Source organism: Miscanthus floridulus, chromosome 2 (assembly GCF_019320115.1).
Source record: "Miscanthus floridulus cultivar M001 chromosome 2, ASM1932011v1, whole genome shotgun sequence".
Lineage (NCBI taxonomy): Eukaryota > Viridiplantae > Streptophyta > Magnoliopsida > Poales > Poaceae > Miscanthus > Miscanthus floridulus.
Window position 1 is genome coordinate 170,814,315 of NC_089581.1, and position 70,882 is coordinate 170,885,196.

The 70,882-nt window shown below is 47.9% G+C and overlaps 6 protein-coding genes across 8 annotated transcripts; 4 read left to right on the plus strand and 2 right to left on the minus strand.

Annotated features, from left to right (window-relative positions):
• Positions 1-13,751: 13,751 nt before the first annotated feature.
• On the minus strand, positions 13,752-15,572 carry LOC136537443 (uncharacterized). Its single transcript, XM_066529414.1, has one exon. The coding sequence runs from the start codon at positions 15,570-15,572 to the stop codon at positions 13,752-13,754; it is 1,821 nt and encodes a 606-aa protein (XP_066385511.1).
• Positions 15,573-21,713: 6,141 nt separating this feature from the next.
• On the plus strand, positions 21,714-22,394 carry LOC136537444 (uncharacterized). Its single transcript, XM_066529415.1, has one exon. It carries the CDS (start codon positions 21,714-21,716, stop codon positions 22,392-22,394), a length of 681 nt encoding a protein of 226 aa, XP_066385512.1.
• A 7,223-nt stretch (positions 22,395-29,617) lies between these two features.
• LOC136540644 (RING-H2 finger protein ATL16-like) lies at positions 29,618-31,170 on the plus strand. Its single transcript, XM_066532652.1, has 2 exons — positions 29,618-30,829; positions 30,923-31,170. Exon 1 carries the CDS (start codon positions 29,876-29,878, stop codon positions 30,803-30,805), a length of 930 nt encoding a protein of 309 aa, XP_066388749.1. The 5' UTR covers positions 29,618-29,875; the 3' UTR covers positions 30,806-30,829; positions 30,923-31,170.
• Positions 31,171-35,604: 4,434 nt separating this feature from the next.
• LOC136540645 (RING-H2 finger protein ATL1-like) lies at positions 35,605-37,090 on the plus strand. Its single transcript, XM_066532653.1, has one exon. It carries the CDS (start codon positions 35,831-35,833, stop codon positions 36,764-36,766), a length of 936 nt encoding a protein of 311 aa, XP_066388750.1. The 5' UTR covers positions 35,605-35,830; the 3' UTR covers positions 36,767-37,090.
• Positions 37,091-42,236: 5,146 nt separating this feature from the next.
• Positions 42,237-47,283, minus strand: LOC136535690 (protein KINESIN LIGHT CHAIN-RELATED 1-like). 3 transcript variants are annotated; one of them, XM_066528054.1, is made up of 3 exons: positions 45,595-47,276; positions 43,922-44,144; positions 42,237-42,579 (listed from the first exon to the last, which is right to left on the minus strand). In XM_066528054.1, exons 1-2 carry the CDS (start codon positions 47,136-47,138, stop codon positions 43,958-43,960), a joined length of 1,731 nt encoding a protein of 576 aa, XP_066384151.1. In that variant the 5' UTR covers positions 47,139-47,276; the 3' UTR covers positions 42,237-42,579; positions 43,922-43,957. The 3 variants fall into 3 exon arrangements, with proteins under 3 accessions (XP_066384151.1, XP_066384150.1, XP_066384152.1); XM_066528053.1 differs by having other exon boundaries at positions 42,237-44,144; positions 45,595-47,275; XM_066528055.1 differs by lacking the exons at positions 42,237-42,579; positions 43,922-44,144 and adding an exon at positions 44,165-44,506 and having other exon boundaries at positions 45,595-47,283.
• Positions 47,284-64,476: 17,193 nt separating this feature from the next.
• Positions 64,477-66,586, plus strand: LOC136540646 (WAT1-related protein At1g43650-like). The gene is made up of 6 exons (XM_066532654.1): positions 64,477-64,768; positions 64,901-64,963; positions 65,130-65,246; positions 65,492-65,735; positions 65,874-66,184; positions 66,282-66,586. Exons 1-6 carry the CDS (start codon positions 64,566-64,568, stop codon positions 66,451-66,453), a joined length of 1,110 nt encoding a protein of 369 aa, XP_066388751.1. The 5' UTR covers positions 64,477-64,565; the 3' UTR covers positions 66,454-66,586.
• Positions 66,587-70,882: the final 4,296 nt, after the last annotated feature.

Sequence of the window (70,882 nt, forward strand, 5' to 3'; positions counted from 1 at the left end):
AACAGGGTGGTTGTTAAATCAGTAACTTGTTCTGGCCTTGTAAAGCCTGCACAAAAATGAAGATAATTCTTATAGATGGCGTTGGGCATAACTAAATGAAATAGACTAGTTAAGAATGCAATGGCGACTCCACGATCCACATTGCTTCTGCCAGCCTCGATTCTATTTTGACCCGATGTATATATGCCGTGTGCGAGTCTGATGTTCTATTCCTTGGTATATATCCTTAACGTGCGAAAAGAACACACTTACACTGTACCAAAGACAGAAAACAAGCATTTTCGAAACAACTTATGGTGGCCACGTTTGATCGTCCGTCATGTGCCAAGTTGAAAGTTTATGAGCAATGCTCTATGCAACCTTTATTTTAAAAAAATGGAGCCTACTCGAACTCGACCCATTTAGTTGGTTCAAAAAACACTAAAAAAATTAACCAACTGTGTGTCCGATCGTTTAGCTCTAATGATTTAAACGGTCGTTTTGCCTATAAATGCTAAACAAACACTAGGAAGATTGTTCAGCGTCAGTGTTTCGGTGGAATATTGCCTCCACTGCAACATGTTGTTGCCGAAACCCTAGGTATATGGAGCGAGACAGGGTATGTATGTTTCTAGGCATTCTTCTCAAGGACACTGGGGCACAACACATAGATAAATATATAACTATATACATAACAAAATATTTATTGCGTGAAGGAGAAAAACCTTAGATCTTAGAATAAGAATATTCCCAATGTCGTTTTCTCCTCCTTATCATTGTTTTAGAAGTAGGGTCGTCCGTACATCATCAGTTAGCACTAGCTCTTTTCATGCACAACAACCAGATGTCACAAAATCAATTCTCCAGACTTCCACAAACATTCAACTACATATATTTCCCATGTAGCCAGATCTTTTCAAGAACATGCTTGGACATGTATTTTTCACTGAGAGGACGAGCGACTATATGGCCATAATTGTTTTTGGAACAAAAAAAGTAGTTTGGATGTATGATCATATGCATATATATTTCATTTTTGGGAAATTGACTAAAAAATATGCATAATCATATATAGGTTTATGTAAATGCAGTAGCATTGTATACTGTGTGTGTCGGGTTCATAAACCTGGGGTCCCTAATGGGCCCGCTTCCCAACAGAAGCTCGGCCCAGCAGACGGCATTACGAACGACGCGTAACTCCTGGGCCGGCCCAGATACCTAACGACAGGCCGAAAGAGCGATCCAGTCTCTGACCGGAAGGCCCGGCCAAGGAGGGGATGACGCTCGCTTCCGACTCCGACCCGCTTCTCCGACCGGGAATACACCGAACCTCTGCTTACGGCTCTTCTCCGACCGATGCGGTCGGAGCCAACTGGGAACGACCGGACGAGGACGCCCGCTTAGTGAGGACCCAAGAAATCTGGCGGAGTAGATAAGGTTAGGCGCTCAAGTCAATCGCAAAACCGATGATCGTACCCTACACACCTGCAGGGCAGTACTGTCAGGCCATGCTATAAGGATACTTTGCAGCCTTCCAGACATGTCAGAACACAAACGGCGTTGTAGGCGTCGACATTTGTCCTACATTATGGTAGGCGCCGACATTTGCCTGTAGCCGGCTACAAAATAACTTATTGTGTAGCCACTTTGAGTTACGATAATTACTACGTTAATTTACGAGATTATAGTAACTTCTTACTAAGTGGTTTACTATAACGTTATGGTAAATATCCTCATGTGTTATAATAACTCAACTATTGTAAATATGTATTGATATTATCATAAATTAGTATATAAAATTATCGTAAATAGAGGTGACTACAGAATAGCTTATTTTACAGCTGGTCGATATATCTTTTGCCTCCCTCCGCCACTGCACGTACATACTAACATACGTTGAGCTAGAGACTAGAGTTCGTTGTGGATGAGCTGAATTATCATATCCCACTGCACTGCACTGCACTGCACCACGGATAAATGGAAGGGGACGTACGCGTACTACCTCTGATCTCTGTCGACGAGATTGATGATGCATCCATCGCTCTCCGCGTGAATCAACTTGTACTGCAGCGCACTCTGATCTCCATGCGTGCACCTATCTGTCTCTGCCGCGCCCGCCCCTCGTCTATGGATCGGATCGAGATCCATCGCATGAACCAACACGAACCTTGCTTTCATCTCCAGGTGAACAACGTACGTCCACGCACGCCACCGGTTTGGTAGCGGGCGTCGTGTGCGTGCGCGAGACCATACACGCGCGCAGGACCCGACCCGCTGGCTATATTCTCGCGGTGGCCAATACCGGCTCGAGCCGTGAGGCATATATATCTAATTCCAATATAATCCTTATAATGCAGCACTGCACCTTTTCCTACATGGTTCTCAGTAGTGCTCGAAGATGCTAATAAGAGTAGTATTCACGTGCGTATGTTCATAGGGGTGAGTGTGCTTACGTTGTGAGTGTTTGTATTATGCTGTGTAATCTAAAAAATATCTATTACACAGGTATACCTCAGTGTTAAAATGAGCCCCAAGTTCAGGGAGAGGTTCTACAAATTATGAGATTACTAGTAAAAAATAATAAAAAAAGAATATGTATCTTTGGATTTTACGATGATCTAATGGTCTATATAATAAACAAAGGCGATGAATTGATTTTTTTTAAGTATAGATTCATCCAATCTAAAAAGACACGATGACTTTTTACAGAATGAGCTTTTGTCCAATCACATGTATTGTCTCTCACTCATCTACCTATCATATCTGATAATTCTCATGTACATATTTTTTTCCTTTATATATATACAAAAATGCAGGTAGGGGCCCCCCTGCTGACTCTTTTTTTTAAAAAATCTATCACATCCCTTCGTGTCTTGGTCCAAGTGTAGATATGGTTTCTTATTAAGAAATCATTTTCTCCTCTTCTTTCTTTAACCTTTCTTTAATTGTAGTGCCACATCATCTTTTCTGTTTAGTTGATGCTCTAATTAATGAATATAGAAACCATGTGGTTTTTGGGTTGTGAGTGCCCTTAATCTGACCACGTACATATATAGACACATGGAAACCAAAACTTCTACAAACTGCAAGCTGACCAGCAACTGTATACCAATTGGACGATGAAACCGATGACTAAAAAAATCAAAAATTTCGACAGTGTCTCCAATGGCGTTGGGTCAACAACAGAAATTGGTGATAAAAAAGACACATCAGACGTTGAGGAATTTATTTCAAGTTTCTCCGGTGCAGACGCTACCAATATATTTTATTTAATTAGTACCACTCTATGTCCTAAATTATATGTCATTTTGGATTTATAAGTTATCATAGCTTTTATTATGCACCTAGATATACGATATGTCTAGATACATAGTAAAAATTGTGTATATAGAAAAGCCAAAACGACCTATTAATTGAAACTGAGGGAGTACTACATTTTTATTCAGGAGCTAGCAAGAATAAATAAGTGAGTATATATAGGTTCGAAAGTTTAATTGAAACTGAGGGAGTACTACATTTTTATTCAGGAGCTAGCAAGAATAAATAAGTGAGTATATATAGGTTCGAAAGTTAGTAGTAGCGGTAGATAGCAAGCGTTAAATTAGTTGCATGGTGAACAGGTGAAGGCAAGATGTCGAATAGTCCTTGTTCTTACGTATGGGTATGGGTAGGAATCAGTCTAATATTCGTCTTCCTGGTCTTGCGACGTTGGTGATGTATTCATAGAGAATCATGCATACCCAATCTTTCCAATTTTTAGTACGGGGCCGGGGCTCATAGCCAGTCTTTTTGTACATGTTCATGTGCGCCCTGTTGGTACCTTTAAGCTAGCTTTATAATGTTTGCCGCCATCTATCGTGTCGTGTGTTTGCCATAATTTTTCACTTTATACATATGGACGGAGTGCATGCATATTGTGAAATTTTTGCATTTTGGTCCATTTTTAAAATATTTTTTATAAAAAGACTTCTGCCAAAACTTTTGCTACAAATAGACCATTTTTAAGCGTCTTAGGAAATCACGCCGAGGTATGAAGGTCGGCGTCGACTGACACGACGTCGAGTCCTTGCCACGTCACCGACGACTCTGGGGCTGGCGCATGGGGCCCAATACATCGGCGTCGTGTCAGCCAACGCCACAGGTCTAACTTCGGCGCGGTGGGGAGTCACGCCGAGCTCTTGGCACCATCCGGTGCGCGGCCCAGGCGGCCCAACAACGCTTCGTGGGCCAAGAGGTCGGCGTGCGATCAGCTGACGCCGAGACGCTAACCTCGGCGCGGCCCGACTCAACGCCGAGGCTCCATTCAGAATCAACAGGTGGCCATTTCCCACTCCCTCTCTCTTCCCACGGACCCTAAATCTTAAATCCAGCTCTTGGGAGGCCAGATCGAGGGTTTTGATGTTTTGCCAAGATACTCCTCTTTCCCCTCTTTCATTTCATCCATTTAGATTCGGTTGTTTGTGTTTTTTTTGAACTTGGCATTATAGGTTTGGTTCATGTTCATGTCATTCGTGCAATGTATGGTGGTTTAAATAATTGAATGACCCAAATGTATGGTTGCTGTTGTTGTATATGTTCTGGTTTATAATCATTGAGTTAAATTTTGTGTTTGTTGGGATTCAAATTTGCTTAGGGTTTGTAATGAAAAGCTTATTTGGGAGGTATGGTGATTTAGTGGTAGTAGCTTTACATTCGTTGCAAGGTACTTTGGATTGATTTTTTTTCTATGTAATGTTAGGATGCCAAGGCGTGGTAAAGCTCGTATTCCAAGGTAATCCCACTGTTTATTCATTATTTATGCAACAAATAGAAAACCCTAGGTTTAGGTTTGGTTCTCCGTTAATATGACTAAATTCTTTCAATTGTAGCTATAGTCGCCAGAGGGCAAATCCCTACGACCTAAAGCCTCTCCCTGAAGGTGTTCCTCGACCCATGTGCTTTTGTGGTGATCCTTGCAAGGTAGACATCTCTGAAGATGAGGAAACATATAGACAGAGGTACTAGATGTGTCCCAATTATGCATGGGAACCTACAAAGCAACAGCGCCGTGCATCGATTGTGAGGAATTTTTATTGTGTGTTAATTAATTTTCTCGTGATATTAAGTATTGCTTATTTATTTGTTTTGTAACAATTTGTTTTTCTTACAGACCATTTCACCACTGTGTGACTTTGAGCAGTGGATTGACACTAAGATCAAGGAGTCGGACAAGCAGCATCTAGAAGGCCTGAAGGAGTGGGATGTGGAGGTTAAGGAGAGGTTTGACCAAAGCATTAGTATAAGTTAAAGCATGTATATGTGGTACGAAGTAACATAACAATAAAAAAACAAAAGTAAACCAATGCACTATTACACAAAGCAATTCAAGTAGCTAGCTTGGTGGATACCTGTTGTCTAAGTAGTTCAGGACATTTTCTCTTATTGTGACCCGTCTTATGGCAACTAGAGCAACGGCTCTTTTGGGTGTCCTCTACAAAATATGTCCCAACCTTACTCGTGGTTGATCTACCTTTCGTGGCTCGGTCCATGTCCATCCTGAACCGCTTCTACCGCCTAGGTCCTCTACTCTTCTAGAGTAAACCAAGATCAGCCACATACTTGGGGCCATTATAAGTAGGCCATTGACTCTCGTCAAGAAATGGCTCGAACTGAGGATTCCAGGTGCTCATTAGGTTCCTCAAAGAGAACTCCGCGGCCATACGGGGAGGGACCTCAGCGTCAACACATCTAAGGCGACAGGTTGTAATCATGTGGGAGCAAGGCCTATGGTATATGGTCGGTTTTCCACACGTACATTTGTTCTCATTGATCACTACTTTATGTTTTCGAGCACCCCAGTCTTCACCACCAATGTTAGTTCCACCACCCTCTAGAATCTCATATCTATGGTTGATCGGATCAAAACATGAACCCTTCTGTCGTTTAAACTTTTTCTTTGAGAAAGCTAGTTCCTGAGATGCTAAAAGTGGCCAAGCTTTGCCTGCTGTCCATAGAGACCTCGCATGCTTCTTCCTTGAAACGAACCAAGCATTCAACTTGTAGAAGGTGAATAAGGCAATAGCAGTCACAGGCAGACCACGACAACCTCTTAGAAGGCTATTGAATATCTCTGCCATGTTACTAGTCATGAAGCCCCATCTCCAACCTCCGGTGTCATATGCAAGTGACCACTTATCCTTCGACGCCATCAACTCGCTCAAGAATTGCCTGCCATCAACATTTGTGGCTAACTTCAGGGCATCTAGCTTGTCTTTGAATAATTGAACCTCTTGCTGCCTACAAACCTCCTCAAATAATTTGAAGTTGTCCTTTGTGTGATCACGCCTTATAAGATTCTGAGCAAGGTGTCTAGTGCACCACCGATGATGTATTTGGCCATAACTAGAAATCTCTTGTTCTACGGCATTCAGAATGCCAGCATGCCTATCGAATATCACACAAACATCACGTCCCAGACCAATTACCACTTGTCTTACTAGCCTGAGAAACCAACACCAACTATCCATGTCCTCCTTCTGAACAATCGCAAAGGTCAATGGCATAAGCTGGTCTTCTGCATCTGTCCCAATACAAGCAAGCATTGTGCCTTTAAATTTCCCTGTAAGAAAGGTCCCATCAATTGAGATGATGGGCCTACAATGCTTGAATGCTTCGATGCTCTGCCCGAACGCCCAAAAGGCCCTTCCAAATACCTGGCTACCATTCCTTGTTTCACCCTCCTTAGGTAAATACTCGAAGTGCATCTCAGGATTTACAGCCCTCATTGCGTTCAACATTATAGGGAGGCGCTCATAAGCTTCTTCCTAATTTCTAAATATTATTTCCAGTGCACGCTGCTTTGCCCTCCATGCTTTTTCATACTTGACATAGTAATTGTACCGTTGGAAGATGATCTCAACCAACGCAGACACCATAATGGTTGGCATATGCTTCACCACGGGGCATAACTGCCTTGCAATGAACCTAGAATTGAGCTACAGATGGTTCTCTTCTGCCTCAGCAGTGGCACAAACATGTGGTTGCTTCATTGAGGTAATCTTCCATTTGCCTACCTTCCTCTTCCTAGCACATACTCTTCAACCACACTGTTGTTCTTCACAAGCAACAGTGTACCTCTTCTCCTTGAATGAATTGATGACCCTAAAAGGTCGGTTGTGTACAATGGAGTACTCTTGCAACCATGTTTTCAACTCATCCATGATAGCAAACAATATGCCCTTCCGTATGATGAGGCAACCGCCAACATCAGACACTGTTGTATCACTTGGCCTACCATCAGCTACTGCCCTATGACCATGGCTAAGGTCCTCAAAATCACCAACTAGTGGATCTCTCCAAGGCAAGACCCTAGACAATATCTCTATTTCCCAAAAATTGAGACGACCAATAGGGCGATCGTCATCAGAGTCTTCGGCTATCTCCTCTACGAAGGATTCATCATCTCTAGCTATCTTTATGTCAAAACGGTTCGTAGCCCTAGCATCACCAAAGTCTTCTTCACCACTAAGATCATCTTCGTCGCTAAGCTCATCCTCAATAGAAAAGTCTCCGCTAGCGTCGTCCAAACCTTCTTCTGCATCACCAATTACATAATCATCATCCTCTTCATCACTATTATGATTGCCCTCACCATTGGCAACCGCATTCTCCTCCTCATCTCCATCGCCCTCAAACCAACCTCCATCATGCTCAAGCGATCCAAACACTTCACCACCTGAAAGGTCCTTGTTTGGTTTTGGTAATTGAGTGACAACCTAGGTGGACTAATTGTGTTTATGTGAGATACACAAGTGATTAGTCCACAGGTACATGTGTGTGAGCAACATATGCCATGAAGGTGAAAATGGTTTGGAGATGTTGCAAAGCTCACACATGTGATGATGAAGGAGCTTATTACACATGAGACATGACATTGAGTCATGTGATCAAGGTGGAGAAGATCAAGATAAGACTTGGCTTGATGGACCGGTTGCAAGCGTGAAGGGCAAGTCGAAGGCTTTGGAGTGATGGACCGCGTGGCGGTGAAGCTTGAGCAAGACTTGGCGCCGATGGACGATGGCAACGGTGAAGAGCAAGTAGAGTCAAGATCGATGAACCAATATGATCATGTAATGATATGAAGTAGATCATATCATTGTTGATCGTGTTGGTGCATGTGTTGCATCGACATTGAAGGAGATGGAATGGAATGCGTAAGGCAAAGGTATAACCTAGGGCATTTCATTTCACCGGTCATAGGTGTGTAGAGAAGTTTATGACCGGGTTTAGGATAGATGGTTGTACTATCAAGAGGGGCAAACTTGTTTGTATATCGGTCATCTAGTGCCACTCGAGTGATCTAACTTTGCATTGTCGCTAGGATCGAGTGGCGTGGCAAGTTGAGTGGCTAACATCCTTTAGGAAATGATTGTGAAAATGCTAACACACATACACATGGTGGTGTACACTTGGTGGTGTTGGCATATTTACAAAGGAGGTGGTGTTTGTAGGGGTGAGATGGGTCTCATGTGTCGTGAAAATGGAATGTCTATTTTCTATTGCGCCGGATGCAAATTCTGGTGGTTAGCACATTGGTGCAAGGGTGAAGAAGTTAGAAGTGAAAACGTGTTGGTCGCGAAGATGCCGGCGTCGGTCAACTGACCGGACGCTGGATCTGAATGCACCGGACGCTGGAAGGCTACGTCCGGTCAGGCTGATGTACGGTGACGCAGTAACTGGAGTGTGACCGGACGCTGGCTACATCCGATCGCATTCGACCGGACGCGTCCGGTCATGCTCGGGAGCTTACTGGAAACGACTGGACGCTGGGGGTTTAGCGTCCGGTCAGTTGAGTGCTGCTGTGTCCGGTCAAGTCAAATGACTGTTGGAACCGGGACACGTGGTCGTCTGCGAGCGACCGGACGCTGAGGTCCAGCGTCCGGTCAACACGACCGGAGCGTCTGGTCGGCCCGACCGTTGCCCAGTGAAGGGGTAACGGCTAGTTTAGCCCTTGGGGCTATAAATAGAAGTGGCCTTCGGACATGGCTGGTGTGGAGCACCAAAGGGGACTTAGTGTCCATGCTTGAGAGTGCTTGGGAGCCCTCCATCACACATATACTTGATAGTGATCATTCGATTGTGTGAGTGAGCGATTCTAGTGCGATTGCATCATGAGGTTGCATCGAGTGGCACTAGGTAATCGAGTTGCAAGCCGGTGGTGCTTGTTACTCTTGGAGGTTGCCACCTCCTAGATGGCTTAGTGGTGGTCTCCATCGAAGCGCGCAAGAAGCTTGTGTGGCGCTCCGAAGAAGTGCTTGTGAGGGGCATTGTGCTCGCCCCGCGGGAGCCGCGAAGAGCAACTCTAGTAAAAGCGTGTCATTGAGCTACCCTCACTCAAGGGGTTGGTTCTTGCGGCGCCCGACGTGCGGGCTTAGCGGGTGATGCTAATTAGCCGCCGAACCACCAAGTGAGCAGTCGACACAACGGGGACTAGCGTGTTGGCAAACACGTGAACCTCGGGAGAAAAATCATCGTGTCAACCTTATTCTTCCCGTTGGTTTGCATCCCCGTTACACAAGCTTGCAATTACTTTTATACATATTAAGCTTGTGTAGTTGCTCTTGTAATTAGATAGCTTGTGTAGCTTGCTAATTACCTTCTTGCTTGTGTAGCATAGAAGTAGCTCCCTTGCGTGGCTAATTTGGTTTTAGTAACCTTGTTAGTCACATTGCTTAGTTTGTGTAGCTAAGTATTTACGCTCTCTAATTAGGCATTGGTTGCCTTATTATTGAGCATTGCTAGTGAGCTTAGTTAGCTTTGTGCTTTTGCTTACTAGCATGTGTAGGAGCTCCCTTGTTGTTTAAAGTACTAGTGGCATAGGTTTGTGTGACCTTGCTTCTAGAATTGTTTAGGAGAGCTCTAGCTAGCCCGGCACCTTAGTTGCATAATTAGTATCTTTGCAAGGTGCTAGTGAACATATATAGAGGGGTATAGTCTTGGCTAGACCGATTGTTTTAATTCCGCATTTATATTGGTTAGCCGACGCGATTAATTTTAGAAAAGACTATTTACCCCCCCTCTAGTCGCCATCTCGACCCTTCACCACCACCGTAGCCTAGTCGTGTGACAAGTATTTCTTCTTCAGACAAAGGGCCATAACCTATGTGAGCGGGGAAGATGGGCATGCTTCGAAGTTATCATTTCCTAAGCCGGACTCCTTACTTACTACTAAATCCAAAGATCGCACTTCTGAGGCCAATACAACTGCCTTGTAATCATTCCATTTAGACTCGCTTGTAATTTTGAGCAACCGCTTGATCCGAGGACCATTCGACGACCCAACATCTATGACACCTTCAAACTGAATATGCACGTCTCCTTCATTCTAGCCTAACTTAACCTTCACTCGCTTCACTAACTGGGTCAAAGATAGTATTTCAGAAAAAATCAACAACTCCTCACACATGTCCAGAAATTCCAAACTATTATCTCTTGTCCTAACAATACGGCCTCCATGATGCAACCTCACTAATTTATCCATCTACAGCCATCACAGAACAAGTAGTATCACATATCAATATATCATGCAAGTTTCAATCCAATAAGTAGAAACTAAAATATATCATTTCAACTTTTTCAACCCCAACAACATAATCATTTCTAGTCATAAAAATTGAAATCTAATGACCAACAAATAACTAAAATACATACTAACCCTAATGACCAACAAATAACTAACCCTAATGACACCTACAATAAACAAAGAACCCTAATGACCAAAATAACTAGAAACCAAACTAACCTAACATGTTCAACACATAAAACAGTTAAACAACAATGCACTCAATCAATCTAAGCCATACATTTTGCAAATGCAAATACACATATACCAAAACACCATACACCCATGATTCCACATGATTAGAGACAATGCAAGCATATCTACGCGGATAGATTGGAGGAGGGGAGGGACCATTACCTCAAGGAAGCTTCGGGAGACGAGATCCGGGCACCTAGGGTCACATTTGGGGGTTAGGATTTCATGGGGGCCGTGGGGGAGACGAACAGAGAGGAGCGCCGGTGCTTTCAGAATGGAGGGAGGAAGAAGAAGGGGGCCGCGGCGTGGCTTCAAGAGTCCAGACCTCGGCGTTGAGTCAGGCCACGCCGAGTCTGGTGGCTCGACGTTAAGTGACCCCGCGCTGAGCTATTGGGCCACGAAGCGTTGTTGGGCCGCCTGGGCCGTGCGCCGGATGGTGCCAATAGCTCGACGTGTAGTCCCACCGCGCCGAGGTTGGGCCTATGGCGTTGGCTGACACAACGCCGACGTGTCGGACCCCATGCGCCACCGTGTCACCGTCGACCGGAGTCGTCCGTGACGTGGCAAGACCTCAGCGTCGTGTCAGTCGACGCCGACCCTCATACCTTAGCGTCATGTTCTAAGACGCCGAAAAATGGTCTATTTTCAGCAAACGTTTTGGCATAGGTCTTTTTGTAAAAAATGTTTTCAAAAGGGACCAAAATGCAAAAATTTCACCATGCATATTCTTCTCCTATTACTCGAAGGGTCTATGCTCTAGAGCGCAAAAGATGCTGACGAGCGCAAATCGACTAACCCTTTGCATGCATGGCCACGCACCTGCTTGCAATATACTCTCTTTGTCTTAAAATATCTGTCGTTTTTGCTTCTCGAGAAACAACTTTGACAAAATATATAGTAAAAAATTAATATTTATGGTACATAATTGATATCATTGGTAAGATCTTTGAATCCAGTTTTTTAATAAATTTATTTAGGGATATAAATGTTGCACGTATTTTCTACAAATCGAGTCAAACTTACGGCACCGAAACCAAAAGCGACAAATAATTTAGGACAGATAGAGTATATGTTGTACTATATAGTACTCCCTCCATCCCAAATTATAAGTCATTCCATGAATGTTGGAGAGTCAATGGATCTCAAGTTTGACCAAATCTATATGATAAGATAATAATATTTATGTTACTAATTAAGTATCATTAGATTCTTTATTAATTATATTTTTATAGTATATTTATTTGATGTTATAAATTTTTGTAATTTTTTTAATAATTTTGGTTAAACATAAGATGCTTTGACTCTCCAGGATTCCTGGAAATGACATATAATTTGGAGTGGAGGGAGTAGCTAATATTACCCAGCGCAGCGGTCGTCCATCATCAATGGCAAAGGTTCTTCAATCATGCATCACCGTACCAGGGATCGAGTTAGCTGATTGTTGGGTAAAAATTACTCAAGCATCAAAGTTTGAACATAAGACAAAGTTGTATTCATTTTCATCCTTGTCCTGTACATGTCAGAGGGGGTATTTATAGGAGACCTAGTTTTCGTATTTTACACAAAATGACTATTTTACCCCTAACTCAAATATTTACAACCATTTTCAACTACGAGGGCGAAGTGGTCTTTTTTACCTTCCGAGTCAACTTTTGGCCTTCAATCTTCTTTGTGTCTTCATATCTTGGGACTTAGACAGTTCTTGCCCTGCTTCTTTTCTGTCTTTGAAATGTTAAGCGAAGTCAAATATTTGTCTTCGCTTGACTTTGTTTCCTTCTTCTTTTCAGCGTTACTGCAAGCAGACTTTGTTATGAAAATTATAACTTCAACTTCAAAGTTTCAGGTGTTGAGTTTTTTTGGCGAGCCTAGCTAGCTCATACTACTACGTGTGGTTTGTCGAAACAGGAGGCGAAAAGACGAAGATCTCCATCGGCCGGGGCAGCTTGTTGCCGACTGGCGAGTAAAGCGGACAAGGATCGATCGGGGCGACGCGCACGCATGGCTGTGGGGCGCGGCAATGATTTGGAGAAAGCCACGCGCCTTTCGCCTCGATCTCGCCATCGATCGGGCGTCGCCGTCGTGGCACGCGCGTCGCCGTCTCGATGGTTGTCCCGTCTCTGGGCGATCACCTGCGCGGGCGCGGCCCCGGTGTGGCGCTGCGGGCGCCGTGTGCCGTCGATCCACCTGCCAAGTTGGCGGCGTCCATGTGAAGCGCGGGTGGGCTGGTCGCGCGCGCCGCCTGCAGGGAAGCTGCCTAGCTAAGCTACCTAGCTTTGCCTGCTGATCGATGCCGCGCGAGGCGTGCACGCCGCCCCGTCCTGCGCTATCCATGCGGCCACGCGGGCGACCGCACTGTGTAGGGCAGCGGCGCGACCACCTCGTCACCGTGCCGCGGGGAGGAACATAGCACAGCGCGGCGCCAGAGCAGCTAGCAGATATTTCATTTTTAGGTTTAGCAACAGGCAGGGCCATCCCACAAATTTCATGGGCCCTTTGGCCAGTATGACACTAAGGGCCCGGCAATGTAATATTTGAATAGGACGATTAAAGTATATAACTTGTAGCATATATTTAATTCTTCTTGAAAAGGTAACAATACATCAAAGAAGATAAAAAACGGCAAAATAACTATGATGGTTACCTCAAATAAAACTACGGTGCTTCAGTGCTTTTTAAAAAAGCGTCTTCGGGCATTTCTTGATGCAAAATCTTCAATAACACTTTCAAGATCAATTGTATTTAAAATATCCTTCTCGATGCTGCATATAGCCAAGCCATTTAATCTTTCTTGTAGCATAGTTGACCTCAAACAATTTTTCAGTAGCTTCAATTTGGAGAAGCTTCTTTCAGCTGATGCTACTGTCACTTGAATAGTTAACAGAATCCGATATGCAATAGAGGCATTTGGATAGCAATCTGCAACTTTAACAAAGTGAAGAATCTCAGATGCTGACATCAACTGATCTGGCAAAGTTACTTACAACACTTTCATCTCAGAGAACAAATCATCTAACTCAACATCAGACTTGTTGTCATGAGAAAAAGTATTCACAAAAGTTGTGCAACAGTCTCGTAGATCACTATGATCCAAGGACTTTAGATTTTCCGAATTGAATAAGAAACCAAATATTTTCTCAAATTCCTTTAGCTGATCAAATCGACTAGTCAATGAAACAATTGCATAATCAACAATAACTAGGAAGTAGTCATCATTGAAGTCATCTATAGCTGACCGTTGTAATTTTTCAGTTTCATCATCTTGTTCATCAAATTGCTTCTTCCTTTTATCTTTACGTTTTGTAGGAAATGTTGGCTCCACATCCAAACTAGATGCAATGGATTTTGCAGTCTCAATACTTGCACTTAAGCCTGTGTCTCTATACTTCTTAAAATATGATATGACCCCTTCTATCTGTTTCAAAGTACTATCCAAGCACACAATTGGAGACTGCAACTTTTTGCTCACCATGTTGATAACAGATAAAATATCTTCCCAAATAACCATACCAACTAAAAATTCAAAATTCTCAATAGTGGTTACCAATGATCCAGCTTCACTCACCGATTTTGGGTCCTCGATACAAGTTCTTTCCACCTCCTTCAGAGCTGATCTTATTTGAGAAGCTTGATACCTGATAGGTTGCACACTCTTTATTCGACTCTCCCAACGAGTATCAGACAAGGGTTTGACAGTGAACCTCTCAATATGATCGGTCAAAATTTTCCACTTTTTAGTAGATCGTGCAAACAATGCATATATCCGTTGTATGACACCAAAACAAGTAATAGCTTTTCTACAGGATTTTGCCATATCACAAAGAACAAGGTTCAGACTATGACATGCACATAGCATATACAATGCTCTTAGATTAATTTCAAGCACACGTGCCTGCACACCTTGATGTTTTCCCTTCATATTGGAACCATTATCATACCCTTGACCTCTCACATCATCAATGTTCAAATCAAGAGACTGCAATGCATCCAAGAGTACGTTAAAAAGCCACAATCCTGATGTGTCATCAACCTTTAAGAACTCTAGGAAAAATTCCTCTACTCTTGGAATGGCACTTGACATATTAACACACCGCACAATTAGTGTCATTTGTTCTTCATGACTCACATCTGGGGTATAATCCAAGATAACAGAGAAGTACTTGGCATCTTTTATGATCTTTAAGATATGTTTTTTCACAGCATCAGCAAGCATAGCAATTAACTCATTCTGTATCCTAGAGCCAAGATAATGATGATAGATTTCATTATTTTGAATGCGCCTAATATGTTCTTGCATGACAGGATCAAATTCAGCAATCATTTCCACTGTGGCCAGAAAATTACCATTATTTGATTGATAAAGTTTTGCATTTGTTCCTCGAAAGGCAAGATTTTGTTTAGCAAGAAACTTCACAGCAGAAACTATTCTTACCAAAACTTGTCTCCAACGCTCCTTCTCTTTTGCAATTTCCCGCAGCATTTCATCCTCAATTGTTTTATTTTTGCTCAATCTAATCCGAAGATCATTCCATGTATTCATGTTTGTCAGATGCTCCACACTGTTCTCATGTTGTTTTAGTTTCTCACTCAAATGCTTCCAATCCCTCACTTCATCATTTGCTAACAAAGAATTGTTCTGATTTGATTTGAATAGCTTGCAATAAAAACAAAAGACCTTGTCCACATGTTTACAGTAAACCAGCCACTTCCTGTCAACAACCTCTCCATTAGTTAACTTTCTAGAGTAGTAAGCATATGAAAAACGTCTATTACTAGGATCACTAGGAAATTGTAAATCCATCTCTCTCACAGGCCCTTTCTCAATTAAGATATTTCTTTTGATATTGTTAAGATTTTTCCATGTCCTAGGATCAAAGATAGTCAACATTGATTGTTCATCAATATATAAATTTTCTGTATCATTCGAAGGCTGCAAATTTTCACCTGATCCCAAAATGTCCTCATTAGTATCAGCTTGCGCATCTAAATTTTCCTCCCCTGCAGCACCTTCATTAGCATCAGCTTGCACATCTAAATTTTCCTCCCCTGCAGCACCTTCATTGGCATCAGCTTGTGCATCTAAAATCTGCTTGTCTGTACCACCATCATTGCCATCAGCTTGTGCGATTATTGGTTGATCATGTTCCTGCCCCTGATCTTGACTGACTTCGGCATTTCTTGATGTTGGAAAAAACCTATGCAATGCACCCTTTTGCGATTCTCTGGATTGAAGTTCTTGTTTTCTTTCTTTCCTTTTTTGAGCATCGGACTTATGTTTCTTTGGCAACATCTAACATGATAAAAAAATATTGAATTATAAATCAAATCCCTGAAGCCTAGCCCTATCCCCGTAAGAAGGTATTGATCTCATGATCTGTACACTAAAGTACTACTGAACTGCAATCAAATTAATTTGTTTATTTAAGAGGCCTGATACCTTTGCCGACTTGCCGTTGCCGTGAAGATGGACGCCGCACCGCAGGCCACGCCGGAGGGACGTCCGAGACTCCGAGCTCGTCGCGGCGCTCGCTGAGGGCCGCCTCGGCGCTTCGGCGGCGCGGGGCTGGAAGTGTTCGAGCCTTCGAGGCCGAGCCAGACGTGCCCGAGGCACTGATGGGCTGATGGCGCTCGTCGTCCTGGCACGTATATACAGGAACATGGGCCAGACGTCCTCGGGCTTGTAGCACGCGAACTCAACGAGGTACACCGGGCGAGGCCGCTTGAAGTAGTAGACGGTGAGCAGCAGCAGCGCGGTGCCGAGCCTGGCAGTCATGGGCCCCCAGCCTCATGGCTGCCCCCCAATAGAACGGGCCTGGCAACAGAAAGAATGCATGCTCCTTTCTTTCTGGTACCCCTACACTGCCATACACTACTAGTCTACTACTGGCCTACTGGGAGATTGGAAATTGTTGTCGTTCGTACGTGGTCCTTCCAATGCTGGCTAGTGGCTACTGATCCTTTTTTCCCCCCTTTTTGTGAGCCGGTCGGAGGTACGAACAACGTGCATAAATGGAATGGACGACGCAGGGAAGGAGTGCGTATTTGCATTGACCTCGCTCCAGCTGGACAGTGCCTACTCCGTCCGCACAAGAATACAATTTTAGAACAATGTCATGGTTTAGTACTTCAAATTTAACTAATTATAGTTAAAAAAATATAAATATTTATAATATTAAATAAACATCATTAAATTAATTATGAAATATATTTTTATAATAAATTAATTTGTAGTTATAAATGTGAATACTATTTACTAAAAACATGATCAAACGTGAAGCACTTTAACTAACACGTATAGTTCCTTCCACGGACAGAGGTAGTGTATATATATATATATATATATATATATATATGCTATACTCGCCCTACGCCCCTACTCCTATTTTGGCATTTTGCTGCTAGGCGCTGCCAGATAATATTGCACTGTCATTTTGACATCGCAATTTGCACATTGTCATGGCTACGCATCTTTTTCGTCAACCGAGCGATTGGATCGGGGGACGTAGCGTGGCTCCCAGAGCAACAGAAATGGAATGGATGCAGGACTGCTTCGCGTTTAGTTGCAAAAAAATTTGTGTTTTGGTTACTGTAGCAGTTTGTTTGTATTTGGTAATTAGTGCCTAATTATGGACTAATTATGTTCGAAAGTTTCGTCTCGCGATTTCTCACCCAACTGTGCAATTAAATTTTTTTTCGTCTACATTTAGTATTTCATGCACGTGTCGCAAGATTCGATGTGATGAGTACTGCACAAAAAAAAATTTAGCGCGTGTTTAGTTTGGAGAATTTGAGAATTCGGGCTATTGTAGTATTTTCGTTTTTATTTGACAATTAATGTTCAATCATGGACTAATTAGGCTGAAAACGTTCGTCTCGTAATTTCCAACCAAACTGTGCAATTAGTTTTTTTTTCGTCTACATTTAATGCTCTATGCACGTATCGCAAGATTCGATGTGATAAGTATTGTAGCACTTTTTTTGGAAATTTGGGGTTCAACTAAACACGCGCTTAGGAACTATAAAGTGACTTTTGGGAACTGTGCAATTTTTGGGTACTTACCATTTTGGCGGCGGATGGCAACACTGTCGTTGGCAGTCTGCCAATTTGCTGGACAGTGCCCAGAGGTACAGTACTCGTCCAAGAGGCTGGTAATTGTCAAGCTAACAACAGTACCTAGCTATGAAATAAAGTGACTTTTTTTTCGAATCCACGAGATTAACAAAGTCAGCGAAGGCACCCCAAGATGTTTTTATTTTTGACCAAGTATAAACAAATAAAACAAAAATATACTATTACAAAACCACTTTACGAGACAACACGCATTCCTAACATACATATCTGGTTTGTGACCAAAGCTTACAATGTATACTACATGAACCTAAAATTCACTTGGCTGGAGGGAATAGGTCTCTTTTAGCATATTTCAAAGTAGGTTAAAGCACATAAAAGCAGAACACGACTATGCATATTTAACTATATGAATGGGAAAACTAATATGAAATATTTTAAAAACTAAAACCAACTTATTAGGACGAATTAAACCACCTTTCATTATCAATAAAAAAATAGACACCACATTTGAGTAGAAGAGAACTTGGACTTGAATGATCGACATACACCACCATACATTCCAACCAAACCAGATGAGACTCACTTTCTAAAAAGTAAATATGAAAAATAGCTGGTTAATCATGCTACTTGTACTTTGATTTTTTGTTCTTCCTCTACATTAATATCAAATAGCAGGTTAATGATATTATTTGTACTATGTTTTGTTGTTCTTCTATATTAATCTCTAATAGCTGGTTAATTGTAATTAGCTAGTGTTTTGCTTGTTTGCTACCTCTGAACGGATCTCCAATGGCATCTATATTATTTAGGATTCATCTTCCTGTTATCTTCCTATCTCCTATGTTTCTGTCATTGTTCACCTAAACGATCATTTAACTCACGTACTCAACGCTTAAATGCTACACGATGGTACGCCATTTTCATTTAATCGTCCATTTAACCTGTTTAAACGGCCATTTTTCTTATTTAAGTGACCATTTTGTCCTAATAATGTCTAAACAACAAGTGACTGACTATTTGTCATTTAACATTGATATTACACCCAGTTTACAATTGGCTCTGGAAAAGTTCTTGCCAAAATAAGCATAAAGTGTTCTTTTGGCTTCTTATAAAGGATAGGCTGAGTACTAGGGAAATATTAAGAAGAAAGAATATGGATCTCCAAGACTACAACTGCATTCTTTGCAATGGTTCAACTGAAGAATCACTCTTACACCTTTTTTCTTGGCTGTCCTTTTGCCACACAATGCTGGGCTTGGCTTAACATTCAGGTTGATCACAACTCTGATCCCTTTCAGAACCTTCTGGGATTCAAAGAGCAACTGCGGGCGCCGTTCTTCATGGAGGTCATCATATTAATGTGTTGGACCACCTGGAAGGCAAGAAATGACAAGATCATCCGACAGATTGATCAGAATCTTCAAATATCAAAGCAAAACTTCAGAGATGAGTTCCAGCTTTTACTGCTGCGAACAAAAAGAAGCTACCATCCAGGAATTACTCAATGGATTGCAGATTTAACTTAGCTTGGTTCCTTTCGGTGGTAGCTTTGCTTTTTCTCATTTCCTTTTTTTGTAGCTTAACTTTCCCTCCCTCCCGGCTCTCAGTATGTTCTGCACTATATGTGTTATTTAATAAATATGCTGTAGGGGTGCAAACCCCTCCAGTTTTTCTCAAAAAAAGACATTTAGAATCTAGGGTTAATTAATTTTGCCCCTATTTAACTACTTCCTGTTATAACTGTGATTCTTTTTCTGGCCAAATAATTAGATTCATCGGGAGTAGGTTAGAGACCTGAGGCTAATTAGTTCCATTCCCTTTATTTTTTAGTTTTTAGCTATCTTTTGTATCGTAGCACAAATTAACATGTTGATTTGGTTGTTATGGCTCCGGCCTTGGGTGTGACATGTGAATATATGCTAAGGAGCGTGATATACCTCTGAACTTCACTTCTGTTCAGACACCAATTGACCCGGTATTTTACTCCTACTATATAGCCATATCTGAAAGTGGAATTAAGTAGAAAAAAAATGAGTCGCAGCTCAGTTTTGGGCCAGAAAGCGTGAGCCCACCACATGGCCCTGAATGGCCAACTAGCTAGGCTCCAAGTGTGCTAAAAAAAAAACTAGCTAGGCTCCAAGAACCCATTTAACTTCCTGAAAAGGGCCTAGATTAGCGTCCCTTTTTTTTGGGGTGAGAGGAAGCTTTCTTTATGTTCCTTTTTTAGAATGAATCGTTTCCTCTTAAACACAACGCTGCGAATGGTATTAAGCAGGTGTACGTTCTTTCCAACCAGTTATTTCTGAAACGAAATCATGGTACGTATCTTTGAGTCGTCAGCATGGGAGCGAGAAGAACTAAAGCAAGCAGCATCAGGCAATTTGATTCGTGCTTACAATGATACGTACTAGCTAGGTACGTATATATGCAAACCGGAGTTGACTCTGGACAATTAAAAATGACAAATAGATCCAAGCAACATAATCAGATTAGTCTGAACCACTCCTTTTACTGCATTTTTCTAAAAGGCTTCCATGAAACACAACGGAAACATGTGGATAAACAAACAGGGCATACACGCAAAGCGTTAGTTCGGCGAAGATAAAAACCATTTCCAGCTCAGACGGCTCGTGTCCACTGTCCATCCACTTGAACCACTTCGATTAGGCAACGCGAGTTAGGCGGCAGCCGACGGAACGTAACGATAGAAAATGGCGCTGCTGGAAACAAACCCATCATCACGGTCACTTGCATTATTGATCATGCCCGCTATGTACAGAACCCTAATCAAACGATTCGGATAATCAACCTGTTCGGTTGGGTGGTTCGTATCGTTGCTGGTTCGTGAAGAAGTACTGCTGACTGGTTTGTGTGAGAGAAAAATATTATTCCGACTAGAAATTTACGATCATTTACGACGAGCCACAGCCAAACAACCAGGCTGAATAATCTCTTCAGGTGACGACATGGGGTGGACTGTTCTAAGCCCAAGTTGGGCACTCCGGGCAAGTGCGTGTGCGCTCCGGAATTAGTCAAATGCTTGTGACGTGGCTACGCCAGATTTCTAACGCGTGCGTGTTGTGATCAGTTTGGACGCTGCAGACAGCGTACAGGGACAGCTGCTGCCGGCGGCGGCTCCGCTAATCCGTTGCCTGCCTTGCGTTGGATCCGGTGGCGGCTCCCGGGCCGCCGGAGAGTCGCACACGTTCCGCACTGGCGCAGCCGACTGGGGCGAGGAGCCGAGGAGTTGACCTGGGCGAGGCTCTTAGGCAGCTACGGAAGGGGAAGCCATCACTAGTCCCGGCCAGGGACAGGGACCCGCGCGTCCGCACTGCCGCTGAACCGTCGCCGTCGCTCGCTGCAGTTTCCACTTCCACGCCACCCGCAGTCCCGCACGCACGTATCTCCTGTACAATAAAAAGAATAAAGTGTGCAATTTTTTTTATGATATTTATTTTGTTTCGTCCGTCGGTCTACACCTACGATCCCACGACATCTTAATTACTAATTAATCGTATCATTCTACTTGATTGAATATTGTCTGTCATGTGATAGAGGAATCACCGTAAAATAGAAACTAAAAAATAATTGTGCTATCCATATACATATTGCATGTTTGCATGCACCAGTATATATGGCAATGAGCAAAAGGAAAGAGAATTAACACAGAAGGAAAGGGAATTAACGCAAAAGGAACATCTTTGTATTTCTGAGAACCTTATCAAATCTGCCTATATTTAATTACTTCCCCTCTTTGCATTTGTAAAAGGGACAACTTTTTCCTTCTTTCATTTGGTTTCACGCTCATGTGTTCCATCGTCCTCGCTTGTTGTTTCTTACGTGAACCATAGTTGATGTCATCTGGCTTCCATGGTTCAGCCTCCCAATTCGAAAAGAAGGTCCCTACCTCTTCCTGACTCGAGATTCGGCCTGCCAGAGGATCTCCCCGAGTCCATCGGGCAGCGTCTCGCGTCAGGCCACGACGCGGCGTCCTTTCGATCCGCTTGCTCCCCATGGCGCGCCGCCGTCCCGTTCGCGATCTTCGGGGTGCTCCTGCTGCTCACGTTTGACCCCGACTCAAACCGCGTCGGCTTCTACTGTGTCCCGAAGAAGAAGGTCTTATCCAAGACGCTGCCCGACGTGCGCGGCAAGGTGGCGTGCGGCTCCTCATGTGGGTGGCTGGCGCTCATGGACGAGGCGGTGTCCGTGACGCTGCTGAATCCATTCGCCGGTGCCCGTGCCCCCCGCGTTGAGCTCCCACTAGCAGGCGAACACGTCATGGCAGCATCCTCATCGGAACGCGTGTCTAGGATCCACGATCGGTGGGTCCTCCATCCCACCAACGGCTACGGGGACGCGGATGTCGCAGGCAGAGCCATCAAGCTAGAAGACATGAGGGACGTGCCCTTCCGTGAGATCATGCTCTCGGCGTCGCCTGACGCCGCCGGCCGCGAGTGCATGGCCATGGCCATGCTTGGGTGCTCCACGGACGTCGCGTTCTGTCGGGTCAGAGTCGACAGCGCATGGACGTTGCTCGACACCAAACTGTAGTTCTCCATGGGGTCCATCGTCCACTACCAAGACAAGTTTTTGGCGATCGACTGGACTGGAGAAATCTCCGTCTACAGCAGCAACGCCGCCGATGCTACTCCAACCACGACGTTGTTGCCATCGCTGTCGCAACCTACAGGGCTCTGCCACCGCAGCTACCTAGAATCAAACGATAAGCTGCACATTGTAGATGCCATGGTGAGCAGGTTCCATGAGACACAGAGCTTCACCTACAGCAGCGCGATCTACAAGTGCAACCTCCACGACCGTACACCGGAGTGGTCCAGGGTGAGGGACATCAGTGATCAGACACTGTTCGTGTCTAAATATTTCAATGAAAATTTCAGTGGAACAAGTGTATCAAAATACAAGGAGAATAAAATCTACATGTCTGAGCCTTTGTATGGGGATCCATACGACTTGGTCCATCGATTGAAAATCGTTAATATTGCTACCGGCGCATCCGAAGTGAAGCCCGTCTAGGAAAAGATGTAGGGTTCCGAGGCTCTAGGTTGGATTCGACCCAATCTCTGGAAGCTCTAGAGTTTGTGAGCCTGCGACGCCGCGCACTCTGTGACTATGTTAAATTCATAAACTTTGCTTTTTAGATTAAATATCACTTTAACGTTGGTATTTAATTTAATAGTATTGTTATCTTATCGTGTGATCCGTGTGTTTTTAGTATAAATTGTTAGTTATCTCGTAGCAACGCACGAGCATGCTACCTAGTAAAATAAAAGGATTAAGTTTATTTTTGCCTCTCAACAATTGGGTTCGTCTAATTTTGACCCTCAAATACAAAACCTTCTAATGCTGGTACCCCAATTGTCAAAACCGTTCACTTTTATCACATGGACGCGGCTAAGGCTGTTTTGTCCAACGTGGAGTGGGTTTAACCATGCCACGTTGGTGTTGACCGCCACGTAGGACGTTGACCTCAATCTAGTGACATGTGGGGCACAGGCGTCAACCACCCATCCCCTCCCTCTCCATCCTCACGGTAGCGCCCCACGCCACCTCTAGCCTGAGCATCACCGACGCCATCCCCCACGGCAGCGCCACACCTACGCCGCCACCACGGTAGCGCCACAACCCATGGGTGAAATCCCGACGCCGCCTCCTAACTGTTGTAGCTGCCAGAGTTGTGCCTTGCCAGAGAAATCTCGACGTCGACCCTTGCTTGTTGTAGCTGCTGGAGCTACACCCTACGTGGCCTCCGCGCCCGTAGCCATAGGAGGAGGCCGACCGGCAAGCAGCGCTGGCCCGCGTAGTCCTAAGGCCAGCTACAGCTCGGTGGGAGGCGGGTCATGGCCTGCTGGCCACGTGCGTCGGTGGCTCGACAACCACAACCACAGCAGCGGAGAGGAGCCAAGGAGAAGTGCGTCGGTTGCGGGATGAAGAGGGCTTGACGGGAAGTGGGCCGTGTCCTGTTGGCCACACGCGCTGGCGACCTGGCGGCCATGGCCATGGCGGAGAGATGCCACAGTGGTGGGGAGGAGGCGAGGAGAGGCACGTTGGGTGCGTGAGGAAGAGGGGTCGGTAGGAGGTGGGTCGTGGTATGCTACTTTGCTAGCCACGTGCAGCGATGACCTGGCAGCCTGGCTATGGTGGAGAGATGCCACAGCAACAGGAAGGAGCCGAGGAGAGACGCGTTGGGTGTAGGAGGGAGGGGGCTCAGTGGGGAACGCGACGGTGTCCCAGCCACTCTCATAGGAGGCCACGGTGGCAGCGATGCTGTGGCCATGGTGCCGTAGCGACGCAGTGAGCCGGTGAGAATTTTTTTAATTTTAACACTTTTTGTAAACTAATTTTAAATCTAACACTATTATTTTACAAACACTTTTGGTTGCGTCTATTGTCATGGCGTAACGAAATGCCTGTGTCGCGCCATGCATGGTGGCACGGCAGGAGGGTGACGTGGCAAAGACCGGGGCCGCTGACCGGTGACATGGCAGGGTCCGCCGCGCCACCGATCTTGGCGCGGTAGTGCCGCACCATGGCGCATGGCGTGGCAGGATCAGATAAATATTGCCCATGAGCCGCCCTGCCCCCGAGCCGCCCGCCCTGCCTCTGCTTGCCGCCCCTGCCCGAAGCGTCGCCGACACCACGCTTGCAGCGCCTGCTGCTGTCGTGCAGAGCCCCGTCGACCGCCCGCCCGCGCCGCACGCGCCCGCCGCGCCCGCCCACTCCAGCCACACCACGAACGCCGGCGCGTCACGGCCGCCGGCCGCCCGCCCACTCATATCAAGGTAGGCTCTCTCAATTTCATATTATTATGATTGTTATTTTAGTTAGGGTTAGTGATTTAGGATAGTTAGGTTAATGAATTTGTTAGGATTTGTTAGTGATTTAGGATAGTAGTTTAGAATTTGTTAGGATAATAATTTAGAATTTGTTAGTGATTTAGGATAGTTCAGGTTTGGTTAGGTGTTTAGGGTTTAGGGATTGACTTTATGTTTAGGTTAGGTAGTTTTGGTTAGGTAGTTAGGGTTTAGGTTACTGTTAGTTAGGATTTTGGGTTTAGGGATTGATTGTCGGTACTTAGTAGTGCGTGATACGGCGATTTGGATGACTTGATGAAGTTTCGTCAAATGCTTATTTTTCTAGTGAAGTTGTTTAATATGTCTGTTAATGTTACTTTGAATATATACATGTGCTTTCATATTGTGTTCGTATTGCATAACAAGTAGTTCAAATTTTGTAATGCTATATAATGTTAATTTGAATATTGTTAATTTGAATACTCTAACCCTTTGTTTATCAAGTTGTAACATGATGGTCCCTCCCACGCAGCACCCGTTGTATCACATTCTTGAGGTGGAGTACGACGACCAATACCGAGCACACATCTTGAGTGACACCGATGCACAGGTGGCCTTGCCTACTTTGAGGCCCTGCACGCACACCAGGGCGCACCAGTGGGACGAGCGTTACGCGTCGTATATACGACGTGTCGGCTTCCTCGAGCTTGTCCATGTTGTCAACTACGATCTTTCGCCTCTTGACCCAGCACTACTTACTACAGCCGTAGACATGTGCGAGTGCCTTTTTTGTACGTAAACATTTTTATAACAAATTTGAGGCAACTAACAGTCGTTCTATTCTTATAACAGGTGGAGGCCTGAGACCCACATATTCCACCTACCTTGCGGCGAGATGACTTTGACCATGCAGGACGTGAAGGCTATATTTGGCCTTCGGTTGAGGGGACTTCCAGTAACAGGGATAGTTGACAACGATCATTGGAGGGGGCTAGTGGCTCAGTTTACTAGCTTTCTTTCACCGGACGATGAGGCTTTCAAAAAAATAAGTGAGTAATTTAAGCCTATTTAATAATTGCATTGCTTTCCTGCAGTCATCGGGTCTCATTTTCTTTGGTCAATTTTAGGAAAAGTTCCGATGTTTCGTCGTCCTGGATCATAGAGCGCTTTGATTACTTGGACCCATAGGCTGAGAAGGCTCAGATCGACATGTTCGCTAGAGTGTGGCTTTGGCACTTCCTTGGTGCTTTCCTCTTCTCAGACACCTCGGACAACACCATCAGCTTGATCTTCCTTGACATACTACGTCAGCCGTGGGAGAACATATCGGCGTACAGCTGGGGCAGCGCAGTCCTGGCATGGACGTATCGACAGCTGTGCGTTGCCTACCGTCGCACCTCAGGGTATGCGAACCTTGGGGGTTGCTTCTACCTACTCCAGGTTTAGTGTTGGGAACGATGGCCCGTTGGGAGGGCCCTTAGTACTGGTTTACCGGTTAGTACTTCGGTTCACTAGATTCTTTGAGGCAGTTACATATGATTAAATTATTAATGGCTATTTCATTATCGTGTTCAATGCAGCAATAGAACGGGCAATACACTCTCTACAGCTCTGTATATCTGGACGGAAGCAGAGTTAGTTAGAGGGAATACGAGGCACAAATACAGGGAGTACACGAACGGTCTCGATGTCCTAACACAACACCAGGTTACGCTCTCTTTACTATCATACATGTGTCTTGTTTGATGTACACTATATCACAACCTAACTCAATTACGAAATATTCAGGTGCATTGGTGTCCTTGGGATGCTTTGGAGCTCAAGTACTATCTGAGTCCTGTCCCTAGAGACGAGTCAGACGAGTATCGCTGTAACGTCCCTCTTATTTTCTTCTACGTGGTTGAGATTCACTTGCCCATCAGGGTCTACAGACAGTTTGAAAGAATGACAGGCTGCCCACCATCATTTTACTCCACCAACCAAGGATTGCATGGGTGCGTTATCGATTAATAACAAAGCTACAATTCAGAGGTGTGTGTGGTACAACTAACATCATTTTGTTGCAGGTATGACCGTAGGAAGAGGTATAAGACCAAGGATTGGCACATGACACACAACGCGCACATCCTTTTGTGGGAGACCAGGGAATGGCAGCCGGTCCATGTGGGTCCTCCACATGACCAGCACACCTTCGACGAGTACCTACGGTGGCTTCATAGGTCTATGAGGACACATATCAAGCCTCCATACACTGAGGAGGCGATTGACGTGGACTTGGAGGAAGATGTGATCGAAGATGTATACGACATTGCCACTAGGAAGGACACACAGCTACAGAGAGCCCTGCTTCAAAGATACGTGGTAAGATACTTAAATGATATAATTTATTATCCTTTTGGTATTAAGTATGTGTACTAAAACTGTCCAACCGCGTTTCTGTACCCAGGCAACACAATTGTCAAGGATGTCCAATGAAGCAGCGTTTCGGCTTCAGGAGTCTAGAGGACAGGGGCCCAACGTTCTCGAGGCTTTTGTGGAGGTAAACATAAACTTGTTCGTTCCAAAAATGTTTCTTTAGTGTATATGCGTTTGGGAAATGCACTAACTTTAATGTCTATTTATGCAGAAGGTGAAGAAGAGCTGCAGGAAGCTAGCTCAGAAGCTAAGCTGCATGGACACTCCTTATGTAGAACCGTCACTCCCGACACGGTCGGGTGGTACGTCTTTAGCCTCTTTGAGGACACCAGCCGACTCTTCTCAGCCGGTGACAGGTGCCACTTCCACAGTGCGTACACCACCACATCATAGCGTTGGGAAGGACTCTGCAACCGAGAACGATGAGGAAGACGATGATGACCCCCCGGGCTTCCACAGACAACACGACCAGTGGGACGATTGGCCGCAGGATGAGATCGGCATGTCTCAGCTAGGTGGTGCCCCACTTGGTACCCAAGAAGCCTCACATGTACTAACAAATGTAGTTTCTTTAAATACGTAGGCTCCATGAACTAACGATCATAAAGATTATAAGTAATCGTGCATATCATATACTTATAGGTATGAGCCGTACGCACCGGCGACACGACCACATCAACGTTGGTCGTTGGCTACACTCCCAATGTGTTGCCAACAAATCCGAAGAGACAGAGGCGTCCGAGGGATCCTTACACTCCTGAGTCTTAGTTTCTTAGGTCGAACGAATATTGGCATCCGAAACTTACAGGCTTAGTTGGTTATGTTATGTTGAACTTATGTCAAACCAATGAAAATTTTATGTGGCAGCTTTTTAACTTGTGCACGGACTGCATTTATTTGCTTCATATTTGTTTCAATGCGTAGGGCAGCACTGCCGACGAGATTAAGTAGCAACTAGTTCGGGAACCGACAGTCCCGACGTATCTCGACGCCGGTGGCCGACGTCTTGACCCCGATCCTCCCGAGCTTGGTCATCGCTGCCATGAAATCGCCGAAGAAGGCACCCTGGTTAGACGCGCAGTAGTCGATCGTGCTGCGCGACCCCATGTCGGACTAGAGCACCTGGTCGGAGCCCACCAGGAAGGGGTCGAGGAAGCCGGGGTCCATGGTCCATGATCGCGTCGCTGCCGATCCTCAACCAAAAGCGGCATATCTTCTGTCTGCGTCTAGGTCTTGCCGCGCCATGTGCCGTTGCGCGTCAGTGCCACGCCAAGATCGGTGGCGCGACAGACCCTGCCACGTCACCGGTCAGCGGCCCCGGTCTTCGCCACGTCATCCTCCTGCCGCGCCACCATGCATGGCGCAACACAGACATTTCACCGTGCCATGATAATAGGCGCGGCCAAAAGTGTTAGTTAAAAAAAACAGTGTTAGATTTAAAATTAGTTTACAAAAAGTGTTAAAATTAAAAAAAAATTACCGGTGATAAGGCGCGCCACTTGCGTGTGGGGTTGGCGGAAGCAGCGGTGGCGCTCGTTTAGCTTGTTGGCGGCCTGCGAGCACCGAGCTACCATGAGCTTGTGGTCGGCGGCGACGTGCCCGCCGTACCGCGTCTCGGCAGACACGTCCTGGTGATGCCACATCAGCCCCCATGCGTGAGCCCGACAGCTGCTCGGCTGGCCCGACACGGCAGCTTGCTCGCGCTTGCCCGACAACAGCACGCATCTCAATCGCGCGCGCTCGCCTGCCATGGCGCGGCCGCCTGCTCGTCCGGTGGCCCCCGCTCGTGAGCTCGACGGGGTCGTGGTGCCTTCACCCCCGAGCATCGAGGCGTGGGAGTTGCCGGGGCCGACGGCCCAGCGGCGGTAGCGGCGTGGGCACAAAGCAGTGGGGGCATGCTCGCCCGCCTGGCAACAGTGCAGCAGCTGCGCTCGCCGGTCATGACCCAGCCGCCTACTCGTCCGGTGGCGAAGCAGCACGAACGCACGAGCCCGACGACGGCTCGACTGTAGCTACGCCTCACTGTCTCGTCCTCGTCGGCGCCTATGGCCTCGCTGGCCCAGTCACCCCATCCGTCGCCGTCCCCTAGCTCCGCCGCCTCGTCCGTCGCTGGGTTGGACCTCCCGCGCCCGTAATGGAGCCGAGCTTGCCTGTCCGAATACTGCTGGAGCCGGAGGAAGGAGAGGGAGGGAATGGGTGGGTGACGCGCGGGCCCCCACATGTCGCTGAGATGCAGGCCAGCGTCCTACGTGGCGGTCAATGCCAGCGTAGCGTGGTCAAAACCGCTCAACGTCGGTCAAAACAGCCTTGTCCCCGTCCAGGTACTAAAAGTGAACGGTTTTTACAATTGAGGTACCGGTACTAGATGATTTTATAGTTGAGGGTTAAAAAATGATACCAACGCAATAGTTGGGGGGCAAAAAAAAAAAGACAATCTAAAATAAAAAGCGTTTCAAACTTGGCCCTGCACCGCGGCCTCGGCCTCGCGTGCGTACCGGCAGGCACAGCACTGATCTCTTTCGCGTGTTGGAGAGCCGCAGTTTTCTATTAAACGACGCGGCCGCGCGCACCAGCGCCCGGCCACCGGCTAGTACACCCCAGCGGCCCAGGCCCCAGCCCGCACCTCTCCTCCACCTGCAGCAGGCTGCGGCGCTCTTCGTCTCGAGGGCTCGCTTCCTTGGATCACTCGCTAGCTGCGTCGTGCGCCTATTTCTTGCTCGGGCTGGTCGGTTAGCCGCCCGAGGCTGTTCTGTCCTCGCGCAGGCATTGACTTTGCCCAGGCTCGGCGCGCGCACGTCTGCAGCGATGGACGCGGCAGGCGCGCCCATACCGCCGCCGGACGCGTCGTCCCCGTCGCCGTACGGCGGGCAGGGCACGGCGGCGTTCCCGATCGCCATCGTCATCGCTATCGGGTTCATGGTCACCTCGCTCATCCTCATCACCTACTACTTCCTCGTCGTCCGCTGCTGGCTCCGCGGCGGGGGGCCCGCCGGCGGGTCGGGCCTGCTGCTCCACCGCGCGCGCCGCGACGACCGCCACCTGGTGGAGCGAGTCTCCTCGGTCTTCTTCACCGACCAAGAGGCCGCCGAGCTCCCGGGCGGGCTCGACCCGGACGTCGTCGCCGCGCTCCCCGTCGTCAAGTACTACCGCCGCCGGGCGAGGGACGACTCCGCGTCCGAGTGCGCCGTGTGCCTGGGCGAATTCGCGCCCGGGGAGCGGCTCAAGCAGCTGCCCACCTGCTCTCACGCCTTCCACATCGACTGCATCGATACCTGGCTCCACCACAACGTCAGCTGCCCGCTCTGCCGCACCGTCGTCACCGGCGGCGCCGTCATCCCGCTCGCGCGCGACGACCACGGCGCGTCCTGCCGCGACTTGCAGCCGCTCGGCGGCGATACGCGGCGCATCGACGCCGCGGGGAGGGTCGGGTACGGGAGCTCCTGCAGGTTCCCGACCAAGACCGGCGCCGCCGCGCAGGAGCCCATCACGCGCTCCTTCTCCATGGACTGCTTCGCGGGCGGCCTCGGCCGGAAGCCGCAGACCAAGGAGCCTTCTACTGCTGGCAGCTCGGAGGAGGCCGCGAGCCTGGACGCCAACGCCGGCAGCAGCAGCAGCAATAACGTCGCTGACCGCGGCGCTGGCGAGACGAGCGGCCGGTTCCGGCGGCTCCTGTCGTCGTTCGGGCTCGGCCGGAGCTCGCGGAGCACGGTGCTGCCGATCCACCTAGACCCCTGACGGCGGCGGCGGCGGCGGCCCCTGGTTCGTGCCGCTCATCGATCGATTAACCCGTTCCCGTACTTGCTCGCTTCATTGATGATTGATTCAGTCGTGTCGTGTGCATGCAATGTACAGCCATAGAGGAGAGACTTCGCTTCGTTTTTGCTGATTAGTTCTTGCATCAATCTCGCGTGTCCCTGTGCGCATTGTCCTCGTGTTCGTATGCTTGGTGGATCCGTGCTTGTTGGTGCACCAGATGTCGTCGGATGACATGTCAACTAGTGCAACATTGCCATTGCCATTTCGTCATCCTTCCGTTCCTGATTGTTGACACTTTCTCATCACGCTTGTTGTAACATTGATTAAGCATTTAAGGCAGGATATCTGAAAAGTAATCTGGGTAACTTTGCTAACGCCTGTCTCTCATCACTGCTTGGTCGGCTGCCTGGCTGGATTCTCTTTTTTTCGAGCCGGAGCAGTGTTTTTCTCTATAAAAAAAAATTAGCATGAACAGTGTCACCTTTAGTCCAGCCGAACATCACTCCGGGCCGGCGGCGACATGCCGCCATCGCCACCTGACGTGTCGTTCACCTGATCACATCTTCCATATGGCATCGCTTCCTGTACCCTATCCTTGTACAAATTAAGACACATGCTTACCACCACGACGCACGACTATCCCTCTATGCGGCCTGGCCCCTTAGTGCCACCCAACCCAGGCCCTAAAGTTCTAAGCAAGCACCACAACACCATGGTCCATGGGTCAAGAGAGGGACTAGGAGGAAGATCGAACGCTAGTCTCGGCTGCTAACCATCTTGGCTCTCGGTCAACATGACAGCAGATCTGTTGTCAGCAAGGGAATCAAAGCGACATGGTCAAGAGTATGATGAAGGGAAACACAGGTGCGTCGTCCTACAATTTTATCGGAGATCAACATAGAGTGGATGTTTACAACGTACAACGGTGCCGTGGCACTATGCTATCCACAGCCCTAACGCACGCGGAAGCATTCCCCAAAACTGTTGGACATACCACAATAGGTGCTTGCTACTTTTATGAAGCAAAAACTTTTTTTTTTTTGCAGGCAAAAAAAAATGACAGGGCTGATTGACATGTTTCCGTCATGCTGACATAAGCACGATTCATGAAGGAACCTTTATTCTGTTGCTGCTTGATTTGTCGTCCTTGACACAAATGTTTGTGTGCTTGGCTTTTAAATTACGCGTGGACGGTGACGATGATAAGATCAAGCGGGGCCGTGCAGGGGATCCTCCACTTGCTTACCACATTGGCTGCATTGCAAGGCCCTAAGTCAACACCATGAGGTAGGTTTATGTGACCCACACATCGCCAAATTTGCAGACACCAAACCAATTAACTTAACTAAGTGTAGTGTACCGTCATGGCAAGCCACCGTCTGGCGAGCAACACCGTGTTTGGTTAACCGAAACCCTTTTCTTGACCAGCAGCACAAGTAGTATATTTGCTTTTGAGAGCCAGCAGAAGTAGTAGTCTATGATATGAGCCATAACGATGAGATGAAATATTTTGTTACCTGAGGGGAAATAAATAAATGATTTTGTGACCCATGAGCGTTCCTCCACGCAGAGCCAGATAATGAGTCGCAGGGTTGACCATCGACGGTGGCACGGCGGCCAACTTGCGTAGCCGGACGGTGGTAGTGTAAAGAAATGGAGGGGCTGCGCTCTGCGCAAACAAACAAGCAAGAGGGGGCGCGGAAACGGCCGGATTACGATTAGTTCTACCTGGCCTAGGCTAGGTGCATCGTTCCATGTGGATCTCCACTTGGTTAGCAGCGCGTCACGGGGGTTGACGTGCGTCTGGCAGCAAGCAGGCCTTGCTCCGCGGCGGCGAACAATACGCTCACATGAGCGACTGATGGAATAGAATCTGCCTTGTAATTCTGCATGGGACAATTCGTGAGGAAGCTAGCATGCGCTTCTCTGGAAGTCTGGATCGTTGACTTCCTCAAGGCAGAGTGGGCAGCTGGTCGAATAGTTCATTGCCAACGGTTTAGTGCTGTCTACACTCCAGCAATCCAGCTCGTGTTCAAACTGAAAGGAACACCGAAGTTCACAGTGGATAAAATTTTGGATTGATATACCAGATTTAGCGATGTGAGGATCTTTTTGTCTCTAATGAGACAAAAAAAAAAAGCAATGCGATTTTCTGGCTTGCCCTCTTTTTCTTCTTGCCTGTATTTTTCTCCCAAGGTTCAAAGGAAACTAGCTCTGTCGGAATTATTAAAAAACATAGGACCAGGCATGTCGTCTACAGTGCAATCCTAGTTCTGCCGCCAGAAGTCAGAAGGGGCGCGCGTACGAGTACGACGTCCCTGTCCGGCCGACTAGCCGTTTTCAGCTGCAGCCTGCAGAAACCGCCAACCAGTCACCAATCACCATCGTGCTCGCGCCGCCGGGGTCGGGGTCACGCTCTCTCAAGTTTCAACGCAAGAGAGCGAGCTTGCGCCGGTCCGGCGCACCGCATTCGTCGACGGAGAAGGCGGCCCGACTTGAGTTGGCCGTCGTCCGCGCCGCGGACTCGCCATTGGCCAAGCTGTGTGTGGTACCCGCGGAGGGCGCAAGATCGCTCTCTTGCGTGTTATACGTGGGCCGTGTCGGCGACACTGCTCGGACGTTATGGATGGGCCTATTGACCAACAGAACTGGGGGCACATCCGATGCCCGCTCGGCCCATCCCAAATTCTCTTGGGCCTCTAATCTTGCCTGATATGCTTTCGCAGCTGCACGGAGCGGAGGCCACGAGGCCGAAAAAAACATGAGAACTGCTTCGAAACGTCAACGGGGAATTCTCCGTCGAGGGTTACTGCCCCATCCCCGTCCCCGCGGAGCACTTCTTCCCCATCCCCGCCCCCGCTCGGGGATTTAATCCCCGCGGGATCCCCATCCCCGCAACACGTGAAGCACGCTCGCCGCCGCCGTCGTGGACGCCATCGACGAGCACCTCACCAAGCACGCCATAGTTCCGCCTCGGTTGCCGCGCTCGCCGAAGCCACCCTCGCCGTCGAGCTCGCCTCTGCTCGCCGGATTGAGGAAGAGGGAGAGCAAGACGGCAGAGGCGAGCTCGGCAGTCGAGGCTCGCCGGATTCGGAAGAGGAAGAGGGAGAGCAAGACGGAAGAGGCCGCGCTCACCGAAGCTGCCGACGGCAGAGGCGAACTCGAGGCAGAGGGAGAGCAAGACGCGGGGCGTCCTCGCCGTCACCGCCGCCCACCGCTCTGCTCCCCCCGTTCTCCCTCAGCTCTGCTCCTCCCCGTGGACGCGGGTCGTAGCGCCGCCGCACGGCCGGCCGAGTCGAGGCCGCTGCCGACGGCGCCCCGCGTCTTGCTCTCCACCTCGCCCCGAGCACCTGCTCTGCCCTCTTCCCCTCCTCCGTTCTCTCTCTCTCTCCTCCGCCCTCTTCTTCCTCGCCTGGGTCGCCGCAAAAGCCGGCGCCCTACGCCCTCCACTCCCTCCGTCTCTCATCTACGGGTTTAGAGCGATGCGTGCAGGATTGAGGACGGGAGCGTGCGAGAGCGAGAGAGCGGCGGCTGCGGCTGGAGGACGAGAGTGACCAGATGGGGAATTGAGGAATTAGGGTTGGATGGCGCGTTATATATCTCCGCGACTTATTGGGCCTTTAAATGGGCTTTCAAGCTGCCTGCTGCGTGCTTCACTGCTTCGCGGGGCGGGTTGGCGGGGATCGGGGTCTGGGACCAGGCAACGATCTCCGTCCCCGTCATCACCGACGGGGACAACATTCCTACCAAATTCTTTCCCGTGGAGATTAATTCTCCTTCATCCCCGTCCCCTAATGAAAGAATTCATCGCGGGGAATCGAGGATCGGGTCCCGTTGACATCTTTAGAACTGCTTGCATAGTTGTGTTCCCCAGCGGCACAGCTGAAGCGCACGGTTGCAGCTGCGATTTTGTTGGGGCACTGGGCAGGGCTCCGGTGGGAGGCCCGAGCTGAGCAGTCCGCGCTCCTGTTGGGCTGTCGCGGCGATCCACGGCCGGCGCCGGACACAGCCGCATGGACGGGTGGCCCGCCCGCTGCGCCTTTTTCTTTCCTTTCCTTTTAACATCAGCATGTATCTCGTCTGTCTCTTCTGTGCGGATGGAAATACCGGACATGGACACGACAGGAGCGCCGCATTCATTTTCGGGGCGGGGCGCACGGCCTTTTTCTTTCGTGTATATATGCAAGTATGGCCTACGGGAGAAAAAGGAAGCACGAGCAGTTGAAGAGACGGAGAGCAAAAGAAAGGAACTGCACGGGCGCCCAACCCTGCCTGTACGTCGAGGTTAGGAGCAGGACTGCACACCGAACCTTCGCCGTTTCTACGGACCAGGGAGTAACTCCTGCACGGCGTGTACGAGGGGGCGTGCTATGGCAATTGGCAGGCTTGCTGCCCGTGGGCCGTTGTGCTTTGGTAATCGATGGATTACCAGGGCATTTATTTGTAATTTCGAGTAAACTATCTTCTCCTGCTTAATGAAAACCGTGTCTGAGGCACGTTCGAAATAAAAAAACGTCTTTTCGCCGTCGACAACTGCCTCGTATGTTATCAAGTACTGTATCGATCATCAGACTCGCTCGAGCTAACTCATGTCGTCGGATGGCGAACGGATGGTCAGGATCTCGATCGGTAGCCATGTTAGGCAGTGCGCAAGTCTGAACTGAAGCCACCACAAATAGAAGAGAGAGAAGAAGTTGGCTGGCCATGGCGTCCCTCCCTTTTTATCCTGCGATGATATGAAGTCCGAAACCCTGCCAGGAGCTTGCTCACATTGCCACTCGGCATCATCTGCACTGCTCACGCAGTGACGCACAAGCTGGGTCGCTTGGTATAGTTGTGGTGGCCGCCATCGGTTGGTTTGGTTGTCACTGCTACGTCGCCGCTCTACGTCTCTCTCACAAGCTTTGCTTTCTCTCCCCCGGCCGTACGCTTCTCCTGCCCTCAACTGTTCCGGGGCTAGTAGCCTTGATATCTTGGCCGGGACCGGGAGGGTGCTAGCTAGAAATGGATCCTCCGCCACCACCGTTCGCCTCCAGCAGCTCGTCCTCGCCCTCGCCGCCGTCGTCCTCGTCCAGCGAGAGCATCACCATGGTGATCATCACCGTCGTGGGCATCCTCGCGGCGTTCGCGCTCCTCGCCAGCTACTACGCGTTCGTGACCAAGTGTCAGCTGCTGCGCGCGGTGTGGTCGCGCCACCCGCCGTGGCACCGCCGCCCGCGGGGGGCCAGCGGCGGACGGGAGGAGGCGTCGTCCGTCGCAGGCCGCGCCTCAGCGACCGAGGACGGCCGGCGGGGCCTGGGCCTGCAGCTCATCCGCATGCTCCCCGTCGTCAAGTTCACGGACGCGGCCTGCGACGCCGGCGTGGCGCCGAGGATATCCGTGTCGGAGTGCGCCGTGTGCCTGAGCGAGTTCGTGGAGCGGGAGCGCGTCCGGCTGCTTCCCAACTGCTCCCACGCCTTCCACATCGACTGCATCGACACGTGGCTGCAGGACAGCGCGCGCTGCCCCTTCTGCCGGAGCGACGTCACGCTGCCGGCGCTCCCGTTGGCACGCCACGCCCCCGCGGCGGCCCTCCCCAGGCGTCGGGACGACGCGCTCGCCAGCGACAGCATTGTGATCGAGGTGCGAGGGGAGCACGAGAGGTGGTTCAGCAGCCACGGGGCGACGGCGACGACGACGGGCGCTCGTCCGGCCAGCGGCGGCGGCGGAAGAGGGCCCCGACACCCAAAGCAGCAGCCGCGGCGCAGCAAGGCGGAGAGCTTCGGCGACGAGGCCATCGACACGAGGAAGACAACGGACGCGGAGTTCGCGGCGGTGCAGCCCTTGCGGCGGTCCCTCTCCCTGGACTCCTCCTGCGGCAAGCACCTCTACGTATCCATCCAGGAGCTCCTCGCCACGCAAAGGCAAGTGCGCGAGCGCGATCCGTCCGTGCATTCATGATCCGCGGATGCCATGCCATGGCCGTGCAGTCAGAACACCCTGATGGCTGCTACCTGATAGTAGCACTGTAGATGGCTGTGGTCAATTCTTTTTCACTACTACTACTAGTACTAGGCGCTACGTAGCTGTGACTGCAAAAAAATATTTTACGACGCGCGCGCGCGTGGCTTTTTGTGCCCGGTGACGAGTAACATAACGACATCCTGCTCTGTGCTCTGCTGCGCTGTGCGTCCCATGGTTGCGATCGCGAGTCCCTTTCTTGCTTGTTTTCTGGTTCCCGGGGACAGGTTTGCAGGTCTCTTTCTGATGGATCATGCTCGAGGTCTTGGTTGGCTGAAGGGCGTTTCAGCATTTTTTTTACCCCTCCACAGGGCCGGGGTATATTTTTGATCAAATTTTGGCAGGGGTTCTGCCGTTTCATTATGGTAGTAGAGAGCATTTCAACAATATACAAGGTGGGAATCCGTTTCCTAACCGTCTTCATGATGGCATTGGCCGTCCAGGGCGGACGACGGCGACGTCGGTCGGCCGTGAGCCCGGCCGGCCGGCCGCCAGCCAGCTCTCCGCATCATTCCAGAACGGACGCCCAGACGTACAATGGGACAAGACGAATCGGCGACTTGTTTTTGTCACCAGATCAGCCAGCCATCAACAACACTGGCGTTTGGTGACCCAACCCAACCCAATGCACGGCCAGGCCCAGGCAGCAGCTAAGCAGCGGGTTGGACATTTCCGGGGGCGAAAAGGTCGCTCGCTGCGTGCCGAGAGCTTACAACGCACGCGCTGGGGCCTGGCCTAAATCGGGGTCTTAGCCGTAGGCCAGCGCGGCGAGCATGCGGGTGTCGCGCGGCAGCCCCTGGGCTCGTGTGCCGTGTGCGCGCGCGAGTGGCCACGCACGGCCGACTGCTGGGGGCCAGGGGCGGGGGCCGGCGCGCGCGCCACCGGGCACCGGCCATGTGCGCTCTTCGCTTTTGCGGGTACGTAATCCGGAGTGGACTTATGGACGTGTCTTGAAGCGAAACCAGCACGATCCATCCATCGATCGGGCGCCGCCGCGCCGGTGCCTCCCGTGTTTTGCGACGCTTTCGTGTCCGCGTGCGCCAAGGCATGGGGCATGGTAGCTCGGCCGCCGGGACCGTACCGGAACCGGCCTCTCCATGGTCCCTGCTTGCCGGCTCAATGGATTTCAAGCATGGTGTGGGGGACGTACCGTGAACTCGTCTCATGTGATGCGTACGTACTACCACTATATATTACGTCTCTACATGCCGCATTTATTTATTTTTTTCTCATGTGACGCCTAGCTACTTTGGCACGTTTAAAATGAGCTCAACTTTGCCCTAGAAATGAGCTCTACCGAGGCTGTCTCTGTCTCCTCTACCCTTTGCGCTCGTTAGACACACAGAAACCAGATTAGATCTCACAACCTGTTATACTAGAGCATGCCATAGTAGAACTTTGATCTCGTTTGCGCTACCGTTCCCAACAGTGTAGGCCACCACTACTACAACGAGCGTGCGGTTGAGTCCGCCATGGCCCCTTGAAGAATTGGCTCCTCCCTGCCATATCTATGCCTATGTTGATTTGGGGTAAAAAGAAGAGGATGGAGATGACACATAGGACACGCGTGTCGCGGTCTTTGTTGTGTACCCCTATGGCCATATGCCTTGCGCCACCAGGGCTTTGTCATGCCCTACCGTCCTCTGTGGTCGTGTCATGCTAAGAAGTCTTACATGTCAGCTACTCTATCGTCCTAAAATAGTTGACGCTTTAGCTATGAATGGACAAGCATCCAAAGTGTCTGAGTATTTTGATGCCGTAACACCAGGAATCGCCAACATTATTCACTTCACTACAGTGTCTCTGGGTAGTCAACCCGCCACTGAGAAGTCCCACATGTCAGCTAATACGTAACGGATAGTAAGTCAACGATAACGTGTCAGAGCCTTCTTTCTACCCGCCGCCCGTCGCACGACGTGCGTACGTTGAAATCGCTACGACGTTCCTCGCTTTCTTTCTTGAGCAGGCGAGCAGAAAGTTTATTTCTTTTACACAAGAAGACGATACGATACGACGAGGCAGGCAGGCAGGACCCACGGGGTACATTTGGTTCGTGGGTAGATTTGGTTAGCTGGCCCAATCATTAAGGGCCGGGCTAATGGAGGGTGGGGTGTCAACGTTGGTGCGGTGCTTTCGGGTGCGGCGGCAGCGCGGCATCGATGGGTCACCGGCGATGTTCCGAGCCGGGGACCAGGGTCCAGGGGGGAACTAGCGAACCAACCCCAACCGGAATAATTGCGCGAATCGGCAGCAGCAGCGCTTCGCGCGACGCTGCACGGCAAAAGGCTGATGGGGGCGCTCTGCACGTTTGGGTGCTTCCGCTTGCTTCTTCTTCGTCCGTCCGTCCGTCGGGACCCCTACCTCATCTACGCCCTATTTTGCTTAGTCGTACTTTTTTTTTCTAGTCAACGAATAATATTTTTCTCTCATACAAAATTAGTCAATAATACTTTCAGCCATGGCTTATCAGCCAAACGAACGGGTGCTAATCCGCCGAGCATTGCGTCGCATCGAGCACGACTGGTGACGGCTTGCATATGTATATGCTGCTACATGCCTAGCCGCCTAGGCCATAGGCGTGCGTTCTAGCTCATCTTACTGCTGCTCCGGTGGAACTCAACGATGGCTCTAGAGCATGGGTTTCCTTGGTTTGGGAACACGGCACTTTTGGAGTAACAACCCGACATCACCTCTTTTGTGAAGAAACCTGTGTGGGTGGTGGGGGCCGGTGGGGTGAAGAAAACTCTCTTGTAAAGAAACTTATTAAAATGGCTTCTTTGGATATAGAAGATTTGTGTCCAAAAATCATCATGATTCTACTCTGATTACGTATTACAAACAGTGCACGCTCTGGTTTCGGATTCAAAATTTCATATACCAGTCATCCAAATATGACCCAGATAGTAAGTAAGATCAGCAACACGTACACTCGAAAGAAAGCCAGGCTCTCCCAGATGCACCCAATATGCCATGGATGAACATGGCGACACGGTCACATGCAGAACAAGGCCATACGGATATACAATTTTGTCCACGACCACAACGCCCCTCACAAGTCACAAGGCCACTAGATTTCCTGACAGTTGGGCAGCGACGAGAGGATTGCCACTGGGCTGGGACATTTTCATAGCTGTCCTTCCTGTAGCTTATACATGAGCTTACCAGAGGCTCTCAGCAACAGATTGTCGTTTGCTATCATGAAACCCTTGCAGGTACACCTCACGAAAAGAGAGTAAGCCAATGGACGTGCATGTTATGGTCTTCGACTGTAGAATCTGCCTGCAAGGTACACCACTAGCGACGATTGCGGATTCAGCGTTGGCCGCTGCTGATATAGCTCTTGTGTCTAACACCCTCGCTCAGATAGCACATGAGCAAGGACAGCTACACTGCTGTACTAATTGGTTGCGACTACAGTTTCACCAGTGACATTTACTAGCAGACAAGCACCTGGATTGTGGATTGTACTCTACTCCACTTGTTGTTTACAGTAACATGGTAAGTGAAGGAGTTCACTAGTAGGTATCTGAAGGTTGCCAAACGATATTGTCGGTCATAGTTCTGAGATCTTGTAATAGACTTGGAATGTCCACCCTGTTGAGATGATGATTATTGAGCCTTTACCATGAAAATCAAGTAGAGTAACACTATTACTGTAGCCCTTTCTTTGCTTGTGCACGAGAGTCCTCTCTGTATCCCTACAGCTTTCAGTTTCATTATTACCAAATTAACAAGCCAAGGCCGGAAAATGGGGCTACCAACAGCACTGAAAGATGACGGACTGTACTGACAAGCGATGCAAAGGGGACCAGAGGGAGAGGGCTGATTGTTTTCCAAACACCAGCATATAGACGACCAGACACATACATAACGACCTCACCCTCCGCTTAAGGGCCTGGGCCTGACAACGGCTGAACGGCAACTGTGTGTGACCATGGAAAGAGAACAACCATCAGTCAGTCGGGGCCTCGGGGGTGTCAGAAACAATCAAACAAATCTCTTGCCCCAAAGCAGCAAAAGTAGTATACTTGACAAACCACACAAGACTTGGTCCAAGGTAGCAGAAATAGGTGGAGTGGTGGAGACATTCCTCTTGCAATGAGATAGCCAAGCCCATGCGTTATTAGTAATCCAGTAGCACAGCTGAGGAATAAAGGAAACTGTGCAGCCACTGAACCTGCACAAAAACAGTCAGGGTTGCCTAGTGCGTACCCAGTTTCCTACTTTTCTCCACTGTGTGGTGGTGATATCCAATGCACATGTTAAGGAGGAAATGTGGGGTAGCCATGTTAAGGAGGAATCACATCACATCCAATCATCCAATACTCGCTATCCATCACCAAATGTGTGAGTGCATTGCACTCATATCCAAACCGGCAATCAATGTCAACTGAAGACAGACAGATGACAAAAATGTGTAGTTCTGCGTTCTGCCGATCTCTGAGGGCATGCAACTGTTGAGGCAACAAAATGATGGATGCAGTGAAAGAGCTGAGCAGCTTGCACCATTGTAGGGGTACTGGAAGTTAGAGAACATGACTGATGCAGTGATCTCTGGGGATGTCTGATGTTACTGAACGGTCAACCAGCGCTGCTGCAGCAGGCGCCATTAACTATCAGTGCAGCCATCTCTGATGCATATGGAGGAGCTCAGGACAGCCATGCATGACCACACCCTGCAGACTGATGAGCTCATGAACAGAAACGTACCATTGGGATTCCAGCTGGTAACACACTCTTCTGAATGCCTTTCGTCTGCCAGCCTCCATCACTTGGACCAGACCTGCCTGCCAACATGCGTGACCATCGGCCAATGCTAACATTAACTTGCATCCAGCAAACCACAATAAGATTAACTGAGATCTATTAACGCTTGGGAGTAAGGTTTATGAGCTCTTTTCTCAATGTGATGCAGCACATCAGAGTGTTGCCGCCAAGATAACTGAATTGATGACAAACATAATCATGAAATGTAGCAGTGCAGAATGCATTAGCAACTGTCCACGGTTCCACTTCAGTGAAGTTACTGAATTGATGTTTCTCATGCTTCCAACTTGCCAAACATATACATCCAGTTGCCATCAAAAGGATAAAATGACGGTAGCATGATTGCATGACTAAACATCACTGCACAGTGACAACTTCCAGTCTTATTCACATTATGTACCTACCTGAAAAAATACATCAAGATCGAAACATCCCAAAACAGCTAAAGATTGAATTTATTGTATTTAATGTCAGTGCAGGATCTTCTCAGAAATGTGCAGATTTGCTGTTTTAGTAACAGTCGCATGATGTGCAATATAGAATTATAGATCCATTAACTTCGCCACTTTACGGCTTATCCTTTTTTTTAGGAGCAGCAGGGAAGCCCCCTACCTGTTTATATATATATATATATATATATATATATATATATATATATATAGCGAAAAAAAGATATGTACATTTTACATGGTTTGCAAAGCCCAAAGAAAAAAGGAGCAAAGATTAACAAAGAAAGAGGGGTTGCCAAGCTTTGCTAGGCTTTGATACACACCAAACCAAGCTCCTCCTTAAAGGCTAATTTCCAAGAAGCTAAAGTGCTTGCCCTATTGTAAAAAATGACCCCATTCCTAGCATTCCATATTGTCCAGCAGGCTGTGATGAAGATCTCTATGTGACTACCAAAAACTGTTCTTGCTTGGATGATCATGTCCAAAGGTTGAAGATTCAAGTTCCAGTGAATGGAAAGGATGTTCCAGCAGCCAATACTGAAAGGGCACTCAAAAAACAGACGAAAACTGGTTTCTTCAGAACCAATACTGGTCAATATCATAATGGAAGAAATACAAAAATGTTGTTTGCATGTTACTCGAATGTCAAAATAGTCTAACTGTCCAGGTGAAAACATCGTCACCAAGCTGTCACTAGAACTGCATCTCTAAAATAAAAGTCGTGGCATGCTTAGTGATTAGTGATCGAGGGACCATCAGCTACTGGAATAGGATGGACTCAAGAGCTTCTTGAATCAGTTCAACTGGAATGCTAAAACTTCAGGTCACACTTTTTGCAAGCTGAGCAACATTCAGTTTGCAGTTGAGTATGTAATAATGTCCTCTTGTAGATACACAGAAAATGCAAGCACAGGCAAACAATCTCTGAATGCCACAGGAAGAGAATAATGAAATTGAAATCAAAGTAAGGACAAAGACAAGCATGCATTTACTGACCGAACTATTTGGCTATACAAACAGCGTCAGAAACTCAGAATAGCAAGTGCGGGGAACTTTTATAGGACAATGGTTGTAGAATTAATCTCAAAAGAGGATGAGAAATACTGGCTGAAGAGCAGTTGCCCACATAATCTGGAACTCAAAAAACCAAAATGTAATTTTCCAGATGCCTAAAATAGAAGCTCTGTAGATGTATTTAGGGCCCATTTGGAATGCAGGAAATTCACAGGAATCAGTTCAATTTCACATAAAAACACAGAAACAGGTTAAAAAAAACACATCCCGAACAGGGCCTGAATTCTTCAGAAGGATTATCATCCTTGTGCATGTACTACTGTCCCCATTTTCTCAGCATGATTGAAAGGGAATTTTGAGGTCTAAAACTATCAAACGTGTTATGTGATATAGGCTACGGACCTGGTTACCAGGCTGGGGAACCTAGCATCTACGAGGCTGCTTGGTTCCCAGCGAGGTCTTGCCTCGCCCAGCCTGCTGTGCTCGCATGGTCGACAAGGTGCTTGCCTAGACGACCGAGCCGATTTGGCTCTCCCTTGCCAGCAAGGGAAATCTCGCCCACACAAGCTACGGAGCACTCAGCTGGGAGAACAAAACAAAGCTGCTGATTCACCATCCTCGCTCGGCGAGGCATCACAGTGCTGAGCGACAGAACCAAGCAGCCCCTAAACACTTCTTTTATAATGAGAAACCCAAATGTCATTACCAAGCACAAACAGCATAAGCAAGCATAGACTATTTATTTCTCAAATAGGATTTCTGGTATGGTCTCACCATTTCCATTGTAGAGTAACGGAATATATATAAGAATGAAAAGGGCATTAAATAAAAAACTTGAGGGGTCACTTGTAAAATAACAGTTTACCATTAACTCATCTAAATTGGCACTGATGGAGAAGGACTAATCATTATTTTCGGGTAGAACCGGCAATGAATATGCAGGAAATACTGCATGAGGCAATCCTTGCGCCTTCTTCTTGAGCTGCTCTAAAAGCCTATGAGCTTCCCTGAGGTCCTCAAAGGCACCACTGCCACACCTACTGTAGGCATCTATGACTTGTTCTTGAAAGTCTATAGCAAGTTTGTAGCTGCAACCAAAGTAGCATTAAATGTAAAAATGGCCAAAACGGTATCTGTGGTGTAAAAACAGTTACTCTACAAGGCACCATGCTACACATTCCCACAAAACAAATGTTGCATTCAGTTGTATATATTGACATTATCAAGCGTAAAGCCACTGAGAGTCACTATGCTAAAATGTGTTTACAGCAAAACAAAAGTGATTATAATTACAAAAATATAGGCAAAGAAGTAAGGATCACAGGTGCTCCATCCAGGCTCTATTATATTCATTCATGCGCTAAAACAGGGGAATTCATTGCCACAGAACATCGCTAGTATCGGAACAACGTCGATGAAGGCGTGTAGGTTCACCATTACCTGGTAGGGACTGCAATTTTTCTTGCATAAAAACAACAGGTATTATTTACAGCATCGCAATGACATTAGTTTCTGCGTCAGTAGGTCATTTCTTAGAACATTAGATTTTTCATTGGGTTAAAATCCATCCTCACATGTACATAAATAACAAAGTATTGTATCTAATCAGTTAATCAACATCTTATTGCAGTATTACTTATACCAATTTTAAACTCTTCAATCAATCTATTCTAACAGATAAGCAGGCAAGCAGCAGTCGAGTTTTTTGAATAGATAAGCAGCAAATATAAGGTCATGTACGCCACAAAAATTGGGTAATGACTCAATGGACACTTGGATAGCACAAGAGCATTAAGGCCCTGTTTGGATCCATCCAACTAACTATTAGCTGCTAACAATTAGCTGGGGTGGATCCAAACAGACTCAGCTAATTGTTAGCTGGGCACCCAGCTGAAAACTACTAACTCCGTCCCAGAAAGGATGCAATTCTAGAATAGTGTTTAGTCAAAACCTCTTAAGTTTGACTAAATTTGTATAAGATACTGATATTTATCATACTAAATACTATATCATTATATTCACCATGCAACATATTTTCATAGTGTACCTATTTGAAGTCATAAATGTCGATAATATTTTCTATAAACTTGGTCAAAGTTAAGATAGTTTGACTCGGACCAAACCTAAGATAGTTTGACTTGGACCAAACCTAGCATCACATCTTTTTGGGGTGGAGGGAGTATCTCAGTAGCTATCCTAGCACAGCTAATTGCAGCTCATAACTCATATATTGCAAAAAGACACTTTTGTCCTCCCACCTACCTTTATCCATGTGCCCTACCAATAGCAAATAAAAAAGAAAGGGATAGACAAAACCACCAATGCGTCCACCTATAGCTAGTGGATCCAAACAGCACCCAGCTAGCTAGCTAATATTAGCTGTGAACTAGTAGGCAGCTAACAATTAGCTGTTAGTCGGTCCAAATAGGGCCTTACTTACAGGCAATAGTTGAGTGTTAAGATTGCATGTCTATATCAGTACAAAAAGGAACATTAACAATGGAAGTCATCAAAACATAAGCACACAGAATAAATTACCTTCCCATCAGTCCGTATGCATTTGCAAGGGACTGTTTTGTGTCAATAGAATCCTCATGTGTCGGTCCAAATGTAGCTTCAATAATATCAATCGCAAGTGTGTAGAACTTCACAGCTGACTGATGTTGGTCCATTTCAAGATAGGCCTGCCCCAGATTCCTATAAGCAAAACCTAACCCAAAGTGCCGTGGTCCAAAGCAATTCTTCAACTTATCAACCGCTCTCTCCAGATAAGGAACAGACTCATCAGCTTTATGAGTATGCAGGAGGAGCCACCCCATCCTTGCTGAGATGCTGCCTTCAATGTGATGCATCTCCTTGGCGCTCTCAAGAATTGCAAGCGTTTTCTTCATCAAGCTCAAAGACATGTTAAGCGAGCTCAAAGGCATTTCAAACTGTATCATCGATTCATACAACATTGATATCTCAGCATATGCCTCAGCAAAACGGCCAGGGTCAATGGAATCCTTTGCGTCGATGATCCCCCGGGCAATCTCCAAGCACCGCTTCGAGTCTGAAACCCTCTCCTCGGAGATCAATATCTTTGCCATTGTGACATATGCCAGTGCACGCTCCTCGCTCTCCTTGTCTGCCCGCTGCATCACCCTCTTAATGTCATTCATCGCCTCCTCTGATCTCCCCAACAAGATACGGATATTAGCCCCATCAGTTTCGGCCTGGGAAAGCTCGACATTCAATCCCAATCGCTCATATACCATCCTTGCAAGCTCAATTTGCTCAAGAGCCTCTGCATGGCGACCCAACCCAGTATAGATAGCCATGAGAAGTCGCCGGAGCTTAGCCACTTCTGCCGAGTCCTCACCGAACTGCCCCTCCGCAATGCCCAACGCTTTGGAACACAATGGCAGCGCCTTGTCAAAGTCGAGCACGCCCGCATAGGCCTCGGTGACGTCCCTGTAGGCGTCCCCAAGCTCCACGCTCCCTCCCTCCAGATACCGGAGCTTCAGGTCCAGCGCGCGCTGGAGATCACCCACCGCGTCCCACCGGTGCCCCATGGCCGTCTTGGCGCGCCCCAGCTGCTCGTACACGGCGGCGCCGACAGCCGCCACCTCCTTAGGCACCCCCTCGCACCGCGCGGGTGCCAGGTAGTCGACGATCTCCGCGGCGGCGCCGAGGGACTCGAGCGCGTCGCTGAGGCTGCCGGCGCGGGCGGCCGCGGCGCCGGCGAGGCGGAGCGCGCGCGCGACGGGGAGCGACCACCCGCCGTGGGACGCCTGCAGCGGCGCAAGCGCCTTGAGGGCGAGGCCGAGGGCCTCCTGGTGGTCTCCCTTGGACTCGTGCAGCTCCGCGGCCTCCAGAAGCGCGAGGCCCGCGGGCTCGGCCGTCGACGCCGCATCTGGCGCATGGGGAGGAGGAGGGCCCGGGGCTAGGGTTTGAGTGGAGAAGGGGAGGAGGCGGGGACCCGGGCGCGGGGGCTGGGGAGGCGAAGGGTGGAGCGGCGGGAGCGGGAGCGGGAGCGGGGGGCGGGAGCGGAGGGGCCTGGAGAGGCAGGCGAAGAGGAGGGATTTCGGCAGCCGCCGCATCGCTCGCCGGGGTTTACAGGTTGGGGCCGCGGTGGCAGGAGGAGAACGAGGGGTTTAGCGGGTGTTCACTGTTCACAAGTAACGGAACGCGGACTGGAGCCTGTACCGTATCTGTATGCATCTCCAGAATGACTTGGCTAGTTTCATGAACTCAAGTATTGCCAAGCAAAATAAATGAATCTAGGTTAGATGTTGATCTGTGTTCAATAGAAGTTTTTTGTTCTGATGGAGTGATATAACATAGTGCGACGTCTAATTATTTTTATTACTTTTAGTAGAAAAACGCCAATGTGCTAAATGGTTTGAATTGATTTTTTTTGTCTTGTCTAAACAAACAATATGAATTTAGAACAGTATATAATGCAACACAACAACAAACTAACAAGTTACAGAAGTGAAAGTTTTCTTACCTCAGTTTTGGTTGGAACACAGTCATTCTAAAAGAAAAAAGATAGGTCGTAAGTGCAGATTCACATATTCATGTAGGATATATGCTGGTTTTGTACTTAAAGTCTTCAATGAATAAACACATATGGTTTACCTCCGTGAGATTGAATCAAATGTCGATTTCCTCTTTGGCCTGTGTTTCTCGGGTGCGTGCTGTTGCATATATATCTTGAACAGACGTCGCTTCTTAGCTCAAAATCGGCATCACCTAAACCATGACAAATAGGTAAGTAATAGGCGTAATAGAACAGTAGAAAAAACGAATCACTTGTATACGAGGAATATAGTATGTAAAATAAAAAAGAATCAGCTATATATGAGGAATGACTAATGAGGGTAGACTCCTTTGCAATGCACGAATGTAAATACATAATTACAAAAGATATTGAGAATTTTTCTGGTGAACAAAACATAAATCAGAAAGGCTAGAGGTGGAACACGTGGAGGGTGGGTAAGAAATACGGCGAAAAAATGGCTCGAGAACATGCATTTTTTTGGCAAACGCCGGTGTTTACCCATGTGTAAAGGTCTAAGTCCACCCGTCAGATAATAAATAGTAATCAACCAGATATGTTACACGTAAAATTTAAGGGTGAAAAACATAGGTGGACAGAAGGATTCAAGATAAGGCACATTTTTTAATTTCTTTGCTCTTTTATAGTTTAGAATTAGTTAGATTTAGATTAGATTAGATTAGATAGATAGATTATCTTAGCATAATTATTTGGGGCATTGTTTTAACATATCCTTATTATTAATTGCTTGATGAATAGGTCACTATTGGTCCGAGAATGCTAATAACGTCTGGCCGCATAAGAGAAGGCACAATCACCATGAGCTTATTGCACGAAGGAAACTAATAAAGGCCAAGCCCGAGCCCGAGCCACGTGAGATCACCATGAGCTTATTGCACAATCACCGTGCTGGTTACGACGATTAGGAGAGAGAGCATTGTATCACTAAGAGCATCTCCAATATATATTTTATCTATTTTATATATACCTAGAAGTAACATTTTAGGAGATAGAGGTGCGACAACAGATCTCCTATCTCATCTTCTATACCTATAGTTTAAAAAAAAAACTCTTAAAAGAAGCATCCTTTCTCCTAAATAAAGGAGACACCCCTCTCCCTAACCCTAAAGAAATATAGAAGACAAGTCTTAGATAATCTACTATGGCAGTGGTCTCCTATATCCCAAATTAATTGTAAGGCACTATTCTAATACACCTTATAGAGGATGTATTATAAGAGATCTAATGGAAATGCTCTAAGGCTCTAACCAGTCTTGTGCGACGAGTACAAGGAAGGGCAGGGAGGCCGACACCCACGCTCGGTATGTACACCACGCCCGTACTCCTGTTGCTCCTTCTCCTTTGTCATATCATCTACCACCGCGTCGCCCACCTCCTTGAAATCATTCACGGTCTCATAGTCAGAGCGTTTCTTTGGGAGTGTAGAAGGGGAGACAGCGGCAGAGGCAGTCGTGGACGGAATGTCTGTGTTAATGATCTATGGATCATGTGTTAATATTACGCGGACTTAATCGGGGAGGCTAGAGGTGGGGTGTATCACGGGGGTGGGTAAGAAAACATCGAATTTTTTCTGGCTTGAATCATTTGGTTATTTTGCTAGCGTGGATAACAAGAACCTTGCTAGCTAGGCCATGAGAACCAATTTGGCTCTCTTGCAACAGCAAGGAGAACTTGCTAGCACAGGAATAGATACGTTGGCTAGACATCCAAACAAGCTTCTAATTCTAATTCTAATTCTAATTCTAATTCTAATTCTAATTCTTAGCACACGTAGGTGTGGATCTGTTTGGTTCTCTCCTGGGTGGAGGCGTGGAAGTGCTCCCACACGTCTGATTTCCATCGTCTGGGATCAGGACCGCATGCTTAGAAGACCGACGTCTTCGGTCGCGATCCAAATCCACGCACGGTAGGCACAGGTCGCCTGTCAAGGGTGGGCGCTGTGTTTCATTGCTCCTGGCCACGGTCACGAGATGACGACGTTCGCTCCATCGTCCAACCAACGTGGACGCTGGGCCACGTGGATCGCCAATCCTCGATCGCGTTTTCCCGCGGGGGGAAGAACATGGTCCTGTATCCATCGCAACTTGCCGTTGCCGAGTATTTTCCGGATTCAGATTCTGGCTGACATGTTGCCATGAGCGTGGCAAATAGCCGAATCCAGCGGCCACCGCATCTTTCTCCGGCGGGTGCCCACTGACCAACTGTACCATGAAGCATCATCGCGCGCCTCGCGCCATGAGAATATGATGATATCGTTTTCGCCCTCGCATTATATGTTATTCCAACTCCAAAGGGCAAACTTGCAGCCGCTTTTTGTGGTTGTGCCGAGGAAACAACTCTGAGGTTTCATCTGAACCTGAACCCAAATACCACACCATCTGACTATCTGAGATCTGACTGGCCGGGCACAAATGGGGCGCAACCAAAATTCTCTCTGCCGGCTAGGAACAGATTCAGTTATTCGCCCGGACGGCGACGGATTCCATTCTACGCAGTCGCAGAGATCGACAACACGGCCGGCGGTGACGCAACCACAGCGGCAGAAACAGCGAGGAGAACAGAAGAGACAGTCAGAATTACCAATTGTTCGATGACGCACACACTGCGCCTACCTGGAGGTTGTTAGCATTGTTGAATCTATAGGACCATACATCTAGCCGGGGTGCTTGATGAAACAAAGACCTAGAATACGTTCTAGTGCAACAATAGAGAGACAGAGAGAGGTAGATGAGGTCTGATGACCTGACACCGCAGAGGGGTAGATCCAGAGGTCTCCATCGGATTCGTTGGTGAAGTCTACGCACGGGCAGCGACGGTCGGGGAAGACGTGTCGGAGATGCGGTGCCGGCGGTGAAGATGACGACGGCGCAGTGCTGTGGCGGAGGTACTTCCCGTCACTGGCTGCGCCCCTCACTTAGATCGGGTTTAGGGTTTATCGGTGGAGAGCTCGGCTCAGGCGAACCTCGTAATAAGAGCTGCTGGCCCCTACCTCTTTTTATAGCGTAGGGTGACAGGGGCCCTCTAGCCATGGTGGGCTGGGCGCCCCCGATCAGGGCGCGAATCAAAGACCCAACTGGGCCGTTGGGTCCAGTTAGGTTAGAGATCAATCTAACAATCCCCCCTTGATCTCTTTTCATCTTTCACTTTCATATTATTTACTTTTGTTCATTCCATTACAGATTAGCGCATAGAGCATGTCTCATCATCATAGTCCATTGCCGATAGATTTAACAGCTACAACACACTACTCTGTTCTGAAATAGATACTTATCTCTGGGCCTTCTTTTGTTCAGAAATTATAGATTTTTCCTTAAACCCATATCGGCTACATGTTCACTGAAAACGTTGGGTGGGAAGCCTTTTATAAGCGGATCCGCGAGCATCTTTACTGTACTTATATGCTCAAGACTTATGACTTGATCCCGGACTTTATCTTTTACAATATAATACTTTATGTCAATGTGTTTGGCAGCACCACTTGACTTATTATTGTGAGCACACTGTACTGTCGGATTATTATCGTAGTATAACTTTAGTGGTCTATAGATATCGTCAACCACCTTTAAACCGGGTATGAACTTCTTTAGCCAGTTCACCTGCCCCGTTGCATCATAACACGCTACAAATCCAGCATACATTGTGGATGATGTAGTGACGGTTTATTTTGAGCTTTTCTATGAAATAGCTCCCCCTACGAGAGTGAATACGTATCCAGACGTGGATTTTCTATCATCTCCCGCATAATCAGAATCTGAATACCCCACTATATGGAGTGAATCAGATCTTCTATACGTCATCATGAGGCCTTCGTTACTTGTAAATAACGCAAGACTTTCTTTACCAATTTCTAGTGTTCTATTCCAGGATTGCTCTGGAATCTGCCAAGTAACCCGGTAACAAATGCCAAGTCAGGGCGCGTATATACTTGAACATATTGCAAGCTTTCGACAGCTGAAGCATATGGAACCGCTTCTATTTGATCGATCTTATATTGATTCCTAGGGCATTGAAAATCTCCATATCTGTCGCCCTTGACTATAGCAGTAGATGAGGGACTACTTTTGTGCATACTAAATTTCTTTAATATTTTCTCTATGTATGCCTTTTGTGACAATCTTAATACCCCATTACTTCTACCTCGGTGAATCTTGATCCCTAGAACGAACGAAGCTTGATCTTTCATATCAAATTTTAAGGACAAAAACTTTTTTTTGTCTCCAGTAGTAACTGACATCACTACTAGCAAGTAAGATATCATCCACATACAGGACAAGGAAGATAAACTTCCCATTCTTAAACTTTGTATAGACACAATTATCCTCTACATTCTCTTTAAACTTAAAATTCTTTATTGTCTGATCAAACTTCAAGTACCACTGTCTTGAAGCTTGTTTTAATCCATAAATGGATTTCTTTAGGCGACATCATATTCGTTCTTTTCCTTCTATGACAAAATCTTTCGGTTGTGCCATGTAAACTTTTTCCTCCAAGTCTCCGTTGAGAAATGTCATCTTTACATCCATCTGATGTAATTCTAGATTGTAATGTGCCACTAATACCATTATGATTCTGAAGGAATTCTTACATGAGACTAGGGAAAAGGTCTCATTGTAATCAATCCCTTCTCTTTGCGTAAAGTCTTTTGCCACAAGTCAGGCTTTATATCTCTCTATATTCCCTTGAGAGTCAAGCTTTATTTTGTAGACCCATTTATAGCCTACTATTTTGGCTCCTTTAGGAATTATCTCTAAATCTCAAATTTTATTGGCATTCATTGATTTTATTTCATCTTCCATGGCCTCAAGTCACTTTGATGAATGATCACTTCTCATGGCTTCTTCAAATAAGGTGGGATCATCCTCCATTTGAAATTCCTCAGTGTTGTACACTTTATAATCAGCAGGAATAGCTGATTTTCTAACTCTTTGAGACCTTCTAGAGGCCTCTACATTTGGCACATCTTCTATTTGAGGCTATTGTTGCTCCCCCTCATGTGTGGCAATTGATTCTATAGGATCCTGAAGAACAGGTTCCTTATCATCATTCATTATTGCCACAAGCGGAATAACAACAGGTGCTGACACCATAGTATCTTGTACTGTCGGTGCAACAACAGCAGATAGTGAGAAAAATGGCTCATGAATCATCGAAGTGGGCGCATACATCCGCTTCTCTTCAAGGTCAATTTCTTGAGCTACCATGCCCCCCTCATCAATTCATCCTCTAGAAAGACAGTGTGTCTCGTTTTCACAAACTTTGTATGTCTATCTGAACAGTAGAAATGAAAACTTTTTGATTTTTCTGGGTAGCCAATAAAATGATAACTTACTATTTTGGGATCTAGCTTCCTAATGTTTGGGTTAAATACTTTAGTCTCAGCAGGACTCCCCCACACACGTAAGTGGTTTGGTGATGGTACTCTTCCTGTCCACAACTCATACGGTGTTTTGGGCATCGACTTACTTGGCACTCTATTAAGAATATGAACGACGGTTTTTAACGCCTCTATCCACAGGCTCATTGGTAAGGTGGAGTAACTTATCATACTACGCACCATATCCATTAAGGTACGATTGCACCTTTTAACTACTCCATTCTGCTGAGGTTCGCCCGGTGTAGAATACTAGGCTACTATGCCATTCTCCTGTAAGAACCTTACAAAAGGTCCAGGAACTTGGCCATATGGGGTATGCCGACCGTAGTACTCTCCCCACAGTCGGACATGACTATCTTAATTTTTAAGTTGTGTTGGTTTTCAACTTCTGCCTTAAATATCTTAAATTTATCCAATGCTTCTGTTCTTTCTTTGATTAGATAAATATAGCCATAACGGGAGTAATCATCTGTGAATGTTATGAATGAATCATAACCATCAACACTCTTTACATGAAACGGACCACAGATGTCTGTGTGAATAATCTGTAGAATTCCTGTACTTCATTTGGTATCTTTCTTAATTTTCTTTATATACTTTTCTTTTATGCAATCTCTGCATTGTTCTAAATCTGAGAGCTCTAATGGAGAAAGAATATCATTCTTAACTAGTCTTTCTATTCTTCCCCCTCGAAATATGGCCTAAACGACAGTGCCATAATTTTGATAACTCATCGTGAGCTCTCTTTCATTTTTTTGTTTACATCCGCAGACGAGGATACATTCACATTGTCGCACGCAACGTTCCCATCATCGCATATAACATTCACATCATCACGTAGTGATAACAAATAAAGCTCATTTTGTAAGATAGCAAGACCAATACATGCATCATTAAATATTATCTTACATTTGTCGTTTCTAAAATGGCAATCATATCCATCGTTGTCCAAACATGAAACACTAATCAAGTTCCTCTGTAATGAGGGAACATAAAAAACATCTCTAAGTATAAGTTTGAAACCATCAGCAAGCTCTAGAGAAAGATCAACAACGATTTCAACTTCTGCTCGGACTCCATTTGTGACTTTAACGTGTCTTTCGCTTCTTTGCGTAGTCCTCATCGAACGGAATCCCTGTAAAGAATTAGCAATATGAACAGTTGCACCTGAGTCAATCCACTAAGTAGATTTCAAATACTGTACATACAAGGATTCATTTATGAGCGTAATAATGTTCTCACCTTTCTTTACCATGATCATCTTTAGGTAATCGGGACAATCTTTCTTATAATGTTCCATCTTCTTGCAGTAGAGATATTGATCTTTCTCTACTGTGAACTTATTTTGCTGAGGCCGATGCAGCATGGGACCCTTTCCCTTTGACTTTGAGGAGATGTTAGCATTAGGATTCTTTTTCTTATTGTCTTTCAAATAATTGATAGAGCCATCATTGGCAGCTTTCATTCTCTCCTCTTCTTGCACACACATAGCCATGAGCCTTTCCATGTCCTATTTCTCGGGCTGTATGTTATAGTTGACAACAAAAGTGTCAAACTCTTTTGGCAAGGAAGCAAAAATTAGATGGATAAGGAACTCATCCTTGAGAGCTAGATCTATTGGTTTTAGTTTAGATGTCAAATTGCTCATCCTCAGTATGTGCTCTCTTATGCCACTATTACCTGAGTATCTCTCTGTTACCGGCTGCTTTATCAGCTGGGTAGCATTTGTCTTTGAAGAGCCAGTGAACTGACTCTTTATTCTTTTAAGATACTTGGTGACGGTGTCACATTTCGGGATTGAGCCTACAATTGCAGGCTCAATCGTGTTGTTTATCACAGCCAAACACTTTTTATTGGCAGTGACCCATTTCCTATGCTCAAGGTCATAGGACATTCTTTGGGATGCAAAATCTCTCTCTGTTTGTCCAAGCGGCATCAGCCTCGTTTGTCTCCCTCACCGGTGCCATAGGCTCTGTGGGACACGGTGTGGTGACTACCCAGTCCACCTCAGCCAAGATGAAGGCCAGGTCAATCTTTTTCTTCCACTCAATATAGTTATCACCTTTGAAAGTGGGGATTTCTTAGATACAACTCATCAAGTTGTATCCGTCTGAAAATATAATTCAAATAGTATGAGAACATAAATAATAACAATAACAATTGCATGTCTTAGTTTCAATATTGATCAAAATTAAAACATACAATTATTCTCTACACTAATTCTACATCACCGTTGGGCGAAAATAGAATTAATATAAGACAAAACATCATAATATTGTCATTAATCAACGTTGGTCAGAATAATAACAATATTATAATCAATTAAAACATATCTATTTTTCAAAATTAAATTCTCCCATTGGTTCGAATTTAATAATGAAAATAACATCTTTAAATACGCAGCGGAAAATAATTCAATTTGATGAATTTTACCCACAGGAAAATCCTCTTTTATATTTTCTTTTAGCCATTTATCAATTTTCCAGGAAATAAAATTTTACTGGAAAAGGGAAAAAACAAAACGACTCGAATATCACTGTTCATTTGACCCGGCCGACAAAATAGCCCGACCCACTACCTCTTGCGCGCGCGCTGTGCTTCCCAGGCCACAACCTGGGCCTGGGCCGCCAAAGCTGCGTGGCCGCGCGCGCTCGCCTAGGCCGTGAGTTGGTCCGTTCGATCTCGGCCGTTCATCCTGCATCGGGCAGTCGCGCATCGACTTCGGGTGAATAAAAACCGTCGACGCCGGCCTCCAACCGAAACCCTAACTCATTTTTTCCTCTGCTCTCTCTCTCTCTCTCTTCGCCGCTCTCACTTCTCTCCTCAGCGCACCACAGCGGCAACCGAGAGCAAGCAGCCGCGGCGACCGAGCGACTAGTGCCGTTGCCGGCCCCTTCGCTGGCGCGCGCACTCCCCACGTGGGTGAGCGCGCCGCCGTCGAGAGGACTAGCGACGACACCCTTTTCCCCCTCGATGAGGAGCTCCCGAAACCCCAAAACCCTAGATCTCCCATCCTCTTCTCCACCTTCTTTCGCTCAGCCTCGCGAGCACACGCCCGACGGCGGTACAGTGGTGAAGTTTGCCATTTCTCCTTCCCCTTTTTCTCTTTGATTGGATTTCTTTCGTCTTTTCTTCTCGGATCTATCCGATTTCTACCTTTTCTTTTTGGATCTATCCGATTTCAGGGTTGGGGATACGGATGGAAGTTAGGGTTAGGGTTAGGGTTCCGGGTTCATTGTTAGGGTATCACTGTTGTTCTTTTCTTGAATTGATTGCGGGTTTTAGGGTTTGGTTTAAACGTGAAACCGAGCCCTCCTTCTTTCTTTAACCCAGTTAGGGTTAGGGTTCATCCGAACCCTCCTTACTTTTCTCAGATCCGAAAGGATCTAAACTGATAAGCTAGATCTATTCCTAAACGAGACTCCGATACCATTGTTAGCATTGTTGAATCCTTAGGACCATAGATCTAGCCGGGGTGCTTGATGAAACGAAGACCTAGAACACGTTCTAGTGCAACGATAGAGAGACAGAGAGAGGTAGATGAGGTCTGACGACCTGACACCGCGGAGGGAGTAGATCCAGAGGCCTCCATCGGGTTCGTTGGTGAAGTCTGTGCACTAGCAGCGACGGTCGGGGAAGACGTGTCGGAGATGCGGTGCCGACGGTGAAGATGACGACGGCGCAGTGCTGTGGCGGAGGTACTTCCCGTCACTGGCTGCGTCCCTCACTTAGATCGGGTTTAGGGTTTGTCGGTGGGGAGCTCGGCTCAGTCGAACCTCGTAATAAGAACCGCCGGTCCCCACCTCTTTTTATAGCGCAGGGTGACAGGGACCCTTCAGTCATAGTAGGTTGGACGCTCCCGATCAGGACACAAATCAAAGGCCCAACTGGACCGTTGGATCCAGTTAGATCAGAGATCAATCTAACAGAGGCTACCCACATTCTTCCCACATTCTTCTCTCCGCGACTCCGCCCACTAGAGATGTTCGCCACTCACTCATCGTGCTTTTGCTCAAAAGCTGTGGCTACATCCGGCGTCCGAGCGGGTATTCTTGCTCGGTTGCTCTTGCATTGCAGCGCAGTATTGCACGAAAGGCAATCCGGCGATCCGGTTTGGTGGGATGCGTGCGCACGTCGCGGCCTTCTGAGCGGCCACCATCTCGCTGTTGAGTGCACTCATGCAGATGAAACAAGCTTCCGTCTGCATGCATAACGAAGTTGGGTTTCAGGTCAATCATGTTCCTGGCCGCACGCTGAGATTTACCGACTCGCAGGCGCTTAATGACCACAAGTTAATCTGTAGTGGTTTATTGGAACAGGTAATAAACAAGGCATGGATTAAGTTAAGTGGATGCTCCATAGAAGCCTAAGCTAGCTAGGCGCTTAATGACCACAAGTTAATCTGTAGTGGTTTATTGGCTGCGTTCGCTGGTCTGGAAAAACCAGACCAGCCGGCTGCTCCTCTTCATAGGTGCACTGTTCATCAATCAGATGCTACAGCATTTCTCTCACACACAACTAGTCAGTTTCAGCCAAATTTTAGACCAACGAACAGAGCTAATAACACGGTCGAAAGGATAGCTAGCTTAACGTACGGGGCTCAGGCTTTAAGCAAATCGAGTAGTGGTGACCGGTGAGCGAGCTGTTGACACGGCCGGAAAGCATTTGCCTTTGGTCCGTGCTAGTGTTTTGGCTTTCCCGTTTTGCTTTCCTTTTAAAAATCCGGAGTCAGCTTTTACAAAAATCATATAAGCACACAGGTCCGCAGGATACCTGTGTCCGCTTCTTTTGAAAAAAAATATCTTTTTTGTACCACTTGTTTTCAGCCACTGCAGCTCATGTAGTGCATCAGGGAAGAGACAAGCAGCATGTTCGCTTGCTCGTAAACGATCGTAAATTTTCAGTCAGGAATAGTGTTTTTCTCTCACACCAAACCAGCCAGCAGTAAATAATCCACGATACGATACGGCCTCCCGAACATGCTGAAGAGGCCATCAGCGAATATGTTTAGTCCACGTCGGAGGTTCGGATGCTAAGAGAACTAAACTTAAACTAATTATAAAACTTATTGCATAGGAATAGGCTAATTAGCGAGACGAATCTATTAAGCCTAATCAATTCATAATTAGCACACACATTGTTAAATTATGGATTAATTATGTTTAATAGATTCGTCTCATAAATTAGTCTCAACATATACAATTAGTTTGGTAATTGGTCTATGTTTGTTTAATACTGTAAACTAGTGTCAAACATCTTATATGACCGTGACTAATTTTAGGAGGGAACCCCGGCGCTCCATCTATCTCCTGGCTCTGAACCGAGCTGGCAACTGGAAAACAGACACGTCAAGGCATAGCATACCTGCAACAGACTGCACTTATCATCGTGCAGCGAAACTGTACGCATAGCATCCATACTGAGCTCAACACGGCAGCAGAGCACCTCTCTATCTGAAGGGGGCCAGGCCACGCACGCACATGCATGATATCCGCATATCTTTCCCGCTACAAACACTGGGCCAAATAAACCGAAAGCGTCAGCACTGCTGCTAGTGCAAGTCTACCAGGAGTCCACGAGCACTGGGATTTCAGCTTTCGCATGGCTCCAGATCATCTTAATTACGAACACTACATACGCACGCACACACCATCAGTTTTCTTCCATCTTTTTTTTTGGACACAAGTAAACCCAGCTTTTGTAGAAAGCCAACATAGATAACATAGGGCCTGTTCGTTTGAACTTATCAACTCAACAAAGAGAGTTCAAATTTGCCATCTCCTATATAGGGCTCCGGCCAACGCTGTTGCTCTTACTGTGTGGTCGGACAGCCTCTGTCGTGCTCGGCCGTGGTTGGCAAGACTGGTGAGTGGTCGACTCACCTGAGCCGGTGATCCTGTGGGCTAACAAGTGTTATCGGAGCCATACAAGCGCCGTCGCCGGACTAGCCGTTGACGATGACGAACGGTTCGGAGATGGGCGCCAGCAGTGGCACTGCTGTGGCTGCCTAGCCACGATCGGAGATCATTGTTTGTACGGTACGGGAGGTCAGCGGCACCAGTTGGCCGACGCTGACTCGCACCAACTATGGAGAGTGGTCGGTGACCATGAAGGTCAAGCTCAGAGCCCGACGGCTCTGGAATGCTGCTGACAAGGGCACCAAAAATAAAAAAGATGGCATGTCAGCATTGGAGGCTATCATCGCTGCTGTACCGGTGGAGTAGAGGGAGCCGTTGGGGGCGAAGAGCTCTGCTAAGGAGGCGTGGAAGGCTATTGTGGTGACGCGCGTCGGTTCCGACCGCACAAAGAAGACGATGGCCCAGTTTCTGAAGCAGGAGTACGCCAACCTCAAGTTCAAGGATGGTGAAACGGTGGAGGATTTCTCTCTCCGCCTACAGACGCTCATCAGCAAGCTGAAGAGCCACGGCGTCACCATCGACGAAGAGAAGGTGGTCTCCAAGTACCTCCACTCCGTGCCGGCAAAGTACATTCAGATCGCTCTCTCCATAGAGACGATGTTGGACTTGTCCACCCTCACCATTGAGGATATGACAGGCCATCTGTGGGTGGTGGACAAGCGCCTAGAGCAGACGATAGCAACGAATGACAACGGTAAACTACTGCTGACAGAGGAGGAGTGGGCTGCTCGGAAGAACTCCGGGAAGGTAGCCGCCTCCAGCCGCGGTGGCGATGACAAACGCCGCGCCAAGGCTTCTTCGGAGAAGAAAAAACATGTTGACCCCAACGCCTGCCGGCGCTGTGGGAAGACGGACCATTGGGCACGGGAGTGCCCAAATCGCAAGCAGGAGAAAAAGGCTGAGTCTCATCTAGCGCAAGCTGATGATGATGATGAGGCCACTATCCTGATGGCGACGTTCTGTGCACTGCACGACGTCGAGACCGAGGAGAAGGAAGAGGCGACGACGGTGGAAGGACCTAGAAAGGCACTGAAGGCTGTCAATCTCGACGAACCACGCGCCCAAGTCCACCTCGGACGTGTGGGCGCCGACCAGGAGCAGCGGTGGTACCTGGACTCTGATGCTAGCAACCACATGATGGGCTCCAAGGCATCCTTCTCCGAGCTCGACGACGATGTTACCGGTATGATGAAGTTTGGTGATGGCTTAAGGGTGGCAATTCAAGGGCGCGGCACCATCATCTTCAGGTGCCAGAACGGGTAGCACCGCGCACTAAAGGATGTATATTACATCCCGCAGCTATGTTCCAGCATCATCAGCATTGGTCAGCTGGATGAGCGTGGTAGCGAGGTATTGATCAAGGACGGAGTCCTTAGGATCAGGGGCCAGGAGCAGTGACTTCTCGCCAAGGTGAAGAGGTCCCTAAACCGGTTGTACTTACTCGATCTGAAGGTAGAGCAGCCGGCATGCCTAGCGGCAAGGCACACGGAGGAGCTGTGGCTGTAGCATGCCCGGTTCAAACATCTTAGCTTCGACGTGTTTGGTCGGCTAGAGAAGATGGTCTGAGGGTTACCCCACATCAAGCATGGAGGCGAGCTGTGTGACAGCTATCTGGCCAGGAAGCAGAGGAGGCTACCGTTCTCAAAGGCGGCCAAGTATCGCATGAAGGACACTCTTGAGCTCATCCACGGTGACCTCTGCGGACCGATCACGCCAGCTACAAACGGTGGTCGGTGGTACTTCCTCCTGCTCGTGGATAATTGCTGTCGCTATATGTGGCTGCAACTCCTGACGAGCAAGGACGAAGTGACGGCAGCGGTCAAGAAGTTCAAGATGCACGCGGAGACTGAGAGTGGCAAGAAGCTCTACGTGTTGAGGACTGATCATGACGGTGAATTCACTTCGGTGGAGTTCGTTGCGTACTGCGCGGACCAGGATGTGGTGCGGCACCACACCGCGCCATACTCGCCACAACAGAATGGCGTGGTGGAGAGATCGAACTAGACGGTGGTCGGCATGGCTCGATCTATGATAAAGGCCAAAGGCATGCCGGCAAGGTTTTGGGGTGAGGCGGTGACCACGGCGGTGTTCGTCCTCAACCGCGCTCCGACCAAGGCTCTGATGGGCAAAATGCTGTTCGAAGCTTTGTATGGGCGCAAGCCGAGCGTGTCCTTCCTCCGGACATTCGGCTACATCGGCCACATCAGGAAGATGAAGTCAATCCTCACCAAGCTGGAGGACAGGAGCACACCGATGGTGTTCCTAGGCTACGCGGAGGGTACCGAGGCGTACTGGCTCTACGACCCACGTGGAGACAAGGTGCTTGTCTCACACGACGTCGTGTTCGATGAGAAGGCAGCTTGAGACTGGACCAGTCCAAGCACGGGAGAAGATGACAGCTTCACCAGCATCTTCATCGTCGATCACCTAGTCATCCATGGTGGTGGAAACACTGGGAAAAAGGTGTCGAACACTCTGGAAGGGGTGCCGAGCACTCCTAGGATGGTGCCGAGCACTTTGGGAGGAATGTCGAGCACTCAGGGAGGAGTACCGAGCACTCCTGGAGGGATGCCGAGCACGTAGGAGTGGTGCCGGGACGTTCTATAGTGGCGGTGACCACTCTAGGACGGGTGTCGAGCACTCCCGTAGCGGAGCCAAGAGGTCTTACAGTGGTGCCAACCACTCCAAGACTAAGGCTGAGCACTCCTACAGTGGTGCCGAGCACTGCAAGAGTAGTGACGAGCTATCTAGAAGTAGTGCCGAGCACTGCAACCAGGGTGCCGAGCACTCCAGGTACTGTGCCGAGTACTCCGGCAGAACAGGGAACTCCATCAACACTGATTGAGTTCGCCTCACCTCCAAGTGACATCATTGAGTTCGTGGATGCCTTCCACGAAGGTGAGGAGGTGCGGTTCCGCAGGCTGGACGACATCGTCGACGGCACAAGGCCTTTAGGACTAGCTGGTCGGCTGCTCAATGACCAAGAGCTGTTGCTCATCAGTGCAGAGCAACCATCCACGTTCGCGCTGGTGGAGCGTGACGGAAACTGGCGACGGACGATGTTGGAGAAAATGAAGGCGATCGAGGAAAACGAGACATGGCAGCTCATCGATCCACCTCTAGGATGCCGTTCGATCAGTCTAAAGTTGGTGTACAAGGTCAAGCGGGACGTGCTCGGCGCCATTGTCAAGCATAAGGCGTGCCTCATAGCCCGAGGCTTTGTTCAGCGCGAGGGCATAGACTTCGAGAAAGTCTTTGCACCGGTAGCGTGCATGGAGTCTGTCCGTTTGCTACTAGCCTCGACAGCAGCAAAGGACTGATGCGTCCATCACTTGGACGTTAAATAGGCCTTCCTCAACAATGAGCTGGCGGAGACGGTCTTCGTCAGGCAACCTCTAAGTTATGCTGTTAAGGGAGAGGAGCACAGGGTGCTCCGATTGCGCAAGGCACTCTACGAGCTGCGGCAGGCCCCACGAGCATGGAACGCCAAGCTTGACGCCACACTGGACGAGCTTGGGTTCCAGCGGTGCGCAACCAAGCACGCGCTCTACACACGGCAACGGGGGAAGGAGAAGCTCGACGTCGACGTGTATGTGGACGACTTGATCGTCACCGGCGTGCGCACGGAGGACATCAACAGCTTCAAGTGCAAGATGGCGACTCGTTTTCGAATGAGCGATCTTGGCGCACTCTCATACTACCTCGGCATTAAGGTGAGATAGAGGAAGGAGAAACTCACGCTCGGTCAGAGCACGTATGCCTCGAAGCTGTTGGAGCGGAGCGGCATGGTTGAGTGCAAGTCATGCATGACTCCGATGGAGGAGCGGCTGAAGCTGACAAAGGCCTGCACCGCGGCAAAGGTGGATGCAATACTCTACCGGAGCATCGGCGGCGGTCTACGCTACCTAGTCCACACGAGGCCGGACATTGCGTTCGCCATGGGCTACGTCAGTCGCTTTACGGAGGATCACTGGGCTACGGTGAAACAGCTACTGTGCTACGTCAAGGAGACAGTGGATCAAGGGATCATTTTCCCAAGATCGACGGGAGTAGGCTGCAGCTCACTGTGTTCAGCGATGTAGATATGGCGGGGAACATCAACGGACAGCGGAGCACCTCTGGAGTGCTCGTCTTCCTCGGGACGGCCCCAATTTCATGGCTGTCGCTGAAACAGAAGGTGATAGCGATATCTACTTGCGAGGCAGAGTATGTAGTGGCGGCCACAGCGGCGTGCCAAGTTGTGTGGCTGCGTCGACTGCTGGACGAGCTGACCGGTGCGGAAGCTCACCCACCAGCACCGATGGTGGACAACCAGCCCGCTATCACCCTCGCGAAGAATCTGGTTCTGCACGACCGGAGCAAACACATCGACGTGAAGTTTCACTTCCTCAGAGACTGTGTCGATGGAGGGCAGATCGTCATCGAGTTCGTCGAAACTGGTCGGCTACTCGCGGACGTCCTCACCAAGCCGCTCGGACGTCTTCGACTCACGGAGCTGAAAGAGATGATCGACATGGAGGGGGTACAACACACACAGTAGGAGCACAAGCGTTGGTCGGAGCCCTGTATAGGAGATGACAAATCTGAACTCTCTTTATTGAGTTGCAGTGGCAAACTATATATATAACTCTATCCATCTAGTCCTAGTACAACTCCAATGCTGCAACTGGTACTAGATAACACAGCAGGACTGACTTCTACGCATGTCTCTGCATGTGGCTACAGTACGGCAAATGAGTCATTCGACGCCTGCCTCTACAGCGGCTACAATACTACAGCAGCGAGCATTTTCGGCGCCGCCTTCCCTTACGTTGTGTTCACATAAGGAAGCAATAGATTATCTAACATAATCTACAGTATTTTTGGGGGTGTTCGGCTGGTACAGATTTCTACTATAGTTCAACTGATTTTGGATGATTCAATAGTGTTATGTGAGAGAGAATAAACTGAATCAAGCTGAAATAATCAAAGACCGGATCAGCCGAACACGCTATTTCTCTCACAATAAAGCAGCTTTAGCCGATTTATCAGCTGACTTTAATACCAGCCGAACAGGTCCATAGCTACCGTCTGTATTCTTCTGTAATCATATTCATATCCTCCCACCCATCGTACGTCCTTGCCAGGATTAGCATTTTGCTCGGCACATCCAAGCCGATGCCGATGCCGACACCGACACCAGCAAGTTCCTGCTGCTTCTTCAGGAAGCCGAGGGAGAGGAAGAGGACATTGCGACATGCCTTGTGCCGCTTCCAGCTTGCCGTTTTGGCTGTTGCTGTGCGTTCAGGCCGTAGCTATCACTATCACGTCCGCGGTGACAGGACCATGCATCGGTTATTCAGGCAGTAGTGGCCTGGGTCTGGGTTGGAGCGGATCGAGCAGAGGCACGACGGCCCTGTTTGCTTGAGCTTATTTAGTTATGAAATAGTATTTTTTTATAATACTTTAGCATAAATATTAGTATAAGCCAAATTTCACCTGCGAACAGCGCCAACGACTTCTCTTCACCAGCCCACGGCACGGCACCACAAGGGACAAGCTACCTGTCTATATAAACCAGCCCGCTCTGCTCTTACCACAACCGATCAACCTTTTGCTTGTAGTGCTTGAGCTGAGCTGAAGTGCACTACTACTAGTTCTGCTGCAGGAAGGAATGGCTCTGCGGGAGGTCACAGGCGGATTGTGGGTGCGGTACGCGCCGCACGTGCTGATGGTGCTGGCGCAGCTGTGCTACACGCTCATGTACTTCATCACCGAGGCCGCCTTCAACCAGGGGCTCAACCCCTACGTCTACATCACCTACCGCCATCTGCTCGTCGCCGTCCTCATCTGGCCCTTCGCCTACTACCAGGAGAAGTAAGCTCACCCCAGCTCTCTTCGGTTGGCAGGAACTAGTTGTGACTTGTGATGGAAAGGTGGAACGTTCTGAACCCTGTTCGATCAAGTGCTCATGAGTTATGATGCATGGTCTTGTCTCTTTTCTTGCAGGGGGTTGAGGCCTAAAATGACGTTGATGCTGTTCATGGAGATATTTGTGCTCTCCCTTCTCGGGTAAGAACAAGATTATTGACACGTAACTGATTCTATCTCTTCTTCTTTTGGGGGAGAAAGAAAGAAAACGGAAAGAAAGTAACTTGCTTACTTGCACGAAAATGGCAGCCTACGTGGGAGAGAAAATTAAAGAAATTTATTAACACATCAGCCTACGAAAATGCAGGGTGAGCTTAACTCTGAACATGTACTTCGCGAGCTTGAAGTACACGTCCCCGACGTTCGTCACCTCCGTGGTGAACACCATTGCCTCAATGACGTTCGTCATCGCCATCATCCTCAGGTAACAAACACGCCCTCATCCTACCCAGACGTCGGTTAGTTTCAGTCTGTCAGTTAGTTCCACCCACTGACGCCCATCTTACTTTTTTTAGAAGGGACGGCAAAAGCTTTGCCCTTGATTTTATTAGACGATAGAAAGACAAAAAAGCGAAAATTTACAGACTCGACTTTACAGACCGAACAGCACTCGCTCTACTTCTACTTGAACAACTTAAGACAACAAACTGTCTCACTTGACTTGATCAGGATGGAGATCGTGGACGTGAAGAGCCTACGCGGGCTCGCCAAGATCGCAGGGACTGTGGTGTCTTTCGCCGGGGTGACCACCATGACTCTGTACAAAGGAGCAGCCATCACGAGCCTCTGGAAGTCGCCTGTTCATATCCCCGGCAGCGACAGCGGCGGTGGCGTTGCCCATGGGAGCTGGGTGAAAGGGTCAGTCCTCGCAGTGGCCAGCTGCATATGCTGGTCCATCTGGTACATCATGCAGGTGTTCAACCTCTGTCAGACTGTCACACACAAAACAGATAAACATATTGGAGATCAACATTACTCTGAAATTAAAACTGACGAAACTTGCTTGTCTATGGGTCTCATTCTGGTCCACGCATGACGGAATGCATGGCAGGCGTCGTCTCTGAAGAGGTACCCGGCCCAGCTCTCGCTGACGGCATGGATGTGCACGGTCGGGGGCATCCAGTCCACTATTTTCACGGTGTTCATGCAGCACAAGCCGGAAGACTGGCGCATCGGCTTCGGCCTCAAGTTCTGGTGCATTGTCTACTCGGGCATCGCCTGCAACGGCTTCACGGTGTTCGTGCAGCTGTGGTGCACCGAGAAGAAAGGCCCCGTCTTCGTCACCATGTTCAACCCCCTCTCCACCATCATGGTCGCCATCCTGGCCTACTTCATCTTCGGCGAAAACCTATACGTCGGCAGGTACGTATGCACACACATGAAATGCTTGGTGCTGATGGTGTCACTCCTAAAGTTCAGTGATGTTCTTGGCTGAATTCTGATGCTGATGTACGTGCAGCATCGTCGGAGGCGGGGTTGTGATTGTGGGCCTCTACATGCTGCTGTGGGGAAAGGAGAAAGACCAAGAGCACGGCAGCACGGGCGAAGAGCGGGAACAGCTCGAGATGGACTGCGAGAAGCAGGCGAAGAAGGCCAGCGATGTCTACGGAGCGCCCAAGACGACGAAGTGAAGCACCAGCATCAGACGGTGACTGCCGGCCATGAGCAGCAGACGGGCTCAATCAAGAGCCCTGCCGCGCTCCAGTTCGGTTTTATATATGTGATGTACAGGGTCACCGATCCGATCTCGCGTCATCAGCTATGTATATGTATGTATGCAACGCGGCAACAGACAGACGCCTGGCTCGTGTGGATCCCACCATGCCCATGGGCCATGGCCATGGCCATGGGTGGGTATACCAAATTCAGCAGTCTGTGAAACCGTGACCTGGCCTCAAGCTGAGTATAGCAGTTGTATTGTAATGCTGAAGTGTCTTTTTGCCATGATGAATCGGGGACTGCTTGGTGAAACACGTCGTGTTTGCCGTGCCAATGCTCGTCGGAAGACTAAAATAGGCACTCGTGGCCAACGGCTGTAGCAATGTCTGTGTCAACCAAAATGACAAACCTTTCTTAAAAAATCAAAATGACAAACCTTTCTAAAAAACCGAAATGACAAACCTTTCTAATAAAATAAAAAGAAAAATGACAAACGAGGGTAGGCTGAAGGGGTTGACAGAAAAGTGGGCCTTTCCTGTACTAGCCCACTTTCTTTTCCGCCTCGGCCGACACTATGGGCTAGTTTCGCTACCAGGTCCAAAGATGTTCGCGCGACTTTTTGCCGAGACACTCCGGACAACTACAATTTGAGATTCAGAACCCACTCGCAATACGGTTTTTTCTGTATAAATATGAGTTAATTTCTACGAAATTCTTATTTCATTTCTGTGAAACTCCTGTACTGTGTATTCTAAAGAGACCCTGAAAGTTTTTACCGCGTACTACTATACTGGAAGAACAATTCAAAGGCTCGAAAGTTTGAAGAAACTTCACCACCAGTGAAAAATCACGGGGCTTTCTTGTAAGCTCCACCGAGGTTTGTCGTGACTTTCACGGACGTGTACTCACTGGCAGTATGTACGGTCAAGGTCGTAACTATGTTTGTCAACAGAACCACTACCTCGGCCACCGTGTCGTGTCGGGCACGGTTATCTGTATTTACAACGTTCGGACCCTGAAGGCTACAGAAGTTGATTCCCCTGAAAATGCCTGAACTGAACATGGTTTAATTCCTAATCGAGCATCATTAGAACTTGAACCCTGCAGAAACAAGCTCGTGGAGCCTGTGACTGGGGTTTTTTAAACTTATTCGGCCTGTTCGCTTAGTCATATTTAGCTTATAAGCCATAATTTATCAGTCAACGAACAATATTTTTTTCTCACACTAAATCAGTAAATAATATTTTCAGCCATATCTTATAAGCTAAACCAGTCAAACAAACGTGGCGATTACGCCCCACGGCCCAGCTGTAAAAAAGTCATAAACCATCCTGCCCCAGATGGCAAAGAAGCCACAGTAGAGTAGTAGTACCGCCTTATTTAGTTCCACCCTAAATTCATAAAAAGTACTACAGTACCTATCACATCGAATGTTTGCGGCCCGTGTATGAAGCATTAAATATAGATGAAAAAAAACTAATTGTATAGTTTGATAGAAAATTACGAGACGAATATTTTGAGCCTAATTAGTCTATAATTAAACACTAATTATCAAATAAAAACGGAAATGCTATGATAACCCAAATTCCAACTTCCTAAAACTAACCACGCGCTAAAAGCAGCGCATTTACGCCACCCTGCCGCCGCCGTACCCTGAGAACGGCTGAGCTGTGCCCACGCTGTGGTAGTGGTCCCCGTCCACCCCACGACGCGGGCACCACAGCACGGCACACCGCAAGGCAAAACCGCCGCCTCCGCACCTGCACGCCATTCCTCCACGCGCTTCCGGATTCAAAAATTTCCCCGTGCTGCGCCGACGCCGAGGCCATTAGGCTAGGCACCACCAGGCCACCACCCAACAGGCCAACAGGCAGGGGCGCGGCGGACGAGTCGAGTAGGGGGGCCAGCCGGCTGCCGGCCAGCCGCGCGCGTCCGTGGGGTGGGACATCGCATCGGTCGCGCCCGCGGTCCACAGCAGCGCGGCACGCGCCTGATTGCGTCGTGTGGTTGGGTGAGGGTCTCTCTTGCCGTCTTGGGGAGGGGAGTGGAGAGAAGATGGGCAGTTGGGGACTGGCGGCTGGCGGGCTGGGGGTATTCTGGTGAAATTTCTTCGAGATTCGGGCCTTGTTAAGATTGTAATTTTTTTTAATCTGGACACTGTAGCACGTGTGCTCAAAAGATTCGTCTCGTGATTTACAACCAAACTATGTAATTAGTTTTTTTTACTTACATTTAATGCTCTATGCATACGTCTAAAAATTAATATGATAAAAAAAAGTGAAAAAACTTAGAATTTTGAGGCAATCTAAACAAGGCACCGGAGTACTTGCGGCGACATGGTCTCCCCGGCCGCGATCTGGATTCTGCTGTGCTGGTCCATGCGTTTGCGAAAACAGCCCTTAGCTTCCCATGAATTTTCAACGGGCATACCTGTCGGCAGGACGAGTTCTCCTGCTGGGACAGATTTTTTTATTTTGACAAAACCTCAGGCAAGCTTTATTGATCGAGGATATTTACATCATTGATAATAAATGAACAACAAAACTGGGGGTTCATCGTCCCAGACACAATTTTTTTTAAGCATAGCTTGCCTAGTTAGTTCATATGCCACTTGGTTTGCTTCCCTGCTTAAGTGTTCAATAGAGATCTCCTAGAAATCACTCCAGACAATGTTACATTCGTCATATGTTGCGGCAGCTGAGTCTGCAGTAAAACCTTCATTCCTCATAATTTCAACGACCTCCGTACAATCGGATTGAACGATCAATTGGTTGTGGTTGCCTCCAATGTGTTGAGCTAACATCAACCCCTCCTTTAGAGCATATGCTTCCGCTATCGGAGCATCCACTAGGTGGGGAATAAAAGTACTTGTCGCTGCAACCATACCACCTGAGCCATCTCTAATAATTTATAACATCTCTGGTGTTACGAGCTCGCTAAGCACTGAGATTATAGTTTGAGAGATAGATCTAATAATATAGTGAGTTTATTTACTTAGCGTAAAGAGGTGGTGATGAAAACTCCTAACAAAAAGAATAGAATGAGTTGTGTTAATTGTTGGCATGAAAATAATTTCTATGAACAACGACCAATTATAACTGGAGTATAGTGTGGAAATAAATATTTGAGGGCAAGATACGTAGCTGGGCATGCAATTTTAAATCTTGGAGAATAATAATATCAGCTAGTATTTTTGGGAAGCTCGGAAATCAAATTGAAATTAAATCCACTCTTCACGGTTAAGTCAGCAAACAAACGATTTAAGTTTAAAGTGCTATCTTTGATAAATTATATAGTGGAACATACTTAAATAGTGTTGTAATATTTTGTTCCTATGAGTTAGTATGTAATATGGGCTGAGTCATGGTACAATTGTTAGTTGAAACTGGCAAGGTTTAGACCCTTTGATAATTACGGCAAAAGCGCTAAAGGTTGTTAATTCTAACCAAGCCTTTACTCTGTCCAAGTCAAAAAAGAATTATAGACAATGCCATTTGGCATTTAAAATTCAACAAAAATGAATAATCAATACATTCATGTTTTTATACCGTTGTGTCGGGTATCATAAAATGGGGTACCCTGAACGTTTACCGAAAGAATCACTTAAGCCCTATCAAAGACAAAGCCAAAAGGTAAACCATCGGTTGACCTTCGACATTGTCCGAGCCCACCGGCTCTCCGCCTCGCACGAGGCCTCGCACGGGAGGCCTCGACGGCCTGCCAAGTCTCCGCCTCGCGCGAGGCCTCGCATGGGAGGCCTCGACGAGGAACCAATTCTCCGTCTCGCCCAAGGCTCCGCGCGTAAAGCCTCGAACGAGACAGCGATTCTCTGTATCGCTCAAGGCAGGCTCGGCGATAACCCGTCGCTTCTGCCTCGACCGGGCTCCCCGATAGAGCGTCACGTCCCATTAATACGTCAACCACTCCCGCAATCTCATCCGGACGACGGCTCGACACCGTAGAGTGGCCGATGGGACAAGAAGTCGTATCAACGCCATACCGACCAGGACAGAGCGCGGCTGGGATTACCGGCCACTGTGTTCTGGTGCTATACCCACGATCAGCGCCTGCACTACACTGTGCCACGTAACCCCCCTGGAGACAACGTGGCATGGGGAGTCTAGTCCGGGTAACCACAGCCTCGGAATCAGCGTACGAGACCAACTGTTCCCTCCAAGCCTCGACAATCTACATCAGGGTCTCGACAACCTCGGGATTCAGGTCTGCCGAGACCCCCACGATGGCTCAGCCTCGGCACCAACTAAGCCTCTACTTCTCGTGCAGTCAACACACAATGACCAGCACGCCGACCGCCACGCCCGCTTTGAGATAACACTGGAGCTCCCACGACGCACAGGATCGGATGTGACCGGCGCATCACCCGAGTACTTCATGGACAAG

What these genes read in the sequence shown, in the direction of transcription:
- LOC136540645 (XM_066532653.1), top strand. Translation starts at nt 35,831, where the DNA reads ATGGATCCTCCGCCACCACCGTTCGCCTCCAGCAGCTCGTCCTCGCCC.
- LOC136537443 (XM_066529414.1), bottom strand. Translation starts at nt 15,572, where the DNA reads ATGGATTTACAATTTCCTAGTGATCCTAGTAATAGACGTTTTTCATAT.
- LOC136537444 (XM_066529415.1), top strand. Translation starts at nt 21,714, where the DNA reads ATGGTTCAGCCTCCCAATTCGAAAAGAAGGTCCCTACCTCTTCCTGAC.
- LOC136535690 (XM_066528054.1), bottom strand. Translation starts at nt 47,138, where the DNA reads ATGCGGCGGCTGCCGAAATCCCTCCTCTTCGCCTGCCTCTCCAGGCCC. An exon ending in GCATACGGACTGATGGGAAG is followed by an intron (nt 44,145 to 45,594) that starts GTAATTTATTCT and finishes CTTTGGTTGCAG; the next exon opens with CTACAAACTTGCTATAGACT.
- LOC136540644 (XM_066532652.1), top strand. Translation starts at nt 29,876, where the DNA reads ATGGACGCGGCAGGCGCGCCCATACCGCCGCCGGACGCGTCGTCCCCG.
- LOC136540646 (XM_066532654.1), top strand. Translation starts at nt 64,566, where the DNA reads ATGGCTCTGCGGGAGGTCACAGGCGGATTGTGGGTGCGGTACGCGCCG. An exon ending in TTTGTGCTCTCCCTTCTCGG is followed by an intron (nt 64,964 to 65,129) that starts GTAAGAACAAGA and finishes ACGAAAATGCAG; the next exon opens with GGTGAGCTTAACTCTGAACA. An exon ending in GTCATCGCCATCATCCTCAG is followed by an intron (nt 65,247 to 65,491) that starts GTAACAAACACG and finishes TGACTTGATCAG; the next exon opens with GATGGAGATCGTGGACGTGA.